The sequence below is a fragment of the Haliotis rubra genome, unplaced genomic scaffold (genome assembly GCF_003918875.1).
Source record: "Haliotis rubra isolate DU_JTF1 unplaced genomic scaffold, ASM391887v1 Scf29, whole genome shotgun sequence".
Classification (NCBI taxonomy): domain Eukaryota; kingdom Metazoa; phylum Mollusca; class Gastropoda; order Lepetellida; family Haliotidae; genus Haliotis; species Haliotis rubra.
This window is the reverse complement of record NW_025766957.1, coordinates 3229672-3301760: the sequence shown is the minus strand read 5'-3', so window position 1 is coordinate 3301760 and position 72089 is coordinate 3229672. Positions and strand designations below refer to the sequence as shown.

Sequence of the window (72089 nt, the reverse complement as noted above, 5' to 3'; positions counted from 1 at the left end):
CAAATATGTGTGAAGTGGGTCAGTGATGCGTACAAAGGATAAATGATCTGTGTGAAGGATGCGTTGGTGTGGGAGATTTATGTGTGAAAGGATGCGTCACTGTGGGAGATGTATGTGTGAAGGGTGCGTCGCAGTGGGAGATGTATGTGTGAAGGATGCGTCTGTGGAGATGTATGGTGTGGGAGATGTATGTGTGAAGGATGCATCGCAGTGGGAGATGTATTGTGTGAAGGATGCGTTGGTGTGGGAGATGTATGTGTGAAGGATGCGTCACTGTGGGAGATGTATGTGTGAAGGATGCGTCGCAGTGGGAGATGTATGTGTGAAGGATGCGTCGGTGTGGGAGATGTATGTGTGAAGGATGCGTCACTGTGGGAGATGTATGTGTGAAGGATGCGTCGGTGTGGGAGATGTATGTGTGAAGGATGCGTCACTGTGGGATGTATGTGTGAAGGATGCGTCGTAGTGGGAGATGTATGTGTGAAGGATGCGTCACTGTCGGAGACGTGTGTGTGAAGGATGAGTTGGTGTGGGAGATATATGCGTGAAGGATGCGTTGTTGTGGGAGATGCATGTGTGAAGGATGCGTTGGTGTGGGAGATGTATGCGTGAAGGATGCGTTGGTGTGGGAAATGTATGTGTGCGAAGGAGATGTATGTGAAGGATGCGTCACTGTAGTGGGAAATGTATGTGTGAAGGATGCGTCATGTATGTGAAGGATGCGTCGGTGGTGAAGTGAAGGCGTCACTGTGGGAGAATGTATGTGTGAAGGATGCGTCACTGTGTAGGAGATGTATGTGGAAGGATGCGTGAAGGATGCGTCTGTTTGGGAGATGTATGTGTGAAGGATGCGTCGGTGTGGGAGATGTATGTGTGAAGGATGTGAGGAAGGATGCGCGTTGGTGTGTGGGAGATGTGTGTGTGAAGGATGCGTCACCGTGGGAGATGTATGTGTGAAGGATGCGTCACTGTGGGAGATGTATGTGTGAAGGGTGTGTCGCAGTGGGAGATGTATGTGTGAAGGATGCGTTGGTGTGGGAGATGTATGTGTGAAGGATGTGTCACTGTGGGAGATGTATGTGTGAAGGATGCGTCGCAGTGGGAGATGTATGTGTGAAGGATGTGTCCCACTATGAGCATTATGTGTGAAGGATGAGTCACTGTGGGAGATGTATGTGTGAAGGGTGCGTCACTGTGGGAGATGTATGTGTGAAGGGTGCGTCACTGTGGGAGATGTATGTGTGAAGGATGCGTCGCAGTGGGAGATGTATGTGTGAAGGATGCGTCGCTGTGGGAGATATATGTGTGAAGGATGCGTCGCAGTGGGAGATGTATGTGTGAAGGATGCGGTGGTGTGGTGTATGTGGAGATGTGTGTGTGAAGGATGTGTCGCTGTGGGAGATATATGTGTGAAAGATGCGTTGGTTAGGGAGATGTACGCGTGAAGGATGCGTTGGTGTGGGAAATGTATGTGTGAAGGATGCGTTGGTGTGGGAAATGTATCTGTGAAGGATGCGTCGTAGTACGAGATGTATGTGCGAAGGGTGCGTTGTAGTGGGAGATGTATGTCTGAAGGATGTGTCGCAGTGGGTGATGTATGTGAGAAGGATGCGTCACTGTGGGAGATGTATGTGTGAAGGATGCGTCACTGTGGGAGATGTATGTGTGAAGGATGCGTTGCTGTGGGAGATGTATGTGTGAAGGATGTGTCCCACTATGAGCATTATGTGTGAAGGATGAGTCACTGTGGGAGATGTATGTGTGAAGGATGCGTCCCACTATGAGCATTATGTGTGAAGGGTGCGTCACTGTGGGAGATGTATGTGTGAAGGATGCGTTGCTGTGGGAGATGTATGTATGAAGGATGCGTCGGTGTGGGAGATGTGTGTGTGAAGGATGCGTCGTTGTGGGAGATGTGTGTGTGAAGGATGCGTCGCAGTGAGAGATGTATGTGTGAAGGATCCGTCGCTGTGGGAGATGTATGTGTGAAGGATGCGTCGCAGTGGGGAGATGTATGTGTGAAGGATGCGTTGGTGTGGGGAGATGTGATGTGTGTGAAGGATGTGTCGCTGTGGGAGATGTATGTGTGAAGGAGGATGCGTTGGTTGCGTCGCTGTGGGAGATGTGTGTGAAGGATGCGTCGCAGTGGGAGATGTATGTGTGAAGGATGCGTCACAGTGGGAGATGTATGTGTGAAGGATGCGTCGCAGTGGGAGATGTATGTGTGAAGGATGCGTCGCAGTGGGAGATGTATGTGTGAAGGATGCGTCACTGTGGGAGATGTATGTGTGAAGGATGCGTCACAGTGGGAGATGTATGTGTGAAGGATGCGTCACTGTGGGAGATGTATGTGAAGGAAGGATGCGTCACTGTGTGAAGGAGATGTATGTGTGAAGGATGCGTCGCAGTGGGAGATGTATGTGTGAAGGATGCGTCACTGTGGGAGATGTATGTGTGAAGGATGCGTCACTGTGGGAGATGTATGTGTGAAGGATGCGTCACTGTGGGAAATGTATGTGTGAAGGATGCGTCGTAGTGGGAGATGTATGTGTAGGAGAGAAGGATGCGTCACTGTGGGAAATGTATGTGTGAAGGATGCGTGGGCAGTGGGAGATGTATGGGAGATGTGAAGGATGCGTCACTGTGAGAGATGTACGTGTGAAGGATGCGTCACTGTGGGAGATGTATGTGTGAAGGATTCGTCGGTGTGGGACATGTATGTGTGAAGGATTCGTCGATGTGGGAGATGTATGTGTGAAGGATGTGTCACTGTGGGAGATGTATGTGTGAAGGATGTGTCACTGTGGGAGATGTATGTGTGAAGGATGCGTCGCTGTTGGAGATGTGTGTTTGGGAAGGATGCGTCACTGTGAGAGATGTATGTGTGAAGGATGCGTCGGTGTGGGACATGTATGTGTGAAGGATTCGTCGATGTGGGAGATGTATGTGTGAAGGATGTGTCACTGTGGGAGATGTATGTGTGAAGGATGTGTCACTGTGGGAGATGTATGTGTGAAGGATGCGACGCAGTGGGAGATGTATGTGGGAAAGGATGTGTGGCTGTGGGAGATATATGTGTGAAGGATGCGTTGGTGTGGGAGATGTGTGTGTGAAGGATGCGTTGGTGAGGGAGATGTATGTGTGTGAAGGATGCGTCGCTGTGGGAGATGTATGTGTGAAGGATGCGTCGCTGTGGGAGATGTATGTGTGAAGGATGCGTCGCTGTGGGAGATGTTTGTGTGAAGGATTCGTCGGAGTGGGAGATGTACGTGTGAAGGATGTGTCGCAGTGGGAGATGTATGTGTGAAGGATGCGTTGGTGTGGGAGATGTGTGTGTGAAGGACTGACTGACTGACTGAGTTTGCTTTTACGCCGCTTTTAGCAACATTCCAGCCACATGACGGCGGGGAACACCAGAAATGGGCTTCACACATTGTACCCTTGTGGGGATTCGAACCCGGTCTTTGGCGTGACGAGCCAACGCTTTAACCACTAGGCTACCCCACCACCCCCATGTGTGAAGGATGTGCCGCTGTGGGAGATGTATGTGTGAAGGATGCGTCGGTGTTGGAGATGTATGTGTGAAGGATGCGTCACAGTGGAGATGTATGTGACGTGTGAGTTATGTATATGAATGGTGCGTGTGCGTGACATACCTGATGCGTGTGAGCGAGAGTGGTGCGGTAAATGTGTGATGTCTGTATGATGTGTGGCAGTGATAATTATGTTGATGAAAGGGAATGGATGACGGCAACTGTGGCTGTCACAATGATGGAGACAGCCATTGGCATACATGTATATGTATTGATTTGTCTTCTAGTGATAATGTCTAACGTCTATATTCCAGCTTTGTGAAGGCGCTCTGTAAATAATCGATTCTGGACCAGACAAATCAGTGATTGGCATCACGAACATCGATCTACGCAATCAGGATACGATGACATACATTTTCCAAGTCAGTGAGCCTGACCACCTGATCGCTTTTAGCAATATTCCAGCAACATCACGGGGGGACACCAGAAATGGGCTTCACATATTGTACCAATGTAGGGATCGAACGTTGTTCTTCAGTGTGACAACCAAACTAGGCTCCCCCACCGCCCCAACCCATGATTGCTGTAAATAGCGACCATGCTTGGTGGATCAGATTCCGGGTAAGAGTGAGTGAGTGAGTGAGTGAGTGAGTGAGTGAGTGAGTGAGTGAGTGAGTGGCATTATTCCAACAATAAAATGGTGCGTTGTGTCTTAAAGTATTACCCTATAATAAACCCTTTGTATTCCGATAATTTGGTCCCTGTCCTAAGATATGGCTGAAATACTGCCCATGTGACTTAAAATCTTAACTAACTTAACTCAGATGAAGGTTGTTATGATAGGGACAGTATAAAACTGTGTTTACAAACATAATTCAGCCAAGTATTTTAGAACGCAAATATATGATACATTTATGAATTGCAAAAGGAAAAATACGGTTAGTTCCTACACAACTCTGTTTGACGAAATGTAACTTTGTAAAATCTACTGTAAAAGTTCTGGGAACAATGCGACAGTAAAACATTTTCAAGAATGTTTAAAACAATATAGGCGTGATGAGTTACCTGATCTTGGGAAGGGGCACATGACTTCGACCATGGATAAGGCAGAGCTGGAGGAGAAAGTCTCTCTGGAATTGCACATTTCTGTGCAGTGGTAACGTTTCTATGAACGGCATCAGTAGTCTCCTTCAAAGTTGCCTGTCCAAAACAAAAACAAACATCTTCCGGTGAAACAATTGACAGGGAGTGAGTGAGTGAGTGAGTTTAGTTTTACGCCTCTTTCAGCGATATCACAGCGAGGGACACAAGAAATGGGCTTCACACATTGTACCTGTAGCAGGTACAATGTATACTTCCCATCAAAATTAAAAGTTTAGACTCACTAGTGTAAATATAGCCACTTACTTCAGGCAACCGCTATGAACTAAATTTTGCAAAATATTTCATACTGTTTAAAGGTATTGTTTATACATGAACTGGTGTTTTGTAAAACAAATTCATACAGTTGAAAAGATTATTGTCACGAGTTCAAGAAATGATGAAACTCGGTGACAATTGGCGAATTCTTAACAAAACTTTACACCAAAACGCAGCTGTTGACATGGATATTTCCGATTCCCATGCTTTTCAGCAAGTTGATGCATAATCCTCGTGCAATTCACCTGCATAAGGTTTGCAGTTGGTTCCCCCACGTTAGTGGAGAAATCAAAATCGATGTAACCATATACAAATGTATATATACATAACAGTGTTTTCAGTGGGTCTAAACTTTTGATGGGAAGTATATTATCTAAATATTTACCAGTTATCACATATTTTGGTACTCTGACTGACATGTGCTTCAACCATGTGCGTCAGCCATGTAAAATATTTGGCTTAAATTACATATTCTGTGTGAACTCTTATAGAAGAGAGGTTCTCTTTTCAGCCTTCGGCCCAACTTTGAACACTACAATAAAATTCATCATTCGTCAAAGAACTGCCTATGTTATGACTAGCAGCCCAGTGGCTGGACATTATCTACCACACCCGGCTACACATCCATATGGGGAATCGAACCCGTGTCTTCGGCGTGATGAGCGAACGCTTTACCAACTAGGCTACTCCCCCGCCCGAATACGTTATGGAATGTTCCTTGGCAAACCGTGCAACCTTCAACCACCACAACCCACCTCACCCGCCCTACCTCCACCAGAAAGTTAAAAAAAACAAAACATTAAAAAGACATTCTATCTTTGCATTAAACTTTAGAGAACTATATGTAGCTACCGAGTATTTCACTCGATCCTAAGTTCAGTCATGCAGCGAGTATTTCTGTTAAAAGTATCGCATGACTGTATAAACGAGAGTTTGTCTCTTCAGCTTAACTGCAAAGCTATTATGATCTTCTGTTCAAACTTGCCACTGATTACATCAGCAAACTACAGTACCTGTTTAAAACGCTGTCCACTTACTATGATTACAAATCCAGCTCCATAATATCGATAACTCCCACATAAAACTTCCCACTTGACAGCCCTAGGGTTTATTTCTCCAACAATAAAGGTGTGTTGAGCGGAACATCTAAAAGCGCATAGTACAAGTCTATGGCTGACTTCCAAATGCAAAAATAATGGTGTTGACTGCGATGCAATTTTGAAAACGATTGACTTTAGATTTGCGGTATTTGCTCACCTGATGGGATGTTTGTGGGTGCATCTGTGCATAGCATATCTGACAACATTCACTAACAAAGTACACACGTTTCAAAAAGTATTTTTAATTGCTTGTTTTATGGGAAATATTGGCGGTTTCGATGCGTGCTGTTTGGTGCATCGGTGTGTCTGGGTACACACGGCAGGGAAAACGTATAGACACAAAAAGAGGCAAAATCAAGACAAATAGACATGTGATCATGAAGCTTGATTTGATGTGTTTAAGCTTAAAAAGAACGTCACAAATGTATAATGTCTGAAGCCTATTTCTGGTGTCCCCCGCCGTGATATTGCTTAAATATTGCTAAAAGCGACGTAAAACTAAAGTCAGTGAGTCACAATGTCTGAAGCCTATATCTGGAGCCCCGTCGCAGTATTGCTTCAATATGAAGCGGCGTAAAACACAACCCACTCATTTGTGTTGAAATGAGTGAGTGAGCGAGTTTAGATTTACGCCGCTTTTAGCAATATTCATTCAATACCGATCACAGGGGCGCAAGAAATGGGCATCACACATTGTACCAATGTGGGGAAGCGAACCCGGGTCTTCAGTGTGACGAGCTAAAGCTTTAACCACTAGGTTATCCAACCACCCACCGATGTTAAAATGGACCCTGTCTGCTTCAATGGAGGCTTGTATTAGTCCGGACTAATGCCGGTTTTATAGTTCGAGTTCACCGATGCCATGTCGCAGGTTTAACATGAGAACGCGACTTTAGTTTTACGCCGCTCTTATCAATATTCCCCAATATCACGGCGGGGGACACCAGAAATTGACTTCACACACTGCACCCATGTAAGGCATCGAACCCGGGTCTTCAGCGTGACGAGCGAAAGTTTTAACCATAAGGCTACCCTACAGGCTGGGACATAATATTAATGGAAAATGTCAGGCAGGATACCATCAAGTACCTTCTAATGTCTTTGGTATGACACTGCTCGGGATCGATCCAGCGACATTCCATTCTCCAAGTTGACGCTACACCGCTGTACCCCGGTCTTCGATTGCAGATATTGAACATACACTACGATAGATAAAGGGCTTCTTGGTTCTTTGACATTCTTCTCTAACTGTCTTATATTGCAAGTTTCACAAAGTTTTACAATTACTTTTTACATGTTTCAACTGCATTCTTTCAGGTGGGATACTTTCTGATACGACTGCCATTCCCTCAATGCGTTACCACGTGCAGATTCGTCAGCGACATGAAGTAAACAACGAATGACTGAATAATGATTTTCACCTGCCTCACGTGGCCGCTCGTCACACCAGGCACGCTTTTCGCGTGTTATGGTTGAGTTCGCTCGCTTTATCAGTGATATATGTTTATAATTATCACACATGATTTTGAATAGTTATCTCTAATATATTTTATGGCAACATATTTTGAAATAGTGATCTTTTCATGTTAATGTCATAATTTTCAAATGTTTTGTTTTCAACCCAACGATGTGTTTGGGACAATATATACTGCACAACAAAAGTTTAGCACATTTTTGTAACATTTATATACAAAAGAATGATATGAGACAAAATACTGAAATTTTGCCCCAACGTGAACACATGATGACACACTTGAGTGCCATCAAACTTTACTCGATTGTTGGACCGTTGTAAAAACCTGGGCCCTTATTCTCGAAACGTTCATAGCCCTAAGAATTCTTAACTTTGATCGTAGCCAGTGTGTTAAGAATGGGCTTAAGAAGTTCGTAGGGCTACGAACGTTTCGAGAATTGCTAGCCAGGATGGTGCACGTGAATATCGTGTTTATGCCCATCGGCAGAAAAATCATGCAAACTTGGGTGTATAAAATGGTTGACATGACACACTGGAGTAACAGTGTACAGAAACCTCAAAGACTTGTTCAGTTCGAAGCATGGGTCGTCGGACTAGAATGCCAGAAAATCAACGCAATGAAGCCCTCGGACGACTACGTGCTGGCCAGCAAGTAAGAGACGTCGCCAGGCACTTCCAAGTGCATTACAGCACAATTATTCGTCTGTGGCAACGGGTCCAACAAACTGGCCAAGTTAGAGGCCGACCAAGGTCAGGAAGGCCTCGTTCTACCACCCCACGGGAAGACCGCCACATTGTGACGTCATCATGACGACACAGGTTAACAAGAGCCCCACGTCTGGCCAACGAGTTGCGGCAAGCTACGGGTACACGGCAAGCAAGCTGCGGCAAGCACGTTGAGCCCACACATGCTATTAACTCGTTTTTGTCATTTGGAACGTTTCACCCCTACCCTACAATGTGTAACGTCAGCTTGACGTTCTGGATTGAACACGTCTTTTGACACTTCCATTGTGCTGTCAAATGGTCACTCTATTTCTATGCGTAATGAATTATAGCTTCTAAGATGCCTAGCTGTTAGAACAATCGAAAAAAAAATACATTATCAGACAATAAAGGTATAGTTTTTTTGATGACGTAACAATTGAATGACGTTTTCCCGTCACTGCGCCATTCTAGTGTGCCCCATCGTAATCGAACCATTTTACATTACGTCACAATGTAAGCGACGTCACGATGCATGTCAGTTGTCATCGCCTCGTACGGCCTCCTACAGTAAACTACACCGTTGCATCCCGTTTCTTGGTTTGCTGTTGCTTCACGCAGCTAACATCACTGGTGGAAACATTACGTTTATGTTTTACGACGGTTAAAATGTGTCATTTCGACTCACATGTTTTCAACGACACGGTAACGTTCGTAATGTTTACATTCCTACAATGCCGTGGAATGTCGCTTGACTCGCTTCCTCTGGATGTACTGATCTAAACTTACGTTGGTAGAAGAAATGCGACGTTGATATTGCCCCATATGGTTTACGTTAATGACAGATGTAATTAAAATAATTCAGAGAAGATCTTTAATCCGAACGTAAACCGTCATCAAACTGTTATCATTTGTTTTTTTCTGGTAACGTTCGTCTTAACATAGGGGGCAGACACATCAATAGAACAGCGCACCAGTTAGCCCTGTGCGAGGATTCTTAATTTAGGTCACCGACACCGTCATTTGTTTTCTGCCTTAAATTAATCGTAATTAACCTTAGAAAGTATTAAATTTAGCATCTTAGAAAAGATGTAAAGTTCGCTCTACCCCAATGTGTTTTGTAATAAAGTATAGTTTTGCCCTGAACTATTCGTCCGAGTGCTTTGATGTTATAATAGTTCAGGGCAAAACTATACTTTATTACAAAACACATTGGGGTAGAGCGAACTTTATTTCTTAATTCTAAGATGCCTAGCGGTTAGAACAATCGAAAAAAACAAACATTATCAGACAATAAAGGTATAGTTTTTTGATGACGTAACAATTGAATGACGTTTTCCCGTCACTGCGCCATTCTAGTGTGCCCCATCGTAATCGAACCATTTTACATTACGTCACAATGTAAGCGACGTCACGATGCATGTCAGTTGTCATCGCCTCGTACGGCCTCCTACAGTAAACTACACCGTTGCATCCCGTTTCTTGGTTTGCTGTTGCTTCACGCAGCTAACATCACTGGTGGAAACATTACGTTTATGTTTTACGACGGTTAAAATGTGTCATTTCGACTCACATGTTTTCAACGACACGGTAACGTTCGTAATGTTTACATTCCCACAATGCAATTGTGGAATGTCGCTTGACTACTCAACTTCCTCTGGATGTACTGATCTAAACTTACGCTGGTAGTAGAAATGCAACGTTCATATTGCCCCATATGGTTTACGTTAATGACAGATGTAATTAAAATAATTCAGAGAAGATATTTAATCCGAACGTAAACCGTCATCAAACTGTTATCATTTGTTTTTTTCTGGTAACGTTCGTCTTAACATAGGGGGCAGACACATCAATAGAACAGCGCACCAGTTAGCCCTGTGCGAGGATTCTTAACTTAGGTCACCGACACCGTCGTTTGTTTTCTGCCTTAAATTAATCGTAATTATCTTTAGAAAGTATTAAATTTGGCATCTTAGAAAAGAAATACAGTTCGCCCTACCGTCCGAGTGCTTTAACGTTATAATAGTTCAGGGCGAAAGTGTGTTTTATTACACTATACATGGTGGTAGAGCGAAGTGTATTTCTTAAGTATATATATGCGCGTTCTTATTAATATTTATCGATATTGAGATCATCATTATTATTATTACTGAGTGAGTGATTTGTTGGTAAGCCACGTATCGCAAATACATTATCCGTGGCAGGTGCCTGTGAAACAGCTGTTTCGGGAAAAGGTCTGTTGTGTCTTTGAGAACCGGTTGTGTAATGTATTATACGACCAAGTGAGTTGCTCGTCACATGCTCTTTCACCAAGCAACACACAATAACTTAAGCCTAATAACCCGTCAAGAACGAACGCTATAACCTGTTTCAGTGGAGAAGCATGTCATCATATTTTGAACATTTAGCCGTTATGACAGTCAGTTTTTAAGCTGTAAGGTTTGCTATCCTGAACATCATTTTTCCATCACAGACTTCCTCACTCTCACTCAATCACTCAACAATTTACGCTTTTTCATTCTACACTCACTCAGCAATCTGTTTCACTTATGCAGCCGTGAAGCCCGTTACTGGTGTCCCCCCACCCAGATATTGCTAGAATATTGCTGAAAGCGGAGTAAACCAATACTCACTCCATTGGCAGATCAAAAAGGGGATGGGGTCTGTGAGATTTTAGTTTCACGCCGCACTCAGCAATATTCCAACTAGATGGCGGTGGTCTGTAAATAATCGAGTCTGGACCAGACAATCCAGTCATCAACAGCATGAGCCTCGTTCTGCGCAATTGGGATACAATAACATGTGTCAACCAAGTCAGCAAGCCTGACCACCCGATCCCGTTAGTCGCCTCTTACGACAAGCATGGGTTACTGAAGACCAATTCTAACCCGGATCTTCACAGGTCACAACCTAATGGTGCATCACTTAATAGTTCCCCCCACAAAGTATATATAGAAACAGTTCCCGGACCCTTTCTTATCAAAAACAATATATTGTATCAAATGAGTGAGTTTAGGTTTATGTCGCTTTCAGCAATATCCGAGCAATGAGTGAGTGAGTATGGTTTTACGCCGCTTTCAGCAATATTACAGCAATATCACGGCGGGGGACACCAGAAATGGGCTTCACACAGTGTACCCATTGTGGTGAATCGAACCCGGATCTTCGGCGTGAGGCTTTAACCACTGGGCTATCCCACTGCCCCACATTGTATCAAGACCACTTATTACCTACAATTAGCTAAACTGTTTTCTGATCTTTCTTGTACAAGGACAAAATTGCAAAATATTATACACTGTATATATAATCGTTCAACCCCGTGAGTATAAAGATTCCTTTTGGGTCGGGAATGATAACATCATGCAACACAAACGAATTTGACGAACAATTAATGGCAGCCTAGCAAACACGTGTATGCATCCTTTAGTCTCAAATTCTGAAATTAAGCAAATTTATGACGTATTTCATGTGTCTTGAGCGTCACAATCTTTGCCCGATAGCACGTGCATATGTAGAAACACGTGCAGCACGAGCCAAAGGCGCGTCTTCATCCCCGAGAGACGACGTATGATTTATAATTGTACCAATCATATCTGATATTCATTCCTGGGTGTCTATTATGGGTGGCAAGGGACTAGCACTGGAGCTATCAAGGACCATATCCTTCAAAGGGACTTCTATATTCATTTCTCAAGTAATGTTATTAGCCTTACAATTAAATAATCGTTGCCTCAAGGTTTTGTACACGACAACCTTAGGGATCAATCTACATATAATTCACAACTGAACAATGTTACAATCCCATTTCAGAAGTATCTTTCACATCTGAATTTATCATTTATAATCATGTAGAGGTTAATTTGATAATAATGTAAAACAGTGTTAACTACCAAGAATATTATTTCATTACCGCACCATTAGAGATGCAATTGTTGAGCGGTTCTGGCTGATCGTGCGCTTCTGAAAAGTCAACTGTTATCGTAACATTACGTTACATTATTTATACCGCACAAAGATCAGTGAAATTTCAACCAGTTTCATAAATTTAGTGTCACGACCCAATACATAGGTAGTGTTCCTATACTTACACAGACGTGCACGTCGCAATATAACGTGAAACAACGTTGAACCCGACGTTAGCCCACTTCGCCTCCTCCTCCTAGGGGAGGTGGGGTAGCCTAGTGGTTAAAGCGTTCGCTCGTCACGCTGAAGACCTGGGTTCCATTCCCCACATGAGTACAGTTAGACTAAGGCTTAGTCTCTGAACATATATAATTTTGATAGTAACAAGCCCATTTAAATTGAAAAGGAGCCCTAGGGAGACCAGAGGTTCAGAACCTGAGGAAATCTAGACTTGCTTTATTTAGGGCTTTAGCACTGCAGAGAGGGCTTAGCAGTAGGGAAAATAATGTGGTTCAGGGACTGTGAGACAGACTAGAGTACAGTGTGCGAAGCCTTTTTCTGGTGTCCCCCCGCCGTGATATTGCTGGAATATTGCTAAAAAGAGGCTCATTCACTCACCACCTCCTCCTCAACAGTGGGCTGTTGCGTGAGTCAGTGAGTGAGTGAGTGAGTATATTACTTGATGCAGCAAGTGTACGGTTGCGTTCCTGGGGACCCGTGAAGATCCGGGTTAGAACTGGTCTTCAACAACATTTGTTTGTAAAAGGCGACTAACAAGATTGGGTGGTCGGGTTCGCTGACTTGGTTGACACATGTCATCGTAGATCGATGCTCGTGCTGTTAATCACTGGATTACACTGGACTCGATTGGTTACAGATCGGAGCCATGTAGCTGAAATATTGATGAGAGCGTTGTTAAACAACAAACAAGTAAACAAACAATCCCCCGTGAAGATCCGGGTTAGAACTGATCTTCAGTAACTCATGCTTATCGTAACAGGCGACGGGATCTCGCTGACTTGGTTGACACATGTCATCATATCCCAATTGCGTAGATGGATGCTCATGGTGTTGATCACTGGATTGTCTGGTCTAGACTCGATTACTTACAGACCGCCCCATATAGCTGGAATATTGCTGAGTGCGGCGTAAAACTAAACTCACTCACTCATTAAAACATCCATTCGGTGACACTGGGACCGACGAGAATGCGATGAGAAATTGCTTTAGCTATGTATGTATGTAATAAATCACAAAACTATGTTAGTCTTCTATATTCTTTAGGATCTCTCTCATTGGACCCGAGTTACAAGAGCGCTCTGAATTACGTTATTACAAAACACCTGGACTGTCTTCAACAACACGGTCGTAGCTCCGTTTCACAAAGCTTTCGTAGCGCGACGACTGTCGTACCCACTATACTGTAACATAGATAACGACAGTCATAGCGCTACTATAGCTTTGTAAAACGAGGTCCGTAGCCTTACGACAGTCGTAAGTCAATGTTAAAGGATGGGAGTTACGATCACTTCAGCGCCACGATCACTTTGTGGAAAAGGGCCTGTCTCATTTTGGGCCACCATACCCAAAGCGCGAATCAATGCCAACCACAATTTCCGTGCTCGATCATTTAAAGGCCACCAAATGGTTTCCTGACTTAAACGACATTGGGGTAGCATGGTGGTTAAAGCGTTCGCTCATCACGCCGAAGGCCCGGGTTCGATTGCCTACATGGGTACACCATTTCTGGCGTCCCCTGCCGTGATATTTCTGGAGCAGGGGCGGATACAGCTTTTTGAGAAAGGGTGGGTGCACAGTTCATTTTCACCCGTTTTCACGATAGTTTCAAAGGTCATTTAATAAACTTTCAGGACAAAAGGGGGGTGCGCACCCCTGCACACACACACGCACGCACGCCTATGTGGGGTGTTCTAAAACGGTGTAAAATCAGACTCACTCTGTCCATATTTAGTTCTTAACCACGCATATACCGGACAAAAGAAGTTAAAGACTGGACATACCCGTGAAGGTCCGGGTTAGAATTTTGATCTTCAGTAACCCATGATTGTCGTAAGAGGCGACTAACGTGGTCAGGCTCGCCGACTTGGTTGACACATGTCATCGGTTCCCAGTTGCGCAGATCGATGCTCATGCTGTTGATCCCTGGATTGTCTGGTCCAGACTCCATTATTTACAGACCGCCGCCATATAGCTGGAATATTGCTGAGTGCGGCGTAAAACTACACTCACTAAAGACTGGACGGCTGTGGGAAACAATACAGACTAACTATAGTCAAGACAACACGGGAGTTTTTTAACTTTTTGTGTGTAGTATATAACCTGAGCAGTATACATCGTCAACGTCAACCAATGGCAGGAACCTCAACTATGTAAATACCATCAAGAAGACTGACGAAGGTGCAACTAGGACAGGCGATTAGTTGATCGACATTGGTCGTCCAAAGTTATGGTCTAAGCTTTATACAGGGAACCTGTCTCAAATTCAGTTAGTTAATCAAGCGGAATCGACTGTTTCCTTCACGTCAAATCTTAATTTCAACAAACTCTGCAATGTAATTGTCATGCGATGGGTAAAACTTGTTCAATTAAAACTTCTGAAAGTTGTTATGGGTTGGGATTTGATTGAAGTAGGACTGGGTTCGATTTCTTGGCGACAAATCGCGGATCTTTCATCCTGATACCTCTTATAACATTGTACAATGCATGTGTGCAGGGCCGGGTCTCGCTTTCCAATTAGACTTTTTCTTTATTAGGCCACCTTATGAAAAATAGAGGAAGCAATTTGGCTTGATCGCGAGCGTTCTCTGTCGACCAACTAAGCCACCAGTTAACCCCAGCGCAGACTGAGTTGTCTCCCCTTGCTGGCAGTGTAGATTTTAAAGTTCATTTGTCAAAGAGATCCCGTTTGGGAGAAGTTACGATTGAATGTAGTGATACGAAGGTGAATACTATCCATAGAGATTCAATGACTGAGATCAAACTAGACTGTTAGTGTGGAATGGGAGACGGATCGGCATTGTAGAACGCATTTCACAAAAGTATTATGAAAATATATTGGATTTAGCGGCGGGAATACAATTAACAGCCCTATCAATGGTTTCAAATTTCAGCAATTGTATGTCAGGCGTGGGTCAAGTTAGGCTACCTAATTCAATTACAACGTGCCTCTACGAATATTATCCGCAAAATCTTCCACGCCTGTCGGGCCTGGCTTTTGCTGCAAATTAAATTCAAATCATTAGGGTAACAGACTCGACTTAGTCGAGGTGATTCCATCAAATTCACCGTAATAAAGATAATAAAAAATAATCAGTTTGAAAACTCGGGTCAATTTGAAATGTCAGTGTCTAGTATAGGCACCCATTTGGGGATGGGGAAATATAATTTCACAAACACCATGGGAGCAGCGCAACACTTTTGTTAATAGCGTCATGTCCGAATACGCGTGGAGCAAGAAGTGTGCCCTGGAGAACATCCAATAGGCCGTGCGGAGTGTGGATGATGGCTGATGTGATTTGATTTTTAAATCTTGATGATGGCGATTCGTCAATGTGTCTAGCGTTGCAACACGAGGGAATAAATAAAAAAAGAACAATTTAGAAAAATGAAACTTCACACCTATGTCTGCTTGGTTTAATGCCATCAAATGACGTTACAATAACATGTTTCAAGGAAGTAGATTTTATAAATTTTGAAAAAATGTTTTACACCATGAGAATAAATGAGTTTCAAAATTCCAGAACTGATTAAATTTAAACACTTTTAAAAAATGTTGAAACGGTTTTTTAAAGGCGACTGAACTTGGGGAGTTTTAACTGTAAAGATTCGAGTGGATTTGATAAACGAGATAGAAAACTTTTATTCAATATTATTTAGTTACATGTACATGTCGTTTGAAATAAATCAACTTAAAACGTAAAGGACTGGTCTATTTATTCAATAATTATCTAAAAAACATCAGAAAACATAATAAGTAGGTTTACTTGTTCATCGACGCGTCCCCTTTTTCAATTTATTTAAACAAATTGTGGGAAGTTTATAAATAAGATCATGTTATAGTTTCTGCTTTTTTCACAAGGTAACACATTTATACCGACTGTAGGCGAGTGTGTTCGACGAAGATTACTCAAAGCCAACAAAAGGAAACTTGGAAGAAAACTAATAGATAACTCTTATCTACTGTGGATTGTAATTCATTTAATAGTATGTATCCGCGACTGTGTGAGATGTGTTTGTTTAAAAGATTCAATTATTGTCACGAAAATGAATCAGTTGAAAAAAAGTCTTTTCTCTTAAACAAATTTCACAAAGAAGTTATTAATTTCATGCGGAAAAAAGTTCAGTACATGAAATCCATCGGGTTTCGGGAAGCTTTCAGCAGTTATCCTACGTATTAAGAATACCATTGGATTTGACGTATTGCAGCCATGTCGGCGTCGAACTCGGATCTGCGGTTTAACGAGGAAACGCTTTAACCAACAGGCTACTCGGGGTAGTCTAGACTAACGCCAAGTCTCTGAATATATATAATTTTGATAGTAACAAAGAGACCCATAAAAATTGAAAAGGAGCCCCAGGGAGACCTGAAATTCTGAACCTGAGGAAATCTAGACTTGCTTCATGTAGGGCTTTATCATTGCAGAGAGGGCTTGGCAGTAGGGAAAATAATATGGTTCAGAGACTGTGAGACAGACTCAGGGTAGTCAGGCAGGGTGACTAGATGGCTTGCATGTAGTTGTACTCCGCCCTCATGGAACGTTCTTCATGATATCAACCACAGGTTTATTGTGTCAGATTCGTCCGCCACATGACAGAGATATTGCCAGTGTCGTTACACAACAAACTAACTTAACCAGGTGATGAAATGAACATGCAATTGCTAGACATATGATGTTGTTGTCCTTTCATTACAACTGACTGAACCCGTGAAGATCCGGGTTAGAATTGGTCTTCAGTAACCCATGCTTGTCTGCTGTGAAGATCCGGGTTAGAATTGGTCTTCAGTAACCCATGCTTGTCTGCTGTGAAGATCCGGGTTAGAATTGGTCTTCAGTAACCCATGCTTGTCTCCTGTGAAGATCCGGGTTAGAATTGGTCTTCAGTAACCCATATGCTTGCCGTAAAAGGAGACTAACGGGATCGGGTGGTCAGGCTTGCTGACTTGGTTGACACATGTCATCGTATCTCAGTTACGTAGATCGATGCTCATGCTGTTGATCACTGGATTGTGTGGTTGAGACTCGATTATTTACAAACCGCCGCCATACAGCTTGAATATTGCTGAGAGCGACGTGAAACAACAAATCAGCCAACCAAAACAACTGACGGACCATTTCAACCACTGTCAATGTATATTGTCTCGTAGGAACAGCTGGCCCAGTCGTCTTGGGGTCCCTTGGCCACGCCAGAAACCTATGATCGTGAGTTCGAATCCCGGTTTGTTTATGTTTCTAGGTCTGTGAGCACCACACCTGTGATCCTCACCAAAGTGTTAAACGTGTGAAATCTGTAGCAATTGGGATATTCTGTCTCCCAGACAATAGAGATATACTACTCAAAAGAAGTTAAGGGTCAAGGGTAGAATTCAGCATGACATTTGATTATACATAGCAAACATATAAAACAGAATTTCCAAGCATGAATATGGTTAGGATTGTTCAAATCAAGTCAGATTGATTGGGCAAGTCTAGCCTGAAGGGAACAATTGTTTGTGGCTCATTTTGTATTTGGGATGTTGTGGTTGTTGTTGTTGTTGCTGTTGTTTTTAGATGTTTTATGATGTATATATTTCGGGGACTTCGGGCCTTCCTCTCATTAAAATGAAACTCACTCACTCACTCACTCACTTACCCACCCACTCACTCACTCACTCACCCACGCTTATTTCGTGTGCGCCCGACGAATGAGGGGCGTTACATTATCAAGGCAACATTTATTAAAAACCATTACCGCACAACGTCCATGTTCACGTTGGTTTTTCCATATCATAAATTATTTCTATCCCAAGTACTTTCCTCTCTTGCATCATAATCACTCTGGAATACATGATGAATCATGTTTACGGGACGACTTCTTTGCGACATACCCTGACTGACACCTAACTTGTGTTACTTCACTTTTGAAAATGTTGATATCCTCGAAGAGACTCATAGCACAACTGTTTGTTAGATCTGTGTATCAGAACTAACATTGTAATTCGTGTGGTTTGATCTTTGGATTCCTTCTTTCGTATAAACGACTGTCGCCAGTCCCTAATGCCGTGCCCTCCATGCAATGTTAAAGCACCGAATGAAGCAAGTCAAGTTCAGGAATTTCCCATCTGACTGGGGCTCCTCTTCAACCTAAACGGGTTTATCTGTAACTACCAATATTATATATATTCAGAGACTAAGCGTTATAGTCTGTCATCACAGATCAAAAAAATACTTTAATACATATTTACTAGGGTTTTTTCAATGCATGATCTGGAATTCCTAAAATAACAGAAACCTTTCTATCTATGCATTGAAACTGTGTTAAATTGAAATTGGGATTTTGAGAAAGGACTGTGTTCTACAGACCAGTTCTGTGTGTTGGGTTCATCAAAAGTAATAACTTGTGAAACTTGTTTAAAATCATCTCCATGACCCTCACCCCTGCTGCCAGTAGGTGCATCAACGGCGACATTGACGACGCCTGTCTCTGACAAGAGTTGAACGAAGTCGTGTAAACTCGGGTCGTATGATTTGCTGCATGGCATATCTATCCGACCCCCCTACGCGCACGTGCAGAGGGAGGGGCGTTTTGCAGGGGGAATGCTTCTTCACACAATCCACTCTTTGTGGCGCCGTAATCTCGCCCTGACATCTCACTTCTGCATAGAATAAATCAACACTATGAAAATTGTTTGCGTAATAGGAACGTAAAACATTCTACAAATTCCTTGTTTCTGCCTCTGAAATTTCTGGCAAACCGTAAACAACAATCCTGGGTATAATTGGACACTTGTATTCTAAACACTCGGCAATCTATCCCGCTAATCTAAACTCGAAATTAATTTGTTTGTATACGTGGTTTTTACGGGGTAATTTGTTTACCGTTCCATTTGTGATGATAGAGCGTGATAAGTGCAGTCAGTTTGTGACTCGACATTCCCCTCCACATGCATTCTAACCCAAAACATGGGATATCGTATGGCAACTGCAAACACGTCCTGGAAGTCATCATACACGTCACGCATGCGCCTGGAATTGTTATTTCATTACCCGATACGCTTTGTTGCGCAAGACAATGCCAACAGTGTTCCCGTAAACACTGACGTTTTGTGGTTCTATAAGTCATTAATAACTCGGCAAATATCAACAGAAAACAGACGTAACGAAATCAAATCAAGGGGCTTCTCTGTATAATGTTCATAGTGTCCCATGTTATATATGTGATTTTCTCTGAGCAAATTGTGAAAGATGGCCCAGTCGGCTGTTGCTGTGTAGAGTTGCGTCCCTTAGGCGTGCCAGGAAACTCAGGAATCATGGGCGGATCCAGGAATTTTGGAAGGTGTGTGTGTGTGTGTGTGTGTGTGTGTGTGTGTTTTGAACCTCCTGAACCCCCCATTGACACCTCCAATGCAAAAAGAACAATTTTCAATGTGGTCTTAGGTCATTTTCAAAAAGGCGGGGTTCGAACCCCCTGAAACACCCCCACCCCCACCCCGAGATCCACCAATGGGAATAATGATAAAAATAAGGACATTTGTAATGCCCTGAATTCCGCACCACAGAGGGGCAAGCTCAAAGTGCTACAATCTGATCGTTATTACCCTGCATAAACCAAGCCGCCTGTGAGGCACTAGTTGGTAAATAGTCACATGACTTATCCCACCAGGTACCCATTTCCAGCTGGGTGAACAGAGGCAAGTTGGAACAAACTCACATGCCTAAGGTGAGACCACATGTGCTTCATTGTGGGGCTGGACTGAAGTCCTAGAAACTCTCAGGAGTCAAGCTGCCAAACAGGGTCACCCATCCAAGGACTCTCCATGCCCAACATAGCTTAACTTCAACTGATTTGTGACTGAGCTCTATACACAGGACCACACACCATCATGGTTTTGCACTTATCAACTTTCAAGGTTTGAAAGTATCATGTTATTCACCACTCTGAAGGTTGCAATGGTCCAAGACCTCGAACAATCTTTTCTGGCTTTCCTCCCACAACTGATTTATTGATTAGCTGCCTTACACCAAATCCAGCCAGAACAAAATATATCTCAATTGTTGAAAAGACAATATTTACAACAGTTACACTTCACAATGTTTCTTTGTGCATGTGATCAGAGGCTGTCCTCATTTAAGAATAAGGAATTGTTGTCCAACAGGAGTGGACAGATGGCTGTTCTCCAATACATTGGATTTCTTCAGAACACTCAATCGTGAGGTGAGGTGAGGTGAGGTGAGGTGAGGTGAAATTGGGTTTTACGGCGTGCTTGAGAATATTTTGCTCATATGACGATGTGCATGCGTGTGTATGTGTATGTGCAGCTGCTTGCACTAGCCCAGACTTAAGCTGGTTTTATAGTGCTAGCCCACTGAGATACCATGCCGCAGTGAAGCATGAATACCCCACTCAGACACATTATACGGACTCCGAGCCGACCAGTCCTTGTTGTACCCATTATTGCCGAGAGCCAGACAGGGACCAACAAGTACCATATTTTAACGTCTTTTGGTATGACGCAGTCGGAGATCGAACCCGCGACCTTCCGCTCTCCGGGCGGACGCTCTAACCACTACACCATGGAGGCGGTCACTCAATCGTGAGGTGAGGTGAGGTGAGGTGAGGTGAGGTGAGGTGAGATTAAATGGGACTTAACATTGTGTACATGACTATTGCACTTATACGTGGTTACAAACATTATACAGCATGCATGCATGTGTGCTCTCACAAGTGTGTGTGTTCTAGTCCTGACTCATGTGACATTTACACTGGAAGCCTACTCTGTACTGTGATACCACACAGCAGTTTAACATGAATCCCAACAGAATACAGACTCCCAGCCAGCCAGACCTTGTTTTATCTCCTTAGTGATTAACTCCAGACAGGGGAACAACAAGTACCATCTTATGCTGGTATGATGCAGACAATGGATCAAACCTTCCTGACCACTGTCAAACAATCTATCCACTAGACAACTGCGGTAGTCAACCAAAAGTTGATCACTCCAATGTTGTCAGTAAGAAAAGCAACCAAACAAATATGGATACATGGGTTTATTGTGAAAAATAAACAGTTGTGGTAAACAATCAAAAATTGACCAGTTTTGATTGTATAATGACTTGAATTGATGTGTAAAACTGTAATATGATCAATACAAATCACAGAACAGAGACTTTGATTTGCTTAACAGCTGCAGCTACAGGTAAAAGGTAAAACAGGAATGTAATGGAGTGAGTGAGTTGGGTTTTACTCCGCTTTTAGCAATATTCAAACAATATCATGGCGGAGGGGGGGGGGACACCAGAAATGGGCTTTACACATTGTACCCACATGAGGAATCAAGCTGGGTCTTCGGCATGACGAGTGAACACTTTAACCACTGCCCCGGAATGTAATGGAAGAGTCCAAGGAAATTATACTTTGGCAGTCAGCAAAAATGGTTTGGATTGGTGGAGCACATGCTGATTGTTGTTTAACACTCTCTCAGCAATACTCTTGCCCTGTTTGTAACCCAGTCTCCACCACACAATCCAGTGATCAACATCATGAGCATCAGTCTACACAACTGGGATACAATGACGTGCATCAACCAGACAGCAAGCCTGATCATCTGATCTCATTAATTAACTAATCGCCTCTTACAACACACATTGCTTGCTGATGACAAATCTTCATGGGGACAAATTTAAACAGTGGTTGTCAACAGCACTCCATATAGGTTCTTGGACAAATGTTTCCTGCACAATCCTTACACTTTCATGTTTTAACCTTTTCACTTTAATAATATCCATCTTGAAAAATGCTCCTCATTCCACATTTTGATATATTGCAAATGTCCTTGTATCTTGTGGAAATATTAACACAAGGTATCAACCTTGGGTTAATATCTGTAATAAAACTGACACTTGATCGTAAGAAAAGGTCATATCATATAATGTGAGGAAAATATTAAAAAGGGCCTTATAATATACATATTGCCAGAGAGTTGGTACCAAATTCCATAACAGAAACAATTTTGTTACTACTATATTTCAACAGTTTCTGCCACCTTGTAAACAGAAAACTGATGTGTTTATTAGAAACTAATACAGAATACAATATTATAATCTTGTTATTTTACATGGAAACACATAGTGCTGCTGAATTAATATCAAAACACATGTTACTTCTGTTGATGGGGACAGTTTTCTGTTTTCAACACATGTCACTTAACTTTAATCAGATGAGCTCATCATACCCTTGTAGGATATAATTCTGTTGTCTAATTAACATAAGCCACCATCAAAATATAATTTTTGGTTTCCATAGCAACCCTAATCTGGAGACCAAGATCTGTGACATCTTTTTCTTGCTTTTCCTCCAATTTGTAACATATTTTTTCTGTATTTTGTGTTTATGTTAAGTGTCATTTGTTGCACTTCAAAACAGATAAACCAATCACTATCCTCAGTAAGGCAAAAAGTTGTCATGTGACGGCAGGCTTATGCTGCAAATTGGTGTATTTTAAAGAAGAATTTTACCTTTTTAACAACCCTGACTGACCTACCCTATATTTGGAAAGGCTAATAGGTAACACACATTCTTGTTTTTTCACCTCAAAGATTAGAGCATGAGGGCACATTAAAGTAATTTGAAACTAACAGCCTCGATGCAATCATATGCAGTAAAAATATTTCGTGAAACTGACAGTACTAGACTTATTGATCCGTACTTAATGTATATTTGCCTAGTAAATCAGTCAACAACATGTTTACAAATACATACATTGACATATACTGCCAAGCCGGGATTCATAGAATATGTGTCAAGTCTAGATTACCACATGTTTCTGAAATTGAAGAAAGTCTCCTTTTCATGATATTTTATAAATCTAATTAAGAACAATTTTTTTCTGTAAAATATTTCATTTCAGTGTCTAGATGTTTGTCTAGGATTCAAGTGTCACGGGATTCAGGATTCATGCTTGTTGAGGTAAGACCATGATTGATACAGTGGTCAAGCTGGTTAACACTGTTGATATCAATTGATATCATGTCATTGTATTCCAAAGGAAGTGTTCATTGTTAATAATATCAATGAGTCACTCACTCACAAACTCTTTACTCTTTTGTTCATGGTGAAAGTTTTGATAGTTTTAAGTAAATATAGAAATTCCTCCCGGTGAGGTTTCATATTTCTGTCTCACCCTATGCCATAAGATAACTTAACATAAACAATTCAACGTATACTGGTGTAGGAGTGAGTGAGTGAGTGAGTGAGTTTCACACTACTTAGAACACTATATAACTTACACCATGGCATCGACGTTTAATGTGAGAGCATCATCAAAAAAAATGTTCCAGGTTTTAGACAATGTATTTTATACTCATGAACAAAAGTTGGGTGCTGACAAACCAGGGATCATCAGCATGGGATTCAAACCCATAATCAGAGGATCACAGCACATCTAAGGGACATAACCCTTTATGCCAAAACCTCAGCAACTTTCTAACTAGATCCCAATAACTTGACTTCACAAGCTTTCAAACATGTATAACAGCATCAAATACTGTTCAACCTTTATGCATAAATTTGTAAAATGCATTTTCAGCTTCAAATTCTCCCAAACTCAATTTGATCCAAAATATTACTGAAATTTATTCAAACACTGGAATAATTCTTCTTGTATACAAATAAGTAAACATATTTGAGCAAATAATATATCAAAATATGCAACCTTGGATCAATACTTGCTTATAGGAATAAATCCACTCGTATACATCTACAGGAAGACAATGGTAGACATTATGAAGCAAGATAACTCACTAAAGTATTGTAAGAACGTTTAGGAAATGTAAATTAAGTCAAGTCTGAATATAAACATAAAATGTTGATTCTTGTGAAAAGCCTTGGAATGATTTCTTTATGGAAGCTCTGTAGGTATAATTATATAAATGTATGAGAGGGCACCTTTTATCTGGGATAATAAAGTTAGAGATTTTATAACTGGGTTCACACAGTGTCTGGTTCACATAAAATGCAACAACCTTTATTTTAAGAGATATAAGATGAATGACTGGAATCGTGGATATAAGAACAAGAATAAAGAATATTTGGACACAGCAGTTCTGTCTGAGGGCAAATCAAGGAAGGTTGTTCCATTTCAACCACATACATGTACATTGAACTTTAGGCCCAGGACTTTTGTAAACCAGCTCATGACAAATATAAGACCTTGCAGTAATGTTTAAGAGGTACAACCTGATTAGAATATTGATTTATTTCCTTTGTTTTATGTATGGTATATCTAAACTCCAAGAAATACAGTGACAGAAATCCACCAGATAGATAGTTGGAACAGGTCTCTTGGTTCCAATAGTTTGTGGCAATCTTGTATTAGAAGTAGGTCCTGAAAACAAAAAAAAGCCAGCATATTTCAGTGTTTCTTAAACTAAATGTAGCTACAGGTAGCATAATTAATAAAGGTGAGGTTCATGTTTTAACTGGTTCACAGGTAATGCCATCACTATAATAAATTAAAGGTGTGTGAACACACATAAATTCTGAAAGGTAATCATATTGATTTTGCTCAAAACATATATGTAGTCAGAGTTCCAATGGCAGATCCAGAAGTTGGGGATCATGGGCTTTGAACCCCCTTCTTGAAATAACATGATATAATTATGGACCCCTAATGACAAAGAAGCCTTGTTTTATTGCAGTATCAGTGTTTACCACTGGATGGTAACAACCTCCTGGTTTGCCTTTTTCCAATCCAAAGTGGCAAAATACTGATCAAAGTAACCTCAACTCACCTAAGTCATAATCAAGCAACACAAACCTACACCACCCAACCCCTCAAATTTGCCCACATCAATAGCCTTCTCCAACAACACACACCAATCCCACCAAACTTCACACCACCTCACCCCGCCCAACCCCACCAATTTGACCACATCAATAGCCTTCTCCAACAACATACACCAATCCCACCCAACTTCACACCACCTCGTCCCGCCCAACCCCATCAATTTGACATCAATAACCTTTCTTTAACAACACACACCACCTCACCTCACCCTACACCACCTCACCTCACCCTACATCACCTCACCCTGCCCAACCCCACCAATTTGCCCACATCAATAGTCTTATCCAACAACACACACCACCTCACTTCACCCCACACCACCTCACCCCGCCCAACCCCACCATTTTGACCACATCAATAGCCTTCTCCAACAACACACACCACCTCACCTCACCACACACCACCTCACCCCGCCCAACCCCACCATTTTGATCACATCAATAGCCTTCTCCAACAACACACACCAATCCCACCCAACTTCACACCACCTCACCCCGCCCAACCCCACCATTTTGATCATATCAATAGCCTTCTCCAACAACACACACCAATCCCACCCAACTTCACACCACCTCACCCCGCCCAACCCCACCAATGTGACCACATCAATAGCCTTCTCCAACAACACACACCACCTCACCTCGAACCACCTCACCTCGCCCAACCCCACCATTTTGACCACATCAATAGCCTTCTCCAACAACACACACCAATCCCACCCAACATCACACCACCCAACCCCACCAATTTGACCACATGAATAACCTTCTCCAACAACACACGCCACCTCACCTCACCCCACACCACCTCACTCCGCCCAACCCCACCATTTTGATCACATCAATTGCCTTCACCAATAACACACACCAATCCCACCCAACATCACACACCACCTCAACCTACCCAACACCACCAAGTTGACCACATCAATAGCCTTCTCCAACAACATACACCAATCCCACCCAACTTCACACCACCTCACCCCGACCAACCCCACCAATTTGACCACATCAATAGCCTTCTCCAACAACACACACCACCTCACCTCACCCCACACCGCCTCACCCCGCCCAACCCCACCATTTTGATCACATCAATAGCCTTCACCAATAACACACACCAATCCCACCCAACATCACACACCACCTCACCCCACCCAACACCACCAAGTTGACCACATCAATAGCCTTCTCCAACAAGACACACCAATCCCACCCAACTTCACACCACCTCACCCCGCCCAACCCCACCAATATGACCACATGAATAGCCTTCTCCAACAACACACACAAATCCCACCCAACTTCACACCACCTCACCCACCCAACCCCACCAATTTGACCACATCAATACCCTTCTCTCCAACAACACACACCAATCCCACCAAACTTCACAACTTCACACCTCACCTCACCACCACCCCCAACCCCAACATTTTGACTACATCAATAGCCTTCTCCAACAACACACACCAATCCCACCCAACTTAACACCACCTCACCCGCCTAACCCCACCAATTTGACCACATCAATAACCTTTCTTTAACAACACACACCACCTCACCTCACCCCTACCCACCTCACCACCCTCCAACCACCAATTTGCCAACATCAATAGCCTTCTCCAACAACACACACCACCTCACCTCACCCCACACCACCTCACCCCGCCCCAACCCTACCATTTTGACCACATCAATAGCCTTCTCCAACAACATACACCACCTCACCTCACCACACACCACCTCACCCCACCCAACCCCACCATTTTGATCACATCAATAGCCTTCTCCAACAACACACACACACCAATCCCACCCAACTTCACACCACTCTCACCCCGCCCTAACCCCACCATTTTGATCACATCAATAGCCTTCTCCAATAACACACACCAATCCCACCCAACATCACACACCACTCACCCCCAAGTTGTAAGTTGGACCACATCAATAGCCTTCTCCAACAACACACACCAATCCCACCCAACTTCACACCACCTCAACCCGCCCAACCCCAACATTTTGACTACATCAATAGCCTTCTCCAACAACACACACCAATCCCACCCAACTTAACACCACCTCACCCCCAACCCCACCAATTTGACCACATCAATAACCTTTCTTTAACAACACACACCACCTCACCTCACACCACCTCACCTCACCCTACACCATCTCACCCCGCCCAACCCCACCAATTTGACCACATCAATAGCCTTCTCCAACAACACACACCACTCACCTCACCTCACCCCACACCACCTCACCCCTGCCCAACCCCACCATTTTGACATCAATAGCCTTCTCCAACAACACACAACACCTCACCTCACCACACACCACCTCACCCCGCCCAACCCCACCATTTTGATCACATGTATAGCCTTCTCCAACAACACACACCAATCCCACCCAACTTCACACCACCTCACCCCCGCCAACCCCACCATTTTGATCATATCAATAGCCTTCTCCAACAACACACACCAATCCCACCCAACTTCACACCACCTCACCCCGCCCAACCCCACCAATGTGACCACATCAATAGCCTTCTCCAACAACACACACCACCTCACCTCACACCACCTCACCTGGACCAACCCCACCATTTTGACCACATCAATAGCCTTCTCCAACAACACACACCAATCCCACCCAACTTCACACCACCTCACCCCCACCAATGTGACCACATCAATAACCTTTCTTTAACAACACACACCACCTCACCTCACCACACACCACCTCACCCTGCCCAACCCCACCAATTTGACCACATGAATAGCCTTCTCCAACAACACACACCAATCCCTACCAACTTCACACCACCTCATCCCGCCCAACCCCACCATTTTGACCACATCAATAGCCTTCTCCAATAACACACACCACCTCACCTCACCCCACACCACCTCACCCCGCCCAACCCCACCATTTTGATCACATCAATAGCCTTCTCCAATAGCACACACCAATCCCACCCAACATCACACCACCCAACCCTACCAAGTTGACCACATCAATAGCCTTCTCCAACAACACACACCACCTCACCTCACCCCACACCACCTCACCCCGCCCAACCCCACCAATTTGACCACATCAATAGCCTTCTCCAACAACATACACCAATCCCACCCAACTTCAAACCACCTCACCCCGACCAATTTGACCACATCAATAGCCTTCTCCAACAACACACACCACCTCACCTCACCCCGCCCAACCCCACCATTTTGATCACATCAATAGCCTTTTCCAACAACACACACCACCTCACCTCACCACACACCACCCAACCCTACCAAGTTGACCACATCAATAGCCTTCTCCAACAACACACACCACCTCACCTCACCCTACACCACCTCACCCCGCCCAACCCGACCAATTTGCCCACATCAATAGCCTTCTCCAACAACATACACCAATCCCACCTAACTTCACACCATCTCACCCCGACCAACCCGACCAATTTGATCACATCAATAGCCTTCTCCAACAACACACACCACCTCACCCAACTTCACACAACCTCACCCCGCCAAACCCCACCAATTTGACCACATCAATCTCCTCCCCTGAGAACACAAACCACCTCACCTCACACTCCCCTACCTTGCACAAAATTCTGCCTCTTGAGTTCCCTCATTTCAAACCACTAGTACAGATCTCCTTGTCTTGATGTACCTTTTACTAACGTCAACAAAAAACTAAGTACATTCATTCCATTTATTCTTTTTTCTGTAAGCCCTTTTGATTTTTTTTGTTATTAACACTGACCCACTATGAGCCCCAATGGGCAGATTTATCTGCCTTCAGCAGGAATAAGGTTAAAGCTACTTACACAGCATCTTCATCATTGAGCAGTCCTCCCTTGGCCACAATCACCTTCACAGAACCCTGGGGAAACATTACATACATAGTGCTGTATGGACTTGATGAACTAATAAACAGTCACTTGGGAAACTAATACTTTTATCAGTGGTGATAAGCAAATGTAAATGTGATGTGTGATAAATAATAACACAATCTAATTGGTCTCCTAAATATGATTAAAACTACAAAAACTACAAGCCTGTGTTATTGAGTATATACAGGGAAATTCTTTTAGAATAGAGCTTTGTTGAACTTTGTGTGCTGGCGAATAGGTGCCTTGCTTTGAGAGTTTGGGTTTGAATTCTAGATGGGACTCAATTCAAAGAGTACTAGAATCTGTATTTCACTGAGAAAGTGTATCCAAAATATAACATCCGTAACCTGTTGAAGTGGGCAACCCCTGGTAACTGTTTGTTGTAAGCTTGTTTAGTGAAACCAAGTGATAACAATACACTACATGGATACAAGTCTGTTCTTTACATGTGACTATAATCTATGTTTCATTCTGTCTTAATCAACAAGGATTGACTTGTTTAGCAGAGGTGTTATGTTCAGTGACGTTCAGGAGCTTCAATCCACACAAACTGGGTACAACTATATATATCAACCAAGTCAGCGAGTCAGACTATCATATTCTGTTTGTTGCATATACAAGCATATTTTGACCAATTCTAATTTGGATCTCTAGAGTTTTTACAACATGTTACCCATGAAGATACGGGTTAGAATTGGTCTTCAGTAACCTATGCTTGTCGTAAGAGGTGATTAACGGGATCGAGTGTTCAGGCTTGCTGACTTGGTTGACATATGTCATCGTATCCCAATTGCATAGATCGATGCTCATGCTGTTGATCACTAGATTCTCTGTTCCAGACTCGATTATTTACATACTGTCGCCATATAGCTAAACAACAAACAAACCAACCAACCAACCAAACAGGTAATGGTACTTTTCAGTATTTGCTATTTCTATCTAGGATCTCATCTTTTAAGGTGAGTGAGTTTAGTTTACGTCGCACTCAACAATATTCCAGCTATAGGCCAATCTTTTAGAAATTATCCCTTCATCCAACCACCATCCACCCCTCATATGAGAGGTTGATGATGTTACATACCATGTTGTTGGCTTCGGCTTCGCGGAGGATGTTGAGGGCCTGGGCTGACGTGAGGTCAAGGAAGCTGCGACCACTCACCATCAACAGCTGGTCCCCTTTCTCTATCCCACCTGCAGACAGACGTTATGGCAGTTGGGACTAACTATATTCATTGTGTCTGTTAGGGAGGACAAGGGTCCTGAGAATATTTTCAATTCCACTGCTATAAGACTTGGTCCTGAGATGTTTCAAGATTATTTTCACAACCAGTGAACATGGGATTTTTAAAAAAACAAACAGAATATTTTCATTACCACTGCTTTAAGACTGGGATTATTGTAAAAGAAACCAGAATATTTCCACTACTGATGCTCCAAGACAGAGCTTGTTTAAAAAAAACAAAACTTTCACTACTGCTACTTCAAGTCTTTCCTAGAAAGAACAAAATATTTTCATAACATCTGCTTAATGACTGTGAGTTTTGTAAAAACTCCAATTTTCAGTTCCATTGCTTTAAAACATACAAGTGTTATCTCTGCCTAGTGAGCAGATTTTTGTGTGTGAGAAAGTTTATAAGTTCAGCATAAACTTCCCTAGACTTAAGGAAACAACAGTTTCTTTACCACTGCTTGTACTGCTTGTTACTTAGTAGAGTTACCTACCCTGTCTCTCGGCAGCCCCATAAATGTCTGCCACAAGGATCTTGTCAGCCAATGGGGTTCCGATTCCACCTTCAACTCCGATTCCCAGGGACTCACTCTGAATAGATGTTGTTACAGTATTCCATTATTATAGACTGAATTCAAGAATTAGCGGGTGTGGAGTACCAAAGTCACAGACAGAACATGAAATGAAATTTTGCTCTCAAAAGAAAATAGAAATGAATTTGAAGGTGATAATTCACTTTGAAAGTTTAGCTGTATGTTATTCATACCTTATAAAATGATTACTGTGGTCGGTTTCAAATGGAAAATTACAGGTATCAAACTCAAAGATTAAAATCTCTAAATTGAAAACACACCACATTTGAGTTACATCTTGCATCTCATAAATACCAAAGTTCCAACAAAACTTCCTCAGTCTACTCAGGCTTCTGTAATTATCTGCTGCAAAATATTTTTAAAATGGTATAATTTATTCTCAAACATATACTCAGTGTCATTAATGAAAGGTCAAGCTATTAGTATTCTATTCCTGAAAAGTTGAAAAAAGCTTCGTTTTTCTTTGACATATATACAACTGAATGTTTTACAAACTTTCTTAACAGTATGGAAAAACACATCAGGCTGACGTTATTATTACGTTCTTTAACGTCTGATACATTCTGTTACAAATGGCACATTTTTTATTCATATTATCAATATGGAAATCCACTTGCCACTTAATGTCAATGATTTGCAGATGCAAGTCGCTCGATCCATGGAAACCCGTGAAAGTCCGGGTTAGAATATTTGATCTTCAGTAACCCATGCTTGTCGTAAGTGGCGACTAATGGGATTGGGTTGTCAGGCTCGCTGACTTGGTTGACGCGTAATTGGTTCCGAATTGCGCAGATCGATGCTCATGCTGTTGATGGCTGGTTTGTCTGGTCCAGACTCGATTATAGCTGGAATATTGCTGAGTGCGGCGTAAAACTCACTCACTCACTCACTTACTCTATTCATGGAAAGTGGAGGACAATACACATGCACTGATGCCTTTTCACTGTCGTTCACTGTTCAGGTACCTGTTTCAAATCACGGCTTAAAATGAGATGTTTATTTGACACTTGCTGAAAGGGGTCAGGCTATAGGCTGTTTAGAATCTGGTCAAACTCAGCAGCATGTTGCTGTCTGCTTTAATGTGAGTCAAAGTGCTATTGGTAGACTGTGGCAGAAATTTCAAGCCAATGGGTCCATGGAATATGCACGTCGACCAGTTCGCCCCAGAGTCACAGTCTGAGATGATAGGCACATGATTAACTCGGCGTTATGTAACAGATTCCTTAACACAGCACATCTTCAGACAGAATACTTCAATGTTAACAATGTAAGGATATCCAGGAGCACCGTTCGTTGGGGTTTATGGGCAGCCGGACTCTGCTGTAGGCGACCTGCAGTTGGTCCACCACCATGTCACAGGCAGGCAAATTTGTGATGAGTAGACATCATGGCCGCTGGTCTTGTGTGCTCTTCACAGAGGACAGCAGATTCAACTTATCCTTCCATGATGGTCGGCAGAGCATTTATCGTCGCAATGGAGATGCAACTGTGGCCATGCATAACCTATTAGGCGGGGGTCGGTCATGGTTTGAGCAGGGATAACTCCTGCTGGATGTACTCCACTGCACATGGTCGACGGTAATCGTATCGGACAGAGTTATCGGGATGAGATTCTGGCTCCTATAGCAGTACCATTCCTGCACGCTATGCATGGCTTTTATGGTCGACACTCTTTACTGCAAGACGACAACACCAGGCCTCATAGGGCCAAGATTGTTCCTTAGGCAGCAGAGTGTACAGCGAATGGAGTGGCCAGCATGCTCGCCAGACCTCAACACAATTGAGCATGCCTGGGATGAACTCAGTCCACGTGTGTACACACGTGACGTGACCCAGCACCAGTGGACTCCGCAGAGCACTAGTAGAGGAATGGAATGAGATTCTGCAAGCTTTCTTTATGAACTTCACAAGAAGCATGAGAACAAGGTGCACCTGTGTCTTGAATGACAGAGTGTTTCATGATTGTCATTTTCATTTTGGGGGTTGGTCTATACAACTGATGTTTGCTGGAGCTGTTTGAACTTTTTGTGTGTATGCGACAATGTGTCAAGTTTGTCAACACATTAAACATTATGATGACCCTCTTAGTTCTATTATGTCTGAGAGACATTTCTTTACATGTGCTATATATCATTTGACCCTTTAGTAATGATGCCTTGTATATATTATGAAACAACTCATATTGTAAAAGTGAGACATTTCTCATTATATAATGATGTCACAAATGATGTATAAAAAAGATGCTTCTGACCAGTCAGGGTCTGCGAAGATCTGGGTTAGAATTGATCTTCAGTAACCCATGCTTTTCATAAGAGGCGTCTCACAGGATCGGGGGGTCAGGCTCGCTGACTTGAATGACAAATGTCATTGAATCACAAGTGCGTAGATCGATGCTCATGCTGTTGATCACTGGATTGTCTGGTCCAGACTCGATTATTTCCAGACCCCCGCAATATAGTTGGAATATTGCTGAGTGTGGCGTAAAACTAAACTCACTCACTCACTGACCAGTCAGAACTTACCTCCCCTACTCCAATGGTGATCACACTCAGATCCTTCCCATCTGACACCTCAGGGGGAAACTGCACAACAAGGCAATTAGAAGAAATAGTCAAATTGGAAGCAAAATATGTAACAACTAAACATTCCCTATTCTGTCTTGTACTTAAAGCTATCTGATACAAGGCACATGGGAAGCGGTATTAGCCTTAAAATAAACACAACTGTGTCAAATAAATCAGCCATCTTGGTTAACATGGGTTGTCTCCCTTGTTCTGGCATAGTGACAATGGGACACGATACAGTCTTGTCAAAAATGATAAAATAAGATAATTGTTGACTATCACTTGTCTAAAAAATGAACACATTGAAAGATTTTTTAATGAAATAGGTTTCCAATATAACAGAAAGCAGCTTTATAAACTAGCCAAAGCCTAGTCTATTTTCTTTGGAGTTTTTTAAATTCAGGTTCTGTGGAAAAGACAAGTCTCAGATCTTATTCTGTATTGACAGTATTCCCATCCTGGCCTATGAATAATTCAATAAGTCTTGAACAGGAAACTAGAGTCTAATATTATAACAAGTACCAATTTGTCAACCTGGTCACATACCGAAAGTATCAAATCCTCGTTTTTATGAACTGGACTCTCTGTGGGCTTTCTCCCAGCATGGTTCCTCATGGGCTACAGAATTCTTTGAAGAAACATTAACATGGAATATTATCAGATAGTTGTGCCACTTACCAGAGAATAAGGATTCTGTATGTCTTCCATGTTGGTGAAGGTGGCCATGTTGCTAGGCCCGAGGAGAGTTGGCCCCATATTCTTGGCTTGACGGGCAGCTAAGATAGCCGCCTTCCCACCAAGCTGCACAGGCTGAAAGGGTAAGTTTAGTTTCACACCATTTTTAGTAATATTCAAGCAATATCATGGTGGAGGACACCAGAAATGGGCTTCACACATTGTGCCCATGTGGGGAAATCAACCTGAATCTTCAGCATGACGAGGGAAAGCAAATCACTAAGCTACCCCACTGCCCCTCAGGCTGAAAGAAGCACACAAACATTCAGAAATACATAGTCACTCCTAAAGATACCAGAGTATATATTTCATAAAATGACCACTCCCCATTCCATTCTCATCCTTCACATTCCTTTCCAGGAAATGATATACACCCCATTCAGATTTATGTCATACCTGACGTGAGAATGTCATTTCTTCATGCCAATCTTCAGTCGGAGTTTCAACCTGGTTTGGAGCCTCAGTGTCAGCAACAGCATCACTCTCACTTGACCATGCTGAGAATGAGGTCATAGCCTCTAGTTCTTCTGGGGGAGGAGGTGGTGGGAGGTGGGGCTCCTCCTGTGGTGGCTGTTGGTGGGGTGTTTCAACCATCACAGTTGTCATGAATTTTGGTCGGTTTGATTCTGTGAAAACAAAACTTTGAATCATAAATACACTATATACTAAAACTGGCAAACATACTCCTTGGAGTTTGAATATGACAAACAGTAAACTACTGTCTGTAACAAACTAAAGGGGTCAATTTGAGTTCATTATAACCAATGTGTGCAGGCCATTTCTGGTGTCCTCTGCCGTTATATTGCTGGAATATTGCTAAAAGCGTTGAAAACCATACTCACTCACCTAGATATAGTGAAACCTAATTTACCCAGATTTAAGATTTCCATATATTCTGCTATAATTAGAGAATATGATATAAGCCATATTTCCCTATATCCTTGTGTATAAATGTGTATAAATGTCTCACTGAGATGCTGCTGAATCAGCTCTTCTTGATCCAACGAAGGAATGTCTGGTGGCTCAGGAGTGCTGCAATACAACAAACATATTCATCATATCTGGTCATGATATACGAGGACTGAAGACATTTTCCAGAGAGAAAAAGATACTGTTTTCTTTAAAACAATTTTAATGGACACAGTTACCATTTTTCACTCATCAAACTTATAAACTTTAAAACTCATGTGTATTCAATATATTTTTCTTATGATAATTTTTGTACAAGAAAATGCATCAATTACTTGTATATTACATCATACTTGCTGTTCTGTTGACGACAATTATACTATGAGATCTTGAGCAAAACAAAACCACAAAATAGTTGTGACTTATCAACACACAAACAAAAGCATCTATCAGAGCTTCCTAACAAACCAACAGAACCATGCCAATAAATAAGTGATTGAATAAGTGAGGGATTATGTCCACAATGATACAGCTATATCATGGTGTCCTGAAATTAATCAAATCTGGACTAGAACAACCAGTGGCCGATGTCATGAGGCACTATCCAGGCAGTTGGGTGCACTGGTGCCACACAGGCAGGTCACACATTGCAACCAGACTGATCTCTTTTTTGTTGATTCTGACAATAAGCACAAGCTCATTCTGCACTAATTAACAAATGCCAGAGACAATATACCAATATAATATTGATATATTTTCTCTGCTAATGATAATTAAAATTTACATAATAACTAACCTACAAATACAAAACATAATCTGACTTCCAGTTCTACAAATTAATTCATCTATAAAGCACAGTCATAATTTGGGTACAATAATAACTACTGCTTTACTGAAAATAGGAAATTAGCAAATTCCTAATAAATCTACTGTTACTATCTATACACCACACAGTGTATGACAACATCAAATGAGAACCAAACTGGTATTCCATCTACACTCACCCCGTTCGTCACCAAATTGTGAACCTCTTCTTATACAATACATAACAGCACACACTTCAAACACTGAGTCCTTGAGTTCAACTAAAATTTACCATATGTCATGTTTATTGTTTAACGGGGCGGTGGGGTAGCCTAGCGGTTAAAGCGTTTGCCTGTCATGCCAGAGACCTGGGTTCGATTCCCCACATGGGTACAATGTGTGAAGCCCATTTCTGGTGTCCCCCTCCATGATATTGCTGGAATATTCGTAAAGGAGTGTAAAACTAAACTCACTCACTCATTATTGTTCAACACAATATTAGCAATATTAGAGATATACAATGGGTATCTGTTAATAAAAAGTCTGGACCAGACAATCCAGTGATGGACATCATGATCATTACCTCATAAAGTAAGGATACAATAATCAACCATTTCCAGATCCTAGCCAAACTATCCAGAGCCCTGTTTCACAGAGCGATCATAGCGTTATGACTAGCACATCTCCTATACGTTAACATGAGTTACGACAGTCGTAGGACTATGATCGCTTTGTGAAACAGGACCCAGTTGGTTGCCTCTTATGACAACAGGTTTCTGGGATGTTTTTTTTACCCACAACTTCAATGGATCCATGTGTATCAACATAAAAGTATATAATATGGTTGACAAACTGACACTGAGAAAATTAAACACAACCCTGACAACTTAAGATGTCATCACTTCGCCTCCTACAATTTGATGCTGGTACTATGGTCATGCAATCAGTTATATTTAGCAGTGGGTGTATCTCAAATGAAGTCATGAGTGCTTTAAATACTACATGTGCAGGGTTTGTATCTTTTAGTCCACTGGAGGTAATTACAAATACAGCACACACTGCTAAGCATGGCTGCCTACAGTCACATGACTGAAGACCCTCGTCCACACTGTAACCATGTGATCAAAACTAAATGATTGTTATCGCTAGAAAAATGAATATTTCTTGAATAGCACACTTTGCAATTTTTGTATTACTGTAAATTATATTCCTTATAGTTGGAATTGCTCTTTTTAACTTTTCCCTAGTAATCATCAGAACACATACACCTACATACACAAGTTTAAAACACAGCCTAGTCATCCCATCCTCTGTGATCCACGGAATTATATGTCAATTCTAGGTTGATATATACCCTGGACCCGATTGCTCACAATAATTTTATTTTGACTTGTTAGAATGACATGATGACAAGATAGTAATCCAACAAATTCTCGCATATAACAGATAATACAAGATAGCATATAAAACATCCCTTCCCTACCTTAATATGCAGAAAAACATATTGTCTAGCTAAAACAACATTCCTAAGAATCTTGTGATCAGATTTAATGTACCAAAGGCTTTCTCCTACAACATATACATAGTCAGTTCTATTATACCTGGACCTGAAACTCGTATAGAAGATTCAAGTTCCATGTTAAGATGGTGATAAGAAAGAGGGAGGTGATATCAATTCCAAAACTTTAGGTGTGATTGCTCCAGGGAATTTATAATAGAATGGAGATATAATACTTTGGAAAATTCCTAATGGTTCCTTATTTGTGAGTTGGCAATGCAGATAAGTTGCTAAATCATAACTACTATGACATCTATTCTGAAACAACTCAATCTTTCACTGTAGAACAGGGCAACATCAGATGAGAGTATTTATCTGTACTTATTTATTTCTTTAAAGATCACAACAAATGAGAAAAAGATGACAAACATTTCTTTTAAAACAACAGTGAAATCATAACATAAAATTCTACACACTTCTAAACAATGCAGTGACTTTGACAAAATGTTTGTATTTATCTTTGTTTATTTCCATATCAATAAGAAAAGTAAATACATCTTTCTGTAAATGCAGAAAAATCTTCTGATGAGTTATTTTCACTTCAAGGTTCCATAGATGTCAGAAAGGAGATATTTAACTGAACTATGAGTTTTCACTGATTTAGAGACACCTTCTTAAATCTCTGACGTGTGCCAATCAAAGGGAGAGCACTCTTATGAAACATGTCCACAAATAAGACTTTCATCTCAGATTCATGCATACAGCTGATGGCAATCATTGCTTTCATCACTGGTTTTGCATAAAAATCTAATATATTCTCAAAGGATATTGATAATTTGTTCTGGGTGACTAAACCCACATCAAAAGCATTCATTAACTTCTAACAGTGGAAAGATTAAACTGAAATGAAAAAATATTTAATTCAGGGTGGTAGACAAGAGACACAATCTTATAATATTTTGACCCCTACCCCTATCAAACACACAACAGAAATTTCAAATTGTCTTACTGGTTTTCAAAATACATATCTGAACTTGTCTTGTCAACCTCTTTAAGCCAGATTCGATGGTCTAACAATTTAAAAATAATGACAATAATTAACACAGCATGTTTTCATTTACATTTAAATTTACACTCAGTATAGTGAACACATAAAAAGAACTTTCCAAATTTCATTCTTGTTTGTTTGTTGGTTTGAATCACTTATGAATAAGTATTCTCTGTATTGTTTGATAAGTTGCATCAGATGCATGTATTTCTTTATACAAGGGGCTATCAAAAGGATTTGAGCCTAAAATTTAAGAAACTTACTCAACTGACACAGTCAATTGTAAAGGGAAATTATTGAATATGAAAAGGACACAAAACATCATTTAGTTTTCTGTCACTGCCAAAAATAAATTAGTATTTTCTCGAAACTTCTGTTGAGGGTTGAAAAACCTTGATATTGTTAATTGTACGTTATACACACATAATTTTAAGCATCACCTACTTTACTACTCCTTGACAAATAAAATACATAAATTTGCACCAATGTCATCACATTCATTAAGTGAAAATAACATTACAGATAAAACACTGGGACTGTGATATTTGGACCTGAACATGTCTTGACAAGCACTGAACAACACATAGCTGATTTGACATTATATTTAGGAATGTAAGAACATGGCTGCTTCTACAAGACAATAAGGTACTATAACCAGGCTATTTAGAATTGAAAATGTAATACACATTTGATAAACATTTAAGGAAAATCTGAAGTCGAGTTAGGAAGGGTCAGTGTACTTGGAAACGGTCACCCTAAGGAAACAGGACTTCAGTGATGCCAAAGCTCAAGGCACTCATTGCACTGTCACTTGTTTCTATGGTTCCATCATCACCATTATCATCAGCACTGTTCTACGGTACTCAGCTCCGCACAGATATATATCTGACATCACAGCAGAAGCCTCACAGCCACAGCACATATTAACACACATCCCACTTAGCTGAGTAGGGAATAATGGCCATTGCCCAATCAGAATCTGAAAACATGGTCAATATTTCTCATATCTGCTACCATCAGATGCAGTTGAGAGGACACAAACAATGGTGTTGTAATATTCTGGGAGATATGATGGGGCTAATGGGGACCCATAGCTTTGTGCAGTGAAAGCTAGAAAAAGAGACTGGAACATTTTTCATTATCCATCACATTTCATTTGGAATCTAACAAGGTTAGTGAAATATGTTGAACACTGCCTGAAAAACATTTCTGTCACATCTAAAGTGGGTCATATTTCTTTCTGATCTTCATGATCTCAAATCTCTATAACCAATGTGCCAGTATAAAGTAATATTTCACTCAGTGTACATACATAAGAAACATTGATTTACATGTAATAATTACATTAAATTCTCATTGTTTCATTCTAACCACTTTCCCAAATGTCATTGAAAATCTATTTCTTGCAATACTATTCAGATTTTACATCAATTTAGGGAATTTTTTTCAAAAAAGGTTTTATATGTTGTTTCAGATTTACTTAAGCCATAATTTCAGATTGCATGATATCAACAGTTTCTGATCATTATATTCCAAGCATTGGTCCTGAAACCAATGATCAGTATAACACCACACAATGTGATAACAGGCTATGTCTCAGGACCTCACCTCATCATCTGACTCATGATGCTGTTTTTTGTTTGTTTGTTTTTTAAGGCTGCACTCAGCAATATTCCAGCTATAGGGCAGCGGTCTGTAAATAATCCAGTCTGGACCAGACAGTCTAGAGACCAACAACCTGAGCACAGATCTATACAATATATGTGTCCACCAAGTCAGCGAGCCTGACCACCCCTTGTGACAAGCATGGGTTGCTGAAGATCAATTCTAACCCGAATCTTCACGGGCTACTCATGATGCAATGTTAGGTGAACTTTTGACACATGATGTACAAAACAGATCAATGATAATTTCATCATTCAAATGGTTCTCCCTCAAAGAACTGCCAATGATAAATAAGAAACATCATCTGAACTTGGGATATTGCTCCCCTTTCTAGTTGTTTTCACACATACACACCAACCCACTTCAGACAGGATGTGTACACTGCGCCCGTCTTGTCATCTCCATAGAGACTGTAGAGAGGTCTCGTATCAGCATCACTTCACACAGGACTTAGGTAGATTAGTACTTTGCTTGGAAACCTTCTTAGTACACACGCCACCGTGTGGACAAATACTACAGGGAACAATTTCATGTACAGGGACATTACTCTGCATATAAAAAGCGTTAAAACTGATGTTTGTTCATCTGGACGATTTCATAACACAGTGTCCAGATTGGCAGGGTTACACTATAGCTTAGAATGAAGAATGAGTCCATCTATTTCTTAGCTACCATAAAACAATGTAAGTATATATATCCAGAACTACAAAACTGCCACGTTAGTGCAAAATATTGTTAGTTTGGTACAATGGCGATCACCAGGATCTCACTGTAAACATCAAGCCTGGCATATCTCTACTGAATGTTCCTAGCCCTGATCATCATGATGGATGTCTAATAGTAAACATGGTCATCAAACTTGACCCGTCGTTTCTGCACATCGTAACCGTACCTGCTGCTCACAACCTGATTGGTCTCTTGGATAGTACGAAACGATGTCCGTGAATCAGGCGCAGGAGTAGCTATAGGCTCCTCAGACACAATAGTAGGCTTAAAACTGGCAGCTGGCTCTGGCTTCCTCTGTCTCTGTCGGCCATGTTGGAACAATGGCAGCCCCTAAAACATATTGATTGCTCTCATATTGTCGTTTGTTAAAATAGGACATGTATATATGTTCATAATGCTACACTGGGCAATATTCCAGTTATATCATATTATAGAAACCAGTAAATAATCAAGTCTGGACCAGACAAATCAGTGATTGTTACTGTGAGCAATAACCAAAGTTGAACAGGGGACAATGACACACAATCAACCATGTTACTTGATCCAATAAGTTGCGTCTAGGCACAATCATTAGTTGCATGGGAAGTATTCTAATCCAGTATCGAAACAAGTACTATTGTAAACAAACGTCCTGGAAGGTGACAAATCTCCTTGGCCCCCACAAATTAGATGAAAGATCAAATCATCACACTGTTTAATCTGACTACCTTTTCTGTCCAAATACAAAATTAGTCAAAGCTTGTACTAGCCCAGACTTAGGCTGGTTTTATAGTGCTAGCTAACTGAGATACCATGCTACAGCTAAGCATGATTACCCCACTCAGACACATTACACTGACTCTGAGCAGACCAGTCCTTTTTTAAAGTCCATTAATGCCTAGCACCAGGCAGGGACCAACAAGTACCATATTTTAACGTATTTTGGTTTGACACGGCTGGGGACAGCCTGCAACATTCCGCTCTCTGGGCGGGCGCTCTAACCACTACACCACGGAGGCGGTTAATTTTGTTAGGCACACACCAACATCAAAGTTAAAGTTGTTGCTATGGAAATGGAAACACCATAAATTCTAATAATCTCTACATAACAAAAGGAACCAGGTGACTTTCTGGTCTTGTGTTTGAAAAATGTCATGAAAATTACAGATTAGTTTTAGAGGCATATTCCAGACTATCACACCAACATGAACAGTGTCAAACTGGTTGCTATGGAAATGGGAAAAAAAAAATAATTAAATTCTAAAAATTCGAACTAACCTGTAGAGGTTTAAGATTCTTTGAATATATTCCTCCTTGGGGTACTTATAAGCATTTAAATGTCCATTTAAATTCCCTACGACAGTTGTAACAATATTTGAATAAAATATTTACAAAACAAAAACTACGTTTTGTCTTGTGAGACCACCCTTACAGGGCCTTCCGGCCCCCTACAGCCAAGAGCAGGTAACTCTAGACCGTAACCTCGTACCTCACTTTCCATGCTGAACTAAGTCAGACAGAATGCTGGGAGGGAGGGAGGTACCCAAGGAGGAATATATTCAAAGAATCTTAAACCTCTACAGGTTAGTTCGATTCTTTTTATATATTCCTCCTTGGGGTACTTATAAGCATAAGACAGACTCCTAAAGACGGATCTCAGAAGCGGCATTCTGTCTGCTTAAACACCCCGACAAGAAGTGGAATTTCCCAAGCTAATTATAGCAGAAAAGGCACACTTACCCGGTCGCGTGTCCACCAAAGCCAATCAGGCGGGGCATGAGCCAGGGTCAGGGTTAAACGTATGCAAATTTGTCCAGCTTAAACCTCGCTAATGCAACGCGAACAAGACACACCCTCCCTCCTTCCCGTAATCTACTCGGAAGTGAAGATAAGGGTCCCTTAATAAACCCAGAAACAAAATGCCGGAATATGAACAGCAAAGTTTCCAAGGGCATTTTAGTCTAGAGCTTCTCGGTTAGAAAGCAAGAGACATGGGAATAAAAACCAGCACCACATAAAACCCATCACCAAGGGAAAAATGTAACAAGATTTGTAAAACCCAACACCAGTGTTAAAATTGGCAGATAATGGTTCACACAATAATGTTTTAAAACCTCAAAGCTCAATCGGCTAGAGAGGTGGAACCATGCCCACTGGAGAGAACTGACTGACCGAACCGAGCACGCTCACTGGAGAGTCTGTCAAGTTGGCAATGACGGATGAACGTACTCGGACGGCTCCAAATAGCCGCGGAGCAGATCTCCTCAATGGGCAGGGCTGCAGCGTAAGCTGTCGATGTAGCCACTGCCCTAACCGAATGAGCTTTCAACCCAACAGGCGGGATACGCCCTGTTTGAGTATAACTCATATGTATGGCAGAGACAAGCCACCGAGAAATGGTCTGCTTGGTCGCCGGAAGACCAGCCTGAACCCCGCCATAACAACAAAACAATTGGTTACCCTTACGGGTACCCCTTGTTCGTTTGATATAAGCCTGAAGTGTCTTACGGACATCTAAGACGGAGCGCGTCGAGAGAGGTACCGGACAGGAAGGCTGAGTGAAAGCTGGGAGCTCAATAGGGCTGTCACATGGAAGGGACTATCCTTCTTAGGACGGTAAGTCTCAGGCAGCCGAATGCTAACTCTGTCTTTGTGAAAACAGTAAGCTGGATCGGCCGACATTGCATGAATATCGCCAACCCGCCTGCCAGAAGTCACCGCCACAAGAAACGCCGTCTTCCACGTCAACAGCTGGAGGGAAAGAGCCGACAGATTGTGAAACAGTGGACCGGACAGCCAATCAAGAACGATTGACAAGTCCCACGGGGGACTAATCCGCCGGACAACCGGACGGATTCTGTCCACGCCTGCTAAAAGCACTGTACAAGAGGGTGCTGCCCCAAGAGAGCACCGTCAACAGGAATATGAAGCGCGAGAAATAGCCGTGAATATCCCGAAACAGTGGAAGCCGCTAGACCGGCTTCCAACCGAGACTGGAGGAATTCTAACACACAGACTAAATCTGTAGAAAAGGGATCAAGAATCCCCTGTTGACACACCAGCAGCGAATAACAGGCCCATCTATCCTCATATTGAACGCTTGTCGAATCCCTCCGCCGAAGCCAGAATTGTGTCTGCAACTGGTGCAGGAATTCGCCGCATGGAGGCGATCCCCTGATAGCGCCAAGCCACCCACTGAATCCTGGGATTGGTGGGGTAGCTCCGCTCTGGGATAGGAGGTCCGGTCGAAAAGGTAATAGAACAGGAGGCTGAGCCAGAAACCTGAGAATTACCGAAACCAGCGTTGTGCCGACCAAAGGGGTGCCAGAAGCACAAGTAGCCGAGCTGGTTGTGCGGTCAGCCGCGACAGGACCCTGGAAATCAGTGGTATCGGGGGGAACGCCCACAGTACCCTGTCCGTCCAATCTAGCTGAAAGGCGTCGTTGACTAACGCACCCGGATCCGGAATCCGGGAGCAAAACACAGGAATCTGGTTCGTCACCCCAGACGCAAACAGATCCACCTGGAAACGAATTCAACAACTGGGAGATAATCCCGAATATCTCCCGGTCGAGCATCCACTCGTGTGGGGCTAGTATACGCCGTGAGAGAGCATCTGCACGGACATTGTCTACCCCCGGGAGATAAACAGGCAAAACCCGAATGTTGAACTGATCGCACCACAGTAGAAACTGCCACGCCTCCTGAAGGAGCGACGGAGACACTGTGCCGCCTTGCTTGAGAATGTAAGACATGGCCGTTTGATTGTCCATTTCTAGACGAACCACACGGCCCTGCACCAACACCCGGAAGCACTCGAACACCTTGCGGACTGCTCTCAGTTCTAACACATTGATGTGTAGGCTGACCTCCTGCTCCGACCAGAGGCCGGAGGCTGAGTGCTCGCCCAGGACCCCCCCCCAACCTGTGAGGGAGGCGTCCGTCTGAACTGAGAGGGAAGGTGTCGGGGTGTCGAGGGGGATCCCCCTTGACAAATTCCCGACTTCCGTCCACCATCGCAAGTGAGGGATTAACCACTCTGGTGTTATGAGCATAATCTCAGAGCCCTGCGAAAGTGGGACCACAGCTGAGCTAATGCTTGCTGAATTGGTCGCGATCCTCAAACGCCGACGCCAAACCACGCCCACTGTCGCCGCCATGTTGCCGAGCAACCGAAGCCATGTTCGGGCCGACGCAACGGATGACTGGAGGAACTGTAGCACAGTCCTCCGGACTTTGACGATGCGGTCCGGAGCAAGGGAAACAATCCCTAGCGCCGTGTTGAATCTGGCTCCCAAGAATATCAGATCCTGCGTCGGAACGAGGTCTGATTTCTTAAGATTGATAATCCAGCCCAGTGACACTAGAGTATCCAGCACGCACAGTGTGGAGGCTCTGCTTAACTGAGGCCCTAAGGCCCGTAGAAGCCAATCTTCCAGGTACGGGTGACAACACCTGCCCTGAGACCTGGCTAACTGAGCTGGGATTAACATAAGTTTGGTGAACACTGGGGCCGTGGAGATGCCGAAGGGGAGCACGCGAAACTGGTAGCACGTCCCGTCGAAGGAGAACCGGAGGTACTTCTTGAATTCGGGATGCATTGGAACATGGAGGTATGCGTCTTTGAGATCGATTGATGTAAGCAAATCCCCTGTCTCGACGGAGGAGATCACTGACCTGAGTGTCTCCATCCTGAAAGACGGCACCTCCAGTAATTTGTTCAGCCCTCTGAGATTCAGAATGGGTCTGAACCCTCCGTCCTTTTTGGTCACGAGGAAGTAGGTGGAATAAAACCCCTCTTCTCGCTGACTCACAGGAACCACCTCGATGGCCGCCTTGGTCAGTAAAGACTGAACCTCGGCACGGAGGACATCCGGCTTTGTCGTGGGGGTCGGCACAGGCGCAGCCGAACCCCGAGAAGGACGGAGGATCGCCTCCACTGTGGCAAATGGCCATCCCTGAGCGTGGACAGGACCCAGGGATTTGAGGTGGCTGCCTCCCAATCCGGGAGGAATAGGGACAGCCGGCTGCCGACAGGGACGTGTGGCAAGAGGCAGTGCACCCCCACCGTCGGCAAGTCTCCGCTTGCGTGAGTGGGGGGCAACAAGGGCTCTGGGGAATGAATCAGTGGGAAGCCGGAGCTGGCTTCCCCTTGCCCCGAAAAGACTGCTGCGCTGGAGCAGGCTTGCCCCTGCCTCTCGAACGCCTGCTCCGCTTGGACTGCAAAGGGGCAGCCCACTTAACAACATCCTTCGCCGAGGCAGAAGGGTAAGCGGATGCAAGCGGGGAGGGCCGATGGCGAGGAGCGGAGGGCTGCTCTAACAAAGGCTTTGAGTCCTTAAAGGTAGAGACAGCCTCCGCGGACTCCCTTACCACCTGCAAGGCCCCAGGGAACAGGGAAGATCCCATGGTATAGGGCAATGACAGTAGAGCTTGCTGTGTGGCCGGCTAATATCGCGCCACAGACAGCCACAGGCGGCGCAAGCCCATGACCGCATTCCATCATCTGGCTGGCACAGCACCTAATGCTGTCCCTAGCCAGATGTGAGTGCATCGCCCCGTTAACTGCCGCTGGGCGAGCACCGACCGATGAATCGGCACCGCGCAAAGCGCCTGTGGGCCACCAGCTGTCCCTGCAACGCAGACAGGTAGGCTGAATGGATGGCTACTTTAAGTTGCTGGGCAGCGACCGGTAACATTCTTCGAATGACCGGTAGGCAGACTTCAGCGGCAGTGACGCACTAGCCGGAAAAGGGGAGGCGCTGCCCTGCCTGGCGAGGCCAGGGAGGACGAAGACGACCCTCCTAACGTGACTGAGGCAAAGACGCACTCGTACCCACCACTGGTGGGCAGGCGAAGAGCGGAACAGCAACCCGCGCAGGACTTCCTCACCTAACTGGTACCGCCTACCTACGCGCAGGTAAATCAAACGCCGAGAGCGGTGGCAGTACCAGCCAAGAGGAGCCAGGAGCGGATTCACCACCTCACTGACCAGTGATGGGAGAACTGGTCGGCGCCAGGCGTGCCTCAATGACAGGGCAAACCTGATCGCCGGCACCAGGTTAGGTCGCACCAGACGCGGCTTTTACTATGGGAGGCGCTTTGGACGGGGATCCTGTGCCCAGAGATCACCCCGCACCAAGCAGGTTGCCGTGAAAAACAGCGTGTCTAACCGCCTGCACTGAATGGTTTACAGCGAGAACATGGCACATGCCGCACACCCCTCTTCCTCATGTTCCTTCTGCACTAAACAGAGATCAGCCAAGCAGACCTCGTGGGTATCCCGTGCACGGGAATTGCAGCAGCAAGGCACGGAAGTACAGGGTTTAAACTGCAACAAGTAAAACCTGTGCAGCAATCTACCCTATACCCACATACAAATACATGTAAAAGACGCATGGGCTTACACAACTAATGCGACAAACGTAGCATGCAGTTGACAACCTAGTACACACACTGCAGCATAACTAACAATTCACGGGTTTTGGTTTTTTAGCGTAATATAGAAAATGCGAGCAGTAGACATACGCCCTACACGTACAAAGTACAAATAAAAAACCACTAAAACCACCTGTAACATTGAAAAACCACATGGGAAACCAATGAACAGGAAGGCTAGCGAAGGGACCTGTCCGCCATCTTGACATGCACTAGCGAGCCGACCGCGACAGGTACCAAGTTACAACGAAATTATGAATGAAAAATTCAGAAAAAAACTCCAATTCGCCCATGCAGGGAAAAAAGAGAACCATACATACAGTTGCAGTTTCTGAAACACTCATAACTCTCTTAGTCGCAAGGAAAAACCTTCTGGTATGGACCCACGTCTTGTCGGTACAACTACAGCATGGAAAGTGAGGTACGAGGTTACGGTCTAGAGTTACCTGCTCTTGACTGTAGGGGGCCGGAAGGCCCTGTAAGGGTGGTCTCACAAGACAAAACGTAGTTTTTGTTTTGTAAATATTTTATTCAAATATTGTTACAACTGTCGTAGGGAATTTAAATGGACATTTAAATGCTTATAAGTACCCCAAGGAGGAATATATAAAAAAGAACCCTAAATAGCAAAAGGCACTAGCCGACAACCTGGTCTGTGTGTGCATGAATGACAATCAAACTGATTGTCAGATTTCAACCAACAGCTAAGATACAAGACAATGATGTAAAAGCAGTATGGTATTTGCAGGAATCATATATGTTAACCAAATTGTAGAAACCCAGGACATGTATGGTCCTGACAGACAAAAATCACAAGCAGGAAAAATCTGATATTTGAAGCCATTAACAAATGGGTTAAAGTATATTCAATGGTAGCATCTTCTTGTTTTAATGAAATCAGGTTATCAGAATCTATCTATTCTTTTTCAAACTTGCAATTTCAAGAAAAGCCTTATTCAATTTTTGGGGGTGAAATTTTACTTTGGTCATATTGTGGCCAGTTGTGAACAATTAGTAATATTTTATGACTGCTTCATTCGTCTGTAACTATCAGCTGTGATTCAAAACAGCGAGAGTCAGTTTAGTTTTACGCAGCACTCAGCAATATTCCAGCTATATGGCGATGGTCTGTAAATAATCGGGTCTTGACCAGATAATCCAGTGATCAACAGCATGAGCATCGATCTACACAATTGGGATACAATGACATGTGTTAACCAAGTCAGCAAGCCTGACCCCCCGATCCTGTTAGTCACCTCTTACAACAAGCATGGGTTGCTGAAGACCAATTCTAACCCGGATCTTCACGGGTCAAAAATCAACATCTGTATGGAGTTATTACATAAAATATACTTACAACTTTCTTTTTGATGACCATGTTCAGCTGGGTACTACTCTTCAGGGTGACCACAGCCTGTATACAAACATAGCATCTGTAAACTGTCCTTGAACGATTTTACTCCAAATCAAGCGTGAGTGAATACGTTTTTAGCAATATTCAAGCAATATCATGACAGAGACACCTGACATAGTACCTATCTTCTTGTGAACTTTAACCACTGGGCTACCCCCATATCAAGACTCTCATATCAAGAAAAGCAAGAGAACCTGAGTCTTTTCCGACCATCAGAAATGTGTAAGTATTTCAAGCAATTATGTGTCAGCTTTCAAAAAACTTTTGCCAACCTGATCCAATGACAGTATCAAAGCCTGGTCTGAACAAAATAAGAACCTCACAAAATACAAATGTTCCTGTTTTATGCCATACAAAGTAATTATTTATTCCCCCATTTGAAACAGTACATTTACCTTAAGTTTTTTAGACACAGATATTAGATATGCATATATATTTTGCTTTTTCATACAGAGAATGTGAAGCCTCCACACTGATTGGCTGATTAGAAAGTTCACATCACCTGCTTTCCTGTGATTGGTTTGCAAATATTGTTTGCAACAGATACCAGAGGAAAAAAAGATCTGATTATAATGAGATCACAGACAATATTTCAATGAAAAAAAAAGAAAACTTATATTATTTCACAAAAACTGTCAATACTTACCTCATGCTTATAACGATACATACTGCTGTGTTTGCAGAAAAGAAAACAACAAATTTCTTGACTCCTACCAGCAAATGTCTGTATCAAGTAGGGGAGGTGACTCTACCTCTTTGTGGGTGATTCCCAGGAAACTTGTTCCATTGACCTCTACAATCTGATCCCCGACCTCCAAGTTAACCTCTTCTGCCAGTCCCCCCGGGCCGCACCTTCTCCACAAAGATTCCTGGGAAGTGAGATGGCCCACTAACAATCCTGGCAACACAATGACATATAGCTGCAATGTAGACTTTTACTGATATTTGTCTTTCATATGTTGTAGTTGTTACATGAGTCAGCAAGAGATGAGAATGGAGGAGACAGAGGAGATGGCTACTGATACCTAACTTCCAGCTTATTGCCACTGCTTAAGTTCAGTGAAGTGAAAAATAATTCTGTTCAGCGTTTTAAAAAAATCCAGTTCACCAGTAGACTTGTGTGAAGCATGTTTCATCTCAGTTCTGCTCCGAAAATGAGATCTTCCCTTAGTTTTAGTGTTCCGGTAAGTACAATTTGTCACTGTGAAACCATTACAAAGTAAGAAAGATAAATATTCCAAATTGTCACCAGTACACCACTATACTGAGCATTATCAGAGGTTTAGGGGTCAGTAATTGCGTCTGGATGAGACAGTGAAAATATTGACAACCAAAGAATCAATCAATACAACTGAACAATGATTACAGGTATATGCTATGAACCAAGTTACGACCACCTCTAACAATGACAAGCACACGTTGCTGGGGACCTATTCCAACTTGAATGTCTAATCTGCCAATCTACCAACTAAACATTACATGATTCTTGAACCAAGATTCAATGAGCAATGAAATACACAATATAAAGATAACAGGTCATATAAACCTTTTACGTCATAGCACCCATAAAACTATGTGTACCTTGAGTTTTACAACCAAAAGGTTTGTTTAAGGAAATCATATCATTACATGACTTCTTACACATTACAGGTTGGTAGGTGACTCTGTGCTTACATCTGTAAAGCTGTGCAAGGCTGACAAAGACTGTATAAACACACATACAGGGCATGGTCTGGCCTATGAGTGAGTGAATTTAATTTTACACCACACTCAGCAATATTTCAGCTATATGTCATCAGTCTGTAAATAATCGAGTCTGGACCAGACAATCCAGTGATCAACAGCATGAGCATCGATCTATGCAATTGGGATATGATGACATGTATCAACCAAGTCAGCGAGCCTGACCACCCGATCCTGTTAGTCGCCTCTTACGACAAGCATGGGTTGGTGAAGACCAATTCTAACCAGGATGTTCACGGGTATATGAATTAGTGGTTGTACTGACCCACATCCTATGGAGCTGACTCCAGTCGTGTTGATAAAGATTTTCAGCTCTGTGCCTAAGAGACCTCTCTTCTGCAATGGTTCGTCCTTGTCCAGAATCTCTTGCTGGAGTGAGAAGACATTATGTCTAAATGTTTCGAGCATTATAACTTCATTGTATTATTTCCACTTAATCCACTTATGGTGAATATCATTGTTTGGAGTTGTTCCCAGAAACATCAACAACCAGCATTCTGCCACAAAGTCCCAACACTGACAAGCATGGATGAATGGGAACTCTTGAATCACCACAAGGAGATAAGCATTGAGTACAGGGTAATTTTGATTCACGAGGAGATATGCATACAAGCATTTGGTTCTGGGAAATCTGGACTCACCATGACAAGACCAGCATGCATGCTTTTGATTCTGCGGAACCTGGACTCACCATGACAAGACCAGCATGCATGCATTTGATTCTGCAGAACCTGGACTCACCATGACGAGACCAGCATGCATGCATTTGGTTCTGAGGAACTTGAACTCACCATGATGAAACCAGCATGCATATATTTGGTTCTGGGGAACCTGGACTCACCATGATGAGACCAGCATGCATGCATTTGGTTCTGGGGAACCTGCAATCACCATTAGTAGACAAAATACAAGCGTGGTCTGTGAGGCATGTACTTGTTACTCACCAAGGCCTTGGAGGAGTCCAGAGATTCCACATAGTTCCAAAAGACTGATTCCTTGGGGCTGCTGAAACAAGTAGATTGTGGAGCTGCTGTACATGCATACTATCATGCTATACTGGAATTCATGCCTTCAATGCATTCTGAATTTCATGCAAACAATTCAACCAGGATTTCATTGAATTGATTCATACAGTATGTCATACCATAATTCCTTCATTTATAAATAAGAAGAAAACAGACATATTTATACCAAATTTCATTCATGCCAGCACGTATATTGAAGATGTGACACATACGAACTATAATTGTTATTATTACGTACGAGGACGAAAATATCGGGGTTCATATTTTTCATACGATGCCCTAGGGCAAAATATCACTTTGTCATGGTGACGTGATGTCATGAACAATGCTATGACGTCGCGTTTCTTCTATGACGTTGCGTTCTACATGCGGCGACGGCAGGTAGCCAGCCTATGTTTGGAAGTAGATTCAGGTTTATTTTCCTTAATTTGACGACTTCGGTAATAATTAGAATATTATAAATTGAATATGTGACACATATGAACTATAATTGTTAATATTAAGAACTGTATTCTGTGCTCATAATTGATGTAGATATGATCAATGCCTAATGTTGAAGCTCAACTTTTAGACATCAATTAGTTTAAGCGTTGACATGGGTGAACAATACTGTACATTACATTCCAAGTCAGTAGGGATACTTACTTCTTCACAGGAAGCATTCCAATATCTGTAAACAAATGATGATGATATCAAATATACTATTGAAAATCATTAATATTTACATTATGTGTAAGTATTTATCATTACATTTCATACTGTCTAATCGGTATCATCACAACACACCTACTGCGACTCATCACGCTTTGATAAAGACAAGTGTTGCTCATTACATCAATCACAGGCTAGTCTGGCCACAATTAGGAACATTCTGCTGCCATACAGCAGGAATAAAAGAGGAAGCTGATCGAGACATTCAAAACATCTGAAACACTGTACACTACATCCATCAGAGCACTCTCATGGATGTTATAACTGTGTACTTACGTGTGACTTTGAGGACAATTTCCTCGCGGGACTTGATGAGGTTGAGGACGTCCTCATGTATGGCTTCAGCAATTGTGTAGCCATTGACACGAACAATCTCATCTCCAGCCTGAAACACCACACAAATCATCACATTGTCTCTTACTCTGAGTATGTGAAAGGGAGAGCACAAACAATGTCAACAGAATCGGGACACCTAGCATGTCAAGATGGCAAATTATTTCCCGGATGGGACTCAACCCCAACAAAAGCACTATAATCTGTACTTTACTGAGAAAGTGTAAGTCCAAATATAACTTGTGTTACATCTGACCACTTTCTTAATGGCATTGTGTATTCATAGCTTTAGGCCGTGGGAACCGAACCAATACAACTTATCAGAGGGGCACTCAAAGTCCTTGGTCTAGACTGCTGGCGATTGGATGTGGGTTTGAATCCTGGATGGGACTCAACCCAACAAAGTACTAGAATCTGTACTTTAATGAAAAGTACAATCCCAAATATAACTTGTGTGACTGTTATATATATGTGGTTACTGATTACTGTCATGATAAATGAACAATGTAAACTTGGTCAAATAATGTAGTTCGTTATTATTTCACTAAATATATTAAATAATAAATCAACTACTGACATGTCAATATTTCCATTAGCCAATATTTGTGATATTACACAACAAGGAAATGATATGTTAAAGTGTTTCCTTTCCAGAAAACAGTGAAAAATGTGCATTGGTGCATGCCACTCAAAGAAGTGAATTGGTGCATTTCCCTCAAATTCTAATGCATGACATTCCCATGATGACATGATACAGTGACACCAGGGAACAAGGTATCAATCATTCAGTGATGGGATCCTGATTTACAGCAGTTTGACTTGTGTAGTTAACACAAACTGGTTCTGTTATAAGCCCTCTGTTGTGGGTACCAGGAGGGACCTACCTTGAGTCCTCTCTTGCTGGCCTGTGATGTAGGGTCCACGTGAGACACAAACACACCAACACCATGTTCAAACCCTGAAACATGATACAACCAAGTCTGTCATACAGACCCTGGAACACATATACCCGAAAAAGCCCATGCAAGTCTAGAACATGTGGCAAGTCTAGAACATGTGGCAAGTCTAGAATATGGGGCAAGTCTAGAACATGTTGCAAGTCTAGAATATGTGGCAAGTCTAGAATATGGGGCAAGTCAAGAACATGTGGCAAGTCTAGAATATGGGGCAAGTCTAGAACATGTGGCAAGTCTAGAATATGGGGCAAGTCTTGATTACAGCAGTTTCAGAAAATGAAGAAAGACTCTGACTTTATTTTTATTATATTTTATAAAGAGAACTTAGGACCCATTTTTTGTGTAAAGTATGCTTATTTCAGAGGCGAGATATTAGTCTAGATACAACCAAACAAACCTACAAAAGGCTCCCAAGATACACCAGTGAAAGCTGCCATTACCTATGTTGTGGCCACATCATGGTGTATTATATAGCTTTTGACGTGTAAGAAACCTCACCTGAGTCTTACAAGCCAACACTGAGATATCCCACCTCCCTCCCATATTGTGATATCTCCATTCTGTTAACTCTATATGTCCTGGACACAATCACTGTTACAGGTTTGTACTGCCTGAGTGAGTATGGTTTTACGCCGTTTTGTGTTAATATTGTGTTAAACAATAATGAGTGAGTGAGTGAGTTTAGTTCTACACTGCTTTTACTAATATTCAAGCAATATCACGGCGGGGGACACCAGAAATGGGCTTCACAAATTGTACCCATGTGGGGAATCGAACCCGGGTCTTCGGCGTGCTGAGCAAACGCTTTAACCACTAGGCTACCCCACCGCCCCAGGTTTGTATTGAGTTTTCGTCTGTTGGTGAGTGAGTGAGTTAATATTTATCGTCACATCTGCAATATCTCATCGATATTGTGACGAGAATCGACAGTTGTCTAAAGCAAACCAATGAAATTTCTTTACCAGATTTCAGCTTCTTTGTGAGAGATACAAATTAACCATTGTATGTAACTTCTTTTGTAACAACTTTTGTGGTGAATGGACTCTGGGTGTATATCATAACAGAATGCTGATACAAACTGAGTATGCAGGCAACAAAATATGACAGGAAAAAAAGTAATTGTTGTCACGAGCCAGCTCTTTTCCCAAGCAGCACTTTTTGAATCAAGAATACAAACCTGTCAACTCTGATGTTTTTGGCCTGAGTCTCACGTTCTTTTGATTAAAATCATGTTCTCATTGCCAGTATACTCAATCTCACATTTTTTCGCAAAAGTGCTTTCTAAATATTGCTAAATGATGTGTTCACCTTGAATAATGACAGTTTCCAATTGCTTGGAGCTAAAATCTAAGCCCGGATACAAGGTGAATTCCTATTGGCTTGCTGGTCATGATTCAGCCCTGGACCCGAACGGGACCTGTAGCCCCTGGACCAGGCTTTTAATGGTTCTCACTACTTGGACACATTTTTGGTTGACAGCTATGTTAATATTTATACATTTCTATCAGTCATAGGTGTGAGCTACAAAACAAATAATTGTTATTATGTTATGAATTTGGGTTCACTTGGACATACACCACCAAAACAAGACTGAATAATACAACATTGTTCCCTGTAGGAGTGACTTACCTCCCCTGACCGCAAACCCGAGAGTTTCTCCAGCTTGGCGTTTGAGTCGGATGACCCTGAGTTTGATGCCTGGAGTCTGCGGGGTTTTCTGGCTGTACTCCAGCTGGTGCTTGGGCATCACAAGCGGTCTGCGGGAGACACTCATGACTCTTACAACAGTTCATCGGATTACAGTGCAGCCATACTCAATAAACTGAGACTGAACAGAAACCCAGGTACATAATGCATAAACTGAATCCAATTCAGGCAAATCAGGGTGCTGTTGTACGCAGCAATCTTAGGGCTAAGGTGATCGTAGCACCCATACCTTAACATAGAGTTACGATTGTCGTAGCGCTAAGGTTGCTTTGTACAACAGCACCCTGGAACTTTATGCATGAGCAACAATCCCTGAGATCCAGGTAAAGTCACAGGCTGTCAGAGAAATTGGGTTTGACACCTTGTTCAAATGAGTGAGTGAGTGAGTATGGTTTTATGCCATCTAAAGCAATATTCCATGGCAATATATCATGGCAGGGTACATCAGAAGTTGGCTTCACACGCTGTAGTCATGAGGGGAATTGAACCCAGATGTTTAGTGTGACAAGCAAATGCTTTAACCACTAGATTACCCCAACATCCCTCTTGTTCAAGATCACTACAACTCCCATGAGAAGGTTAAACATGGATCATTCTGCTAAGACGCTGTGTACTTATTCTGTGACAGTCATTCCTTGTTTTATCCCCTGAATGGACTGTCATTGTGCTTCAGGACATTCATTCATCTTTCAGCCAAGGAAGACAACTACCTGATGTGTTCATACAGCTCCAGTTTAGAAGGTTCATTCAGAAGCCTTCTCAGCTCGGTAAGCAGATCATGCAGCTCCTGGGACCTGAAGGACAGGAAGAAACAGTGAGTGAGTGACTTGGGTTTGATGCTACTTTAAACATGGATGAAACCACCCAACAGTTATGAAAAATAAATGTACAAATCATCTCAGAAGCTTGTTCTTCAACTTCTTGTTCAAAACATTGCTCTGTTTTCACCAGTGGTGTCCATAACATGAGTGAGTGAGTTTAACGCCACTTTGATTAACATTCCTGCATCATCACGATGTGTCTGACTGATGTGGGAAAACCCAAAATGATGCAGGTCCCAGACATGTTTCACTTTTGTCAAACCCACTAACAAACCCTCAAACATAACTGGGACCAACCGGAATTCAAATCTACAACCATGGGCTCGTAGCATGCACAAGGTAGACAACTCCGCACAGCGTCTCTGAATATATATAACTTTGATAGTAACAAATAAACCCATTTAAATTAAGAGGGAGACCCAGTGAGATGGGAGATCCTGAACCTGAGGAAATCAAGATTTGCTTCATTTATGGCTTTAGGCAGGAAATGCTAGGCAGTAGGGGAAATAATGTGATTCCAGGACTGAGAGACAGACTACCCATGGCCCGCTATCCCAGCACCCACATCCCTGACAATAAGAAGATAGGAGACCCAGAAAGTTGTCTGTGGGATTCACTGAAGTTTATCAATGATGGATGACATACCCATTATAGATGGGGATTACAATGTAACACTGCAGCCTTCACTTGCCCAAGACTAATTAGTTGGGCTGAGGACCAGCAAGACTGTGATGTTTGTCACCCTCATTGACCAGAAAAGTTTGAGGGCTATAAATGTGAACCAGTTCTTAATGCTTCAAACCTGTTACATATTTGAAGTGAACAAAACTGGCACACAATGATGAACACTCATGAGGCTTCCACAATCAATCTGGACTGGTCTTTGAAAGAAATATACTAGTATTCCATGAACTACTGATGAAAAGGCAACCACTGTCATCCAAATTTTTTATTCCATTTCTTACCAGAATTGAAATATTTGTCCCATGTATCACACAATTTACATTTTGTTCTAAATTCACCAATTCAAATGGTTATGCACGAGGCGACTAACATTATCAGGTGGTCAGGATCGGGTGGTCAGACTCGCTGACTTTGTTGACACATGTCATCATATCCCAACTGCGTAGGTCAATGCTCATGCTGTTGATCACTGGATTGTCTGGTCCAGACTCAATTATTTACAGCCGCCGCCATATAGCTGGAATATTGGTAAGTGTGGCGTTACACTAAACTCACTCACTCACTAATACAGTGCTTCTCAGATGATTCACAGTGTAATTATTTGAATCAATGCACAATTTTGCTTGAGTACCAGATGCAGTTATCTGCATTGAGTAAAATTCTCCCATTTCAATATTTTCACTAAAACTGTCAAGTTGAAGTTTTTGATATTCCGGGTCAGAGTGTTTGAGTTGCAGTAGTTTGAAAGGTTGCTCCAGAATGTGACACTTGTTATCACAGATTCGGCTTAGGCTGCCATGACATTGACCCAAAGGTAATGTGGGTTATCGGTGACGCTCAGCTCTCATAATCTACAGATATTACTAACGTAATTCAAATAAGCCTAGAAACTTGATAAGACTTTGTTGTAAACGGCATGTCCTAGCATACCAAAGAACCGTAGTCGACATATCAAATGATGTGTGCAATGGTTCTAATACAAAGAGGATAAAGAAATATGACACCAATTAAACATGTTAAATATCATATTCATAAAACTTTAGCCTTAGTTCAAAATTAATCATGAGAGACAAGCAGTGCTTGTCAGAAATCTTGTTTAACTCTAATGTTCAAATTTGGGGAACACAGATTCAAATGCAATACAACTTGAAGCACTCCCCTCTGTTTAATTTAATGCGCTATTTGGTGGCTTTTCAGCAGAAGAGACAAATATAATTTTAAAGGGATCTGACAACATGTGCAGGATTAGAATACCCTCCCTTTAATGGATCCATTATCATTTCTCGACCTGTCTGTGAAACAGACCAGTTTGTTTGCAACATGTCTCAGTCAAATAGACCTGTGAAGATCCGGGTTAGGACTGATCTTCAGTAACCCATGCTTGTCATAAGAGGCGACTAATGGGATCGAGTGGTCAGGTTCACTAACTTGGTTGAGACATGTCATCAGTTCCCAATTGCGTAGATTGATGCTCATGCTGTTGATCACTGGGTTGTCTGGTCCAGACTCGATTATTTAAAGACTGCCACCATATAGCTGGAATATTGCTGAGTGCGGCATAAAACTCACTCACTCAGTCAAATAGCATAACTTCAGAATTAATCCACTATCTAAAGCCACAGTAAGCAATACTTCAGATGTATGAAACAGAACTGGTCCCCAGAATACCAACTGGAGGACATGCAGGAGTCTAGGCAACCTTTTATGCCCTACAATTATTTCTGAAAGACAGCAACTGGTACCAGGGAACTACACTATCCCCAAATCTCCACAGGAAGATACGCAAGGGGTACCGGGGACCTACACTTCCCCCAAATCTCCAAAGGAAGACAGCAATGGTAGAAGGGACCTACTCTTCCTGGGAGGCCCCACTGGGAGACAAACACTAGCCGTACTGGGGACCTGGTATGCCCCAGACTCCTTCTGGGATTATGTGTTCAAATTTCAAGCAGAACAAAACACTAAATACATTAAATATGGTAAGGGCTGTTTATCTGATTGCCACAAAAAATTGCAAACTATTGATCAATTATTTGTGCATTCAGCATGTTCAGGATGAGATTAGTGTTATCCACCTTAGGTATGCAACATACTTGCATTGGGCCTCATTGCATAGCACAGTCTATCCGTGTGTTTGTACAGAGGTGGTTTATGACAAATTAAATGCAACCTCAAACAAAGATCAATCGGTTACTGCAGACAACATTCTTGGTGCATTCCTATTAAAACAATAAAAAGAATGATAAAAGCAGTATATCCATGAAGCAATAGCAATTTCACAATTTAAATGAGAATTCTAAGCAGGAGGGAAAACAGTTTTTTTTCACTTTTCATGTGGATAACGTTAAAAAAAGTTGATACATATTCAAGACAAGGTCAGCATTTATTTGACTACTTTAATCAATGCTGATGTTACTATTGTTACTGACTGTCAAAGCGAGAAATGTTAAAAGTGGAAAAGTATAAGACAATGTTGTAATATTTTTACCTATTTATTCTGGCTTTAAAATATTCTTTGATGTCAAAACATTGAGATTATACAACAAGTCCAGGCTTTCTGCCAATGAAAGCTGGAAGTTGTCAGGAATTGCTGTATATGTTCTTGAGATCCATAAACACAACAGAAGAATCAGTGATATACGCATGAGATCCAACTGCTTACTAAACTGACAACAAATACAAAATCATGAACATTCAACTGATGAAAGATAGGATTATAGAGGGGTAGCTAATTTCTGTTCATGCCCTTCGGATGATTTCTGTATCTGGAATTCAAACCCATGATTACCTGATCCTGACAACCAAGGGACACAACTCTTCACAAGGCATTGCATTCTAAAAAGGCCCAAGGTCGCCCTTAAACCTTATCTACCTACCTACCTTGCATTCTAAGACCACTTGACCACCTGTGCCATCCAAATATTGACAATGATGTTGTCATCATTAAACACCGAAGTGCTCACATATCAGCTATAAAAGTGAGTGAGTCAGTTTAGTTTAACGCCGCCTTCAGCAATATTCCAGCTATTACAGCGGCGGAATGTTAATAGACATTCCAGTGATCAACAGCATGAACATTGATCTATGCAACTGGGATACGATGACATGTGTCAACCAAATCAGAAAGCCTGACTACCCGATACTGTTAGTTGCCTCTTATGACAAGCGACCGCCTCCGTGGTGTAGTGGTTAGAGTGTCCGCCCAGAGAGCGGAAGGTTGCGGGTTCGATCCCCGACCGCGTCATACCAAAAGACGTTAAAATATGGTACTTGTTGGTCCCTGTCTGGCGTTCGGCATTAATGGGTACATCAAGGACTGGTCGGCTCGGAGTCAGTATAATGTGTCTGAGTGGGGTATTCATGCTTCACTGCGGCGTGGTATCTCAGTGGGCTAGCACTATAAAACCAGCTTCAGTCTGGGCTAGTACAAGCAGCCGCACATACACATACACATGCATGCACGTCGTCATATGAGCGAAATATTCTCAAGTACGACGATAAACCCAATTTCACCTCACCTCATCTTATGACAAGCATGGGTTACTGAAGACCAATTCTAACCTGGATCTTCAGGGATGTGTGGGATCAGAGCTATAACAGTGTGTTTATACTAATTAATATGATGCCAAGTGTCTGTTGTGTACTTACGACTGATAAGTCCGAAGGGATTCAAAGATCTGTTCCCTGTCGCTTTCATTGGGAATGAGTTCTTTCACCTGTAAAAATCATCAAATGAAATAATTTCAAACATCTGCATTTCCACAGTTCAGTGTATTTCACTGGTTAACAAAGCAATTATTTTAGCACTTAAGTCTCCATAACCTGCAAAGAAATAGGCCATGCCAACAAAGACACTGTTGTTTCCTGACTGACTTAAATTGAATGGGTGTTGCATGAATGAGTGAGTTTTAGTTTTACGTCGCTTTTAGCAATATTCCAACAATATCACAGGGAGGGACACTAGAAATGGGATTCAAACCTTATACCCATGTGACGGAATCGAACCCGTGTCTTCGGCGCCCTAGTATTGCATGAAGTGGAGTCATTCATTTCATGGTGTTGTCTATAGTTATTAGTGTGTTATTAGTATAAATAAGGAGTCTGAATTTTCCATATTTTTTACACATATATTTATAAGAAATGACTTCAACTTGTTTTCACATTTATGGGAACATAACTGCAAAAACCAGGGTATATCATTATTTAAATATATTTGTAATTTGTAATACACAAGGACAGATACATGAGGTACTGGGGCTGTACAGATTTACACCATATGCACACAGAGTGTTACAGCTTAACGTATTTCAAAGCATCAGATAATGAAGTCAGTTCTAACAAAACATGGCAGAATAAGTTTAAGTTTAAAGTAGACTTTGAATATTAGAATTTATTACAAAACATCATAAATATTTTTTGGCCAAATACAGTATAAATCCTTCAAACCACCATGATAATGGCTGAGGGACATGACAAGTCTATAAATCAGCTGCAGAATGAAATAAACCAGCATGAACTGTGTGTGCTACTAAGTTTTCTTTATTATACATCTGTAAGTGTGACTCATCTCACATTATTTTTCTTCTCCAAACTGCAATGTTACCCATCTCACAGACAGAACAGTTTATAGCTGGAGGCATGTATCAGAATTGCATTATCGTTTATGAAGAACTTTTTGACAGATGACTGGAAATTGCCACAAGACTATCCCCGTAGGCTATAAAACAGTCTACCATCCAACAACACACTGTTGGAAGCGCTAAGCATCAAGTTTACAAAGGCTATAGGCTAATAGGTACTTTAGTTTTAAAATGACATCCTGACTTTTGACACCATCCCTCAGGGTCATGCCCATTGTTTGAAAACCAACAAGGATCTTGAAATTGATCAACAATCTGTTTAAAGAAAGGGTGAACTGCAATATAACCTGTATGTTCATTTAGGACAACAAGCTAAGGATAACCAAACACTCAAAACACGGAGAGGCAGAACACCAGATAGAGACAGCATATTTCATGGGGGAAATTCTCAACAAAATAGGAGAAAGTTGTAATACATCTGAAAATATCAACATAAACTGTAAAATTCATACTGTCTGTGACTTATTTTTACAAAGCATGCTTATTGCATTAATCTCGCATGAGTGTTACCATGGTTATAGAATGATTTAGCAGGTGTAAAATTTGAACCTGCTATCAATAATGTGACTGTGGTATCACCCTAATATATCTATGGACATAAATCAAGAACAACTGCTAAATGTTCAAATCTACCAAGGAAACGATATGTTACAAAAAAATAATATATCTATTGCAAAACCAGGAAACAGGATAAATATTCTGTTTGAACAAATGCAAGATTCAAAATTTGTTGCCTAAAGATAACGAGTCTTTACATAAAATACACAAAATATCCTCACAACCAAATTAATTCCGATACTTGAGTACAAATACATCTGAAAAATTGACAAAGCCCAAAAGTATAACTACAGTGCTTCAGTGCCAAATTGGGGCAGTGGGGTAGCCCAGTGGCTAAAGCATTTGCTCATCACACTGAAGACCCTGGTTCGACTCCCCACATGGGGACAATGTGTCAAGCCTATTTCTGGTGATCCCGTAATGTTATTGCTAGAATATTGCTGAAAGTGGCATAAAACCATACTCACTCACTCATTACCAAATGACTTTTCTGACTGTGTGCCAAAATACCCTGCAGATGTTTGTTTACTGATCAACTGTACAGATCGTGTATTCATGATTAATGCACAAAAGAGATGCATCTTGCTACAGCATGCATGGTAACAAAGACAAGTCTAGCTGTGACACACTTAGGGCAGCACAAGAACACAGGAATTAAATATGAGAAGAGTACTGAATTCACCTTAGTAACATGCTGAGCCTCTGAAAAGATTTATTAACAAAACATATCGCTTTAAATTTCAATAAATTTTCAGTTTTGAAATTAGGGAACGTTCATAATTTATGGCTATGGGTGGGGTGGGGGTGTGATGATGATTTTTATTGAGAAGCATGTACAATGTGAATGACCCCCCTAAAATTTGAGTACAAAGTAAGTGACACCCCATCCCCCCTTTCATGTCATGTACAAAATCAATGACCAGCCCTTCCTATCATTTTTAAGCATGATATTTAAATCTATTTATGTACAAAATTTATGACCGCCCTAGTACATGTGTACAAGACTGATGCCCCACCCCCTCCCCAGAACAAAATGGGTGGAAAAAAAACCCCACCCCACCCACACACACACATCATCATCATACCCCTAGCCATAAATTATGAACGGTCCCTTATGTCAAATGGAATCTACATATATCTGTAATATCTATGGAAATTATGTAATGAAAAGTTCAGAAAGCACCACAATACTCCTTATATGTTTTATCTTGGACAAAACATTAATACATTTAATACCTGAGCAAAATTTGTGCCCCAAATCTCTGAGGGATCACTTCAGCACATTTTAGAATCAACATACGGTACCATCTGAGATGAAGATAGCAGACCAATAACAATTGTACAAACTTTATGTTTCTCACAAGTGTCTATGGTTGCAGACTGTAATATATTCTTTATAAATATGTCAAACTTCAATTAATATATTTTTTCAAACTGAAAAGGTCTCACCTTTCGCACAAACGGTTGATACATTGTTAACTCCCAGTAATTTCTCAGAAAGTGACAAGATTCCGGGGCTATATCAGGTACAAATACCAGTGGATATGATAATTGTATGGACTTTACCACACCAGGTGTGTAACCTACAGGTCAGGTGTTTCATTGACTGATACGTCTTGTATCAATATCTGTAATTAGATATCTTACATACTTATCATATCTTTTTATATCAAACACTTGGATTAATATTCACACATATCATCTGTACCAAAGATCATGAAGAGCACAACAAGAAATATAATTTAAACTTTAAATGCTTTCGGTTGTTTTCTGTGTTAACTCTTTGCCTATTTTTATGAAACCTTTGATCATGTAATATGCTAAGATGGTTTTAATTGATAACATTTTCAAAAGAATTTGGGGGCGGCCTAATGGTTAAAGCGTTCGCTCATCATGCCGATTGATTTCCCACATGGGTACAATGTGTGAAGCCCATTTCTGGTGTCTTCCTCTGTGATATTGCTGGAATATTGCTAAAAGCGGCATAAAACTAAACTCACTCACTCACTCAAAAGAATTAAGTAATGTTAAAAACGAAGATATTCTCTGATATTTCCTTACAAACATATGAACATTATGGTAATCTGTATTTTGAGGCCTTACCTTTTGAGTGAGTGAGTGAGTGAGTGAGTGAGTGAGTGAGTGAGTGAGTGAGTGAGTGAGTGAGTGAGTGAGTGAGTGAGTGAGTGAGTTTAGGTTTAGGCCACACTCAGCAATATTCCATTTTGAGTAAGAGAGTGAGTTGGGTTTTACGTCACTTTAGCAATATTCCAGCAATATCACAGCGGCAGACGGGCCTTTGGCATGACGAGTGAACACTTTAACCGCTGGGCCACCCCACCACCCACCTCCATTACTTTTTGTCATTTCAATTTGAATATTGCATGACATTATAGACAACGTTGCGTTTGAAGTGTACTATGGTCCTCGCCCTATAATCATTAAATAACATGGTTAAACATTAATACTATGATGCTCCACATAACTGAAAATAACTTTCCTGTCTACATAAAACACAAAAAATATTGTTTTTGTATTTACCTATATTTACTTAGTATTTGGATTATTAACAGCAGTTTACATGCATACAGTCGTTTTTATTATGTTACTGGTACTAGTACCGAAAAAGCATCAGTTGACTTTGGGTTTAAGAAATTCTTTGTCTCCTTTTTTGAGAAAGACGGCATAGCCTTGAGAGTTGATCACTGGATTGTCTGATCCAGACTTTATCATTTACAGACCGCTGCCATATACATGTAGCTGGAATATTGCTGAGTGTGGTGTTAGCAACAAAGAAACAAACATAGCATTTAGAAGCCAGGGACAAAATATTTCTTGCCCTTGTCCAAAACAATATTAATGGAAGGTGACTCTCCCTTACTAGATTGACAATTTTATCACTACATGTATATTTATATCTCTTTATTTTTAACATTATAATAATAATACTTTAAAAAAGACACAGCTTTGTTGTTTAATGCCATACTCTGCAATATTACAGCTATGTGAAAGTGGTCTGAAAATAACCGAGTCCAGACCAGACAATCCAGTGATTGATATCATGAGCATTGATATATGAAACTGGGATATAATGGCATGCATCCACCAAGTCAGAATGCCTACCAGTCAGCATGTATTAGACCAGTTCTAACCAGTATCTTCAATTCATATAACAATAACTAATTTGTTTAGCTCTCATTTTTATTTATCAGAATCTTATAGAAAAAAACAAACTTTTGTCATTTAATCAAAACCAAACATGACAAAGGCAGTCAGATGACAAGCAACGAAATGGTATTTTTCAAAAATAGAACTGTATAAATGCTATGAATCTAAAATGGAAGTCTCTTTTCAGATATGTAAAGCCTTGGTAACCAACCAAGTGAGTGAGTGAGTATGGTTTGACGCCACTTTTTGCAATATTCCAGCAATATCACAGCGAGGGACGCCAGAAATGGGCTTGATGCATTGTACCCATGTGGGGAATCGAACCCGGGTCTTCGTCATGACGAGTGGACGCTTTAACCACAAGGCTACCCCACCACCCCAAAGTGACAGTTGGCCACTTGAGTGAAATGAGGTGAAGTGGGGTTGAATGTCACATGCATGATGGCTTTCCTCATATAGTGACATGCATGCACATGTGTGTGTGTGGCTGCAGGTATTAGTCAGGACTAATGCTGGTTTTGTCATGCTAGTCCACTGATACCATGCTGCAGTGTAACATGGATACCCCACTCCAACACCGTATACAGTATGGGGGCGTGGTGGGCATGCGGGCTAAGGCGCCAGGCTAGTGATCCAGCGAGGTTGTTGGGATCGAGCCCACCTGTGACCGGGTGTAAAAACCTTGGAGTCAACTTTGTGTGCAGACCCTTTCAGTGTTGTCACAGACCCTAGTGTACAGTACACAACCCTGTGCACTTAAAAGAACCCACGAATCCGTTGATATATGACCAGATGGTGGCCACATGAATACGTGTAAACACCTAGTTGCGGGTACAGCAACGTGCAGTGAACTTGGACAAACTACTGTGACTATGTGTCCCAGTCAACCCAGCTGTGAATGGGTACCTCGTTAGGATGAGAAAGCCACAAAAATTCTGTGGGCCTAGTGGCTGCAAGAGTTGTATACTCCTCAGATGGATAATACGATGTGCCGTTGAGATTGACATCCAGTGATCGAGGGGAAAAAATCCAAGCGCCTTGAGTAAGCACTACTTGCCTGGATATGTGCGCTATATTAATATCCTATAATAATACTCTGTCCAAGCCAAAAAGTCCTTGTTTTATCCCCTACCGCGAGACCAGACAGGGTCACAACAACTACCATCTTTCAATGCAGTGAGTGAGTGAGTTGGGTTTTATGTTGCTTTTAGCAATATTCCAGCAACATCACAGTGGGGGGCCACCAGAAATGGGCTTCACACATTGTACCCATGTGTGGAATTGAACCCGGGCCTTTGGCTTGAAGAGCGAAAGCTTTAACCACTAGGCTACCCCACCACCCTCTTTCAATGTAAGTTGTTATGACACTACTGGGAATCAAATCACAGAGAAGATGGCCTATCCGCTACACCACCACTGTCGTCAACGTGGGTAGTTGACATAATGTTATATCGTATGAGTCACAGCAAACAGTCAGTCAACATGATAAAACATCAAACAAAGATATCAATCATTTCAAATCATCTATTGCAGATTTCAAACATCTCATACTACCTTGAACAATTACATAAAATCATATAATACCTTTATATAATAGATAATACCTACATGAATTCATTGGAGATTCATCATAAACACAAGTCTAGCAGCATGTATAAAGATAATGTACAAAAATACAGACATTCAAACAAACAGGATGAACAAATAAGGAAACTCCAGCAAGCTTACCTTCTCTGTGAAAAGTACATTTCCTGTTAATGACACCATTGCATGTAAAATGATGACGAAATTTATGTTTCCGAGAAAACAGTAGACCAAGACTTAGTAGCACTAAAACGACAGCAACAAATGTGCTATCTTTTATCGAGTGAGTTTGACAACTGCACTTGTATCTTGATATAAGGAAGGCCTCACAGAATGGAGGTTTGGCTGCTATGCACTGTTTCAATTTAACTGTTTACAGACTGAAGACACTGACGTCTGCTCACTCCTGTCTGCTTGCTCCGGGCTCTGAACAATTTTAACAGCGATCAGTTACCTACTTTAATGGGTGTTTATTAAGCTTGCCTTTGAGTGAGTTGTAGTTAAAGACAGTTATTGCCAATTTGTATACAGTAAACCAATATCTACTTATAATGAATGTGTGAAGTAATTGTTCAAAGTACAGTACAGGTTAACTGGTTATGTTTTCACTAGCCAATATAAGATATGAGTAGCCATTTTCAAGGGGCAATCTCTCCGAAAAAGAAAGAGTAATTTTATTCAATTTTAATCAAGGTCAAATTGTAAAAGTGTACATTGATGTTAATGTCAACCAATGGATTGTCCAGTCCAGACTCAATCATTTACAGACCACCTCATTATACAGCTGAGAGTGTATACATATGTCAGCACCAATAACAATGTTTCCCGGTTTGGTTCTCATGTGCCATGTGGATAACATACAAGTACACGGACATTACAACCTCATAATCACAAGGACATAGACACAACAGCTCGATAGTCAGGGGTACCGGTGTTACGATTCACTTGCATATATTGAGAATCGCTTTGAATCCCTCCATGAATTCAATTTGTTATTTATGGTAAGTAGAATCAATTATTCATGAATGTTTTAAAGAAAGAGCGTTTTTACTTAAAATCAGCTGTTACTTATCAAAGTGAGATATGTAAAATGGAACAAATACAAGCAATGCACTAGCCTAACTTGTGTCACTTTGCCAAACATCTGTCAACCAAAACATCAGGCAATAAGATGTAAGTTGTGACAATGTGGTGAAAAATTGTCAAATAAATTTTTGATTCTTTCACTGAATATCGAAAACAATAATTTAACTGAAGCCTCGATATTGTATTCATGATTAGATATTTGTTTTTATTCACTTTCTGTTTATAACATATTTGCCTCATAGAGTATTTGTTGCATTCCTCGTGTTTGGACAAATATTAAGATCCAAGCCAACCAGTTTCATTACAAAACAAAAAACACTGTACCTCACATTTAGATCACATCCATTATAGTCCCCAAAAACAGTGTAACCATCTAACTGGATATGAACATCATTACATGAATAAGAAAACATTTTGCTTGAAGTGTCACAGTTAAATTAAATAAAATCACAATTTTCATGAATGAAAATTGGAGTCATTTCACATCTATTATACTTAGAAATAACTTTATATATCCAAAGCTGAGTTAAAGAATATACAGAACTAGAATTGAGTGCTGGATTCTGGATTCATTTGGGGATATATACTACCCATCAAAAGTTTAGAATCTCTAGTGTAAATGTAGCCACTTACTTCAATCAACTGTTCTAAATTAGAATTTGCAAAAAATCCATACTTTTTAAAGGTACTGTTTACACATGAACTGATATATTGTAAAACATATTCGTAACGTTGACAAGATTATTGTCATGAGTTCAATAACTGGTGAAACTCAGTGAAAATTGGCGAATTCTTAACAAAACTCAACACCAAAAGGCATCTGTGCACATGCAAGATATTTGCACATGCGTTTCACCAATTTGATGTATGATCCTATTGCAACACATCTGCTTAGGGGTTTGCAGTTGGTTCCCCCAGGATGTAGACAATATATATATATACATAACATACAGTGAGTTCTTTAAGTGAGTCTAAACTTTTGATGGGTAGTATATTTTGCAGTCTGAGCACACAACTATAAATGGAGTTTGAATCATGTCACGATCCCTGTTTTGTTCTGTATAAATTAACACGTTGACTTTAACACATGTATTATCAAGGGCTTGCGATCATATATTGATGTTATTTATTGGCGGTGAATTACTGACAATGATTTACTGCCCTTTAAATAATATCAGTCTAGTTGTACACGCCCTGCAGTAATCTCAGGAGTCGCTATCTGATACAGACTATAGTAAACCAACCAGCTGTTACACCGCTGTTTAATCAATAGACGCAGAGATTGCACGCCGCCCTTCGCCAACAGACTTGCTAGTGCTAGAGTCAGTGTTTGTGGACAGTTTATCTAGGATCAGCGAGGTTGTTACCTGTGTAATGATTAGATGATGCCACAATGCTGGCTATTGTTTAGTGATAGCACGATATGTTCGGCACGGGTCTACTGGAGTCGGTGAAACTATGACAACATGGTTACATAACTTTACATCACCGACAGCATCAGGATGTCTCTGGAGTCAGATGCAGAAATTCTAACAGACATGTTTGTGATATTGCAACGGAATGTGTTGTGTCTTCGGTAGCATGGCTTCAGGATGAGTGATATATGTTGTGGGACATGTTGCTGAATATCAGATATGGCAGCAAGACGTCATGCAGTTTCAGAAAGTTTGCTTCTGTTTTCATTACTTTCTGCTGTTTGTGACATTTGATGTTGTGTTACAGTATCTGATGATTCTTATATTTAATCACTGATCATGGTGATGTTTCTCCAAAATTTGTGATTTTTCTGCTAAATCATTTATTTCTTCTAAACCTGCAATGTTTCAGCTAATATTTCTACAAAACTTGTGCTGTTTTCTTAAACCTGTGATGTCTCTGCTTGCGATGCTTCTGAATGTATATTATTTCTGCTAAATCTGTGATGCTTCTACTAAACTTGTGCTGTTTTTCTAAACCTGTGATATTTCAGCTAAAGATGCAATGATTTTTGTAAGCATGTGCTGTTTCTGCTACTTCAGTGATGTTTCTCCTAAACCTGTGATATTTCTGCTAAATTATATGCAATGCTTTTTGTAAACATGTGATGTTTCTGCTAAATCAGTGATGTTTCTGCTAAATCAGTGATGTTTCTGCTAAATTTGTGATATTTCTGCTAAATCTCTGATGCTTTTCTGAATCTCTGATGATTCATTTAAATCAGAGATGAAGTTTCTATAAACGTGTGATTTTGTTCATAAATCCCAAATGCTTACTATGAAATATGTTTTACTGTTGAAATGTGATGCTTTTAAGTATGTGATACTTTCTAATCATGTCTCATTGCTGCCTCTGAATCAGCAAAACCTTTTCTTCTAAAAATGCTAACTACGCTAAACCATGAGGTGATCCTTCTTAACCTGCAACACTGGCTGAACTTTATTACTAAATGTGTAAAGATGAATTACTGCATGAATCAATGGAGACATCAAAAACCAATTACTGTTAATACGATAAAAACTAATAATATTCAAATCATGGACAATTAGCCTTTTCTCTCATAAACCCATGAGTATCAATCACATACACAATCAATCTTATTCATTTCGTGGCTTAATTGCACATGGGATAATTATCACATCAGAAAATTCAGATTCTTAAATTTTTAAGTATTCAAAGTAAGGTTAATCTAATCATTTAATAATATTTTAATCACTAATCAAATGTTATATTCATAGGAAACTTTTAAGAATTAATTCAAGATCTGGAGAGAAAGTAGGGATATCTTAATCCATGGTTCTTAACTAATTATTAATAAATTAATCAGAAAGTTAACAAAGTTTACCAGTGAGAGAACATTCTGTCTCCCGGACTCCAGAGAACGGAAAATGAATCAAACTCAAGTCTTACAGGAATAGGCAAGTCTTGACTGCCTCAACTCAAGCTGAAATTAAGCATTATTCTGGGTTCCAATTTCATTATCTTTTTTCTTTTATCTACATGTTAAAATTTATATTATATTTTAAATGAGACAGCTATATTTCTGAAACCCGCTGTTACTTTCTGGAGTGAACAGAAAACACGGTCAGTACAGATTGTCGATACTGGAGGCCAAGGTGGATACTTGTGCAGTGATAAACATGACAAGAGGAAAACTTGATAACACTTATCTGTCATGTATTATACATCCTCAAAGTCATATTCTCTACCTATCAACATGATCATTATGTTACAGCTACAATTAATACCTGTGTTTACTCATATCTGTCAGACATGATCAGGCCAGTTCATTCAGAATAAGAAAATACAGATATCCACTGTATGGATCCACTGACTCACCTCAAGAAGTGTACTTGTGAATTCTCCACATTTGTAAAATCTCTATTATCTATTGTAGAAACGTTTACAGAACTTAACTTCGTCAGTAATCCTTAATACAATGGGTTAATATACTTAAAAATATACCTGGGGAAATATACAATAAAAAATTGGTTATAGGTACCAATCAGCTGATCAAAATTCTTTGTTTGTTTAAATGTGTGAGCTCATCATGTTGAAGACTAGGTTCAAGTCCCCACATGGGTACAATGTGTGAAGCATATTTCTGGTGTCCCCCTGCCGTGATATTGCTGGGGTAATGCTAGTAAAAGCTGCATAAAACCAAACTCATTCACTCATGCTTTTTGAAAAAGTACCATCTTTTTATCTATATTTATTCATTTATACAGTTACCAAAAAAGTGATCCATATTAAACTTTCATTTATATGTGAACTAAATACATGATAAGTCCCTTGTGTATACTGCAGGGATTCTGCACTAAAATCTGTCCCCAGCAACCGATGAGCTGGGTTGTCAGACTCACTAACTAGATAATTGTGAGTCACATACTCCAATGGCATGGATAACAGCAAATAATATCAATTGATTGACTGTCTGGTATAGGATCAATTACTCACAGACCACTTTATTATTGCAGCATTAAACAACAACAATAAATCAACCAAAACATGCTTCGGGTTTTTAATTTCTCCCTTTTCTATGTTACTGTTTATGATAAAAAGCGACAGTTTTGCTTCAGCTATACTGAAAAATGTAGGGAATGAGTGTCCCACTTAAACTGAAAATAGTGTTTCCCCCAGGAATTAAAAAAGGACAGGGTGACAGAATTTCAAAAGGGGCACCCTTATTTCAATAAGGGCACGTAATGACAGATTTCCAAGTATTATGTTAAGTTATTCATAATGATTCTTTAAGGCTCAAAGAACACAGTTATATCAATTAACTTCAATATGAAATAGAAACTTAAAACAACAAGTGTTAATACCAATTATTGTATTAAAAGACAGGCAGGGCACCAACTAAGATGGGTTGGGTACT

General features: G+C 41.4%; 1 protein-coding gene across 1 annotated transcript; it reads right to left on the bottom strand.

The window, feature by feature from the left end:
* Positions 1-21385: 21385 nt before the first annotated feature.
* Positions 21386-67006, bottom strand: LOC124281851 (harmonin-like). The gene is given in 21 exon segments (XM_046717855.1): positions 21386-24735; positions 29053-29108; positions 30200-30309; positions 30841-30937; positions 33462-33521; positions 34182-34313; positions 34635-34864; positions 35209-35270; positions 41055-41218; positions 48663-48719; positions 49472-49564; positions 49566-49617; positions 50728-50831; positions 51407-51467; positions 52133-52157; positions 52475-52583; positions 53416-53489; positions 55117-55244; positions 55905-55988; positions 60348-60415; positions 66794-67006. Coding segments are annotated over 21 exon segments (1818 nt in total). The 5' UTR covers positions 66833-67006; the 3' UTR covers positions 21386-24722.
* Positions 67007-72089: the final 5083 nt, after the last annotated feature.